At 42.1% G+C, this 72,089-nt stretch overlaps 1 protein-coding gene and 1 pseudogene across 2 annotated transcripts; both read left to right on the top strand.

The window, feature by feature from the left end:
• The first annotated feature begins 28,469 nt into the window (after positions 1-28,469).
• LOC145799907 (alpha-farnesene synthase-like) lies at positions 28,470-47,429 on the top strand (annotated as a pseudogene). Its single transcript, XR_014341344.1, has 6 exons — positions 28,470-28,713; positions 29,256-29,522; positions 30,049-30,427; positions 44,956-45,174; positions 45,902-45,991; positions 47,339-47,429. The product of XR_014341344.1 is annotated as an alpha-farnesene synthase-like (transcript).
• On the top strand, positions 31,391-35,645 carry LOC145798851 (uncharacterized). Its single transcript, XM_082888058.1, has 2 exons — positions 31,391-34,239; positions 34,325-35,645. Exon 2 carries the CDS (start codon positions 34,391-34,393, stop codon positions 34,991-34,993), a length of 603 nt encoding a protein of 200 aa, XP_082744184.1. The 5' UTR covers positions 31,391-34,239; positions 34,325-34,390; the 3' UTR covers positions 34,994-35,645.
• Positions 47,430-72,089: the final 24,660 nt, after the last annotated feature.

Below are 72,089 nucleotides of genomic sequence, written 5' to 3'. Positions count from 1 at the left end.
CTTTCATAACATGTGCATTTGTATCTAGACTGAGTAGACCTCTAGAATTATTACCATATCTGCTATGTGTATCTACTCCATTCGGGGAATCTGTATTGTGTGAATCTGTATATCGTTTTTGTGACATGCGAATCAGGAATGCTATTCTGTATGTGGATTTTTTTTCCCTTGAACTTTAGGCACTTTGATATAATTCTAGGCATAGATTGGTTAACTAAATATTGTGCCACCATTGATTATATAATGAAACGGGTTGTGTTTAAACCACCAGGAAGAAATTGTGTTTGTGTGTAACGGGGTAGTGCCTCCACCTTATTTGATATCTGCAATGAAAGCACGTAAATTAATCAGGAAAGGGTGCCAAGGTTATATGTGTTGTGTGCTATCTAAACAATCTGTGAATGTTGAATTGAACAGTATTCCTATTGTTAGAGAATTTTCAGATGTGTTTCCAAATGAATTACCAGGGAAATTGGCGGACAGGTAGATAGAGTTTACGATTAAAATTATGCTAGGCAACCCAGCCTATTTCTAAAACTCCCTACAGAATGGCTACTACTGAAATGAAAGAACTAAAAAAACTGTTACAAGACTTGCTTGACAAAGAGTTTATCTGGCCTAGCACTTCACCATGGGGTGCACTAGTGTTGTTTGTGAAAAAAAAAAGATGGAACCTTGCGTTTGTGTATCGACTATCGAGAATTGAACAAGGTAACAATAAAGAACAAATATCCCCTACCTCGTATTGATGACCTGTTTGACCAGTCACAAGTGTTTTTCAAAATTGATATGAGATCCGGGTATCATCAGTTGAAAGTGAAAGTAGAAGATGTTGAGAAAACCGCATTTCGAACAAGGTATGGCCATTATGAATTTCTTGTTATGCCATTTGGGGTAACTAATGCTCCGGCAGCGTTTATGGACTTAATGAACCAAATTTTTAAAACCCACCTTGATGAATTTGTTGTAGTTTTTATTGATGACACTTTGATATACTCCAACAATAGACTTGAACATGAATATCATTTGAGGACTATCCTGCAAACACTTAGAGAAAAGAAATTATTTGCTAAACTAAAGAAATGTGAGTTTTGGTTGGATGAAGTTATTTTTTTAGGGCATGTTATCAACAAAGAGGGGATTTTAGTGGACCCATAGAAAATAAAGGCAATTGTGAATTGGCCTACACCGACAAATGTAACGGAGGTCCACAGCTTCATGGGCTTAGTCAAGTATTATAGGAGGTTTGTGAAAGACTTTTGTAGAATAGTTGTACCTCTTACCCAACTAACACGTAAAGGGCAACCATTTGAATGGAATGACGAAAGAGAATTTGCCTTTCATGAACTGAAAACGAGACTGACCACTGCACCAGTATGGACATTGCCCACAGGTACAGAAAACTTTGTAATTTTCAGTGATGCATCTTATAAAGGTTTGGGTTGTATACTAATGCAGATCGAAAGGGTAATTGCCTACGCCTCTCGGCAGTTGAGGCCACGTGAGAAGAACTACCCAACACATGATTTAGAATTGGCCGCAGTTGTTTTTTCTTTGAAAATCTGGCGACACTATTTGTATGGGGCAAAATGTGAAGTCTACACAGATCACAAGAGCCTGAAATACTTCTTTACACAGAATGAGCTGAATATGCGACAGAGAAAATGGCTTGAATTGATAAAGGACTATGACCTCGAGATTCCGTATCACCCTGGGAAAGCCAATACAATTGCTAATGCCTTGAGCAGGAAATCGATGGGGAGTTTGGCTTGTTTACTTACTGAACAGAAGGAGATCTTGCAAGATTTTGAGAAGTTCGAGATAGAAGTGGTATCGTGTGAATAGGGCAGATTGATAGCCACCATTTCAGTTGAACCGACAATAATCTCTGAAATTAAACAGAGGCAAAAAGAGGATGAATTCCTCAAGAAAGTTATCGATGAATTTGAGACAAGTTCGAAGGCAGAGTTCAGCCTTGAAAATGAAGTGCTGAAATTTCGAAACCGAATGCGTGTCCCAAATGTTCCAGAACTAAAGAAGAGAATTCTAAATGAAGCCCATAAATCAGTGTTTGCTATGCATCCGGGTAATAACAAAATGTATCGGGATTTGAAACAAAGCTATTGGTGGCCTAAAATCAAGAAAGAAATTGTAGAGTATGTGTCCAAATGTCTTCAATGTCAGCAAGTAAAAACTGAACATCATAAACCGGGCGGCCTACTTCAACCTCTCTCTATTCTTGAATGGAAGTAGGAGCATGTGATTATGGACTTTGTTATTAGTCTACCCCGAACACCTTGAGGTATGGATTCTATCTGGGTTGTAGTTGATAGACTGACTAAATCTGCACATTTTCTACCTGTCAGAACTACATTTGATGCTTATAGATTGGCTATTATATATGTTGATGAGATTGTCCATTTACACGGAGTCCCGGTATCCATTGTCTCGGATAGAGATCCGAAATTTGGGTCTAGATTGTGGAAAGGTTTGCAAAAAACTATGAGAACAGAATTGAGGTTTAGTACCGCATTCCACCCGCAGACTGACGGGCAATCAGAACGGACAATTCAGACCTTGGAAGATATGCTTTGGATGTGTGCTTTAGATTTTCAAGGGAGTTGGGAAAATTACTTGCTACTAGCAGAGTTTGTATATAATAATAGCTTCCACTCCAGCATTGGTATGGCACCATACGAGGCTTTGTATGGTAGAATGTGTAGATCACCGATTTGTTGGACAAAAGTTGGGGATAGGGCCTTGCTTGGGCCTGAAATTGTGCAAGACACTTCTGAAAAGATCAAGATTATTCAGCAAAGGCTCGAGACGGCCCAGAGTTGGCAAAAGAATTATGCAGATGTTCGAAGAAGACCTCTTGAGTATGAGGTTGGTGACCATGTGTTTATTTGTGTGACTCCGATGAAGGGCCAAGTAAGATTCGGTAAGAAAGGTAAGTTGTCGCCCCGTTACATTGGATCGTTTCAAATTCTGGAAAGGCTTGGTCCGGTTTCTTATCGAGTCGCTTTGCCACCGGGATTCGAACAAATCCATAATGTGTTTCATGTATCAATGTTGAGGGGTTATCTTTGAGATCCGTTTCATGTGATTGATTATCACCGGATAGCTCTTGATAAAAATATGAAGTACACAGAATGGCTGGAACAAATCATTGACCGGCAAGTTACACTGTTGAGAAGCAAGTCCATCCCGATGGTGAAAGCGGAATGGAAAGAACACTATGGAACGAACGCTACATGGGAAAAAGAGGATGAAATGCGACTACACTATCCACATTTGTTTCCCGACGAAGGTAAAATAAGTTTGGAGGACCAAACTTCCTAAAGGGGGGAAGACTGTGATAACCATGGTCCGTATTATGCTAATTAATCTTAATTGTGCTTGTGATTGTGTTTGATATGATTTTGAGTGCCATTTATATGAATGTATGTGGTTTTGAATTTCTATCTGTTCACCGTAGAAAAATCTATTTGATTTAACTGCTCTAGAATTTAAATTGAAGGCCTTATCGGCCATAGAAGCCGAAATTGACTACGCCATTGTGATTGGCATAATTTTTAGAGTCTGTGGTGAAATTTAATTGAAAATTGATTCGGATCAAAATAATCAGATTCAGAATGACCAATTAAAGCACCATTACTTAATTTAAGTAATTTGATTAAGAGAGCCTATAAATAGGCTTATTCACACTCAATTCCTCTTTTTTTAATCATTTGGCTGAAATTAGCTCTCTAGAAAGTGAGAGAACCGAATTTAGAGAGAGAGTGTGTAGGCAATTGAAGGTTTGATCAAGAAACTTGGGAATCTTGAAGATAAACTCAAGAATTAACCATAATTTGGAAGATTTGAGCTCCTAGGTGAGTAATCAACCCTTAATTCATGAGTTTGAGTTGTGATTTTGTGAATTGAATTGATTAAGTTGAGATTGAAGTCCATGTGTTCATGCATGAAGAGAATTGCTATGAAATTACATAATCTAGCAGGTAATATGTGATTTATGAAAGATCGAGCTCCGAAGCATACATGCAAGCATGGTTTTGTTGAGTTTCATGGTTATAAGCATCATTGGTGCTATTTGAAATGGAATTGGGGTCAAAGACTAACATGCATGTTGAATTAATAGAGATATGAATTTGGTATGAAGTTTGAATGCATGAATTTTGATCATACAAAAGAAATGAGGGTTATTTGAGAATTAGATGATGATTTTGAACAATTTGGTGTCATACTCTTATATTCTCATGTAACACAATGTGTTTACACGTTTTTGAACCGAAATCATGAGTTTGGAACCTTTGAACATCAAAATTGAACTTCAAGAACAGTTCTGGAAAACCCAGAATTTGGCACGTCCGCTCGAGCAGGGAAAGCGCCACTCAAGCTTGAAATGCGAGCTCCTAGAACTTTTACAGACATTGATTTCCGCTCGAGCGAGGATATTCACGCTCGAGCGGGGAGCCATGTAGTGTGACCTTCAGCTCGAGCGTCCGAGTTCACGCTCGAGCATAAAAATGAGATAACCAGTACTTTTGCAGACCATAAGGGTCCGCTCGAGCGGCGAAACCCACGCTCTAGCGGGGACCCCTGTTTCAGAAATTTTGTAAAGGAGTTCTGTGTTTCATTTTCCGTTCTCTTTCATTTCTTAGCACTCTTAGGCATGCATTGAGCATCATAAATAAGTTAAAATGATAAGAAAGAAGCCTAAGAGGGATGTTTGAATTAAGAACTAATTGAATTGTTTGTGACCCATTGTGTTCATGAAATGTGTAGGGTCGAGTTCCAGGGCAAATCCGCCGGCAGAACACTGTGAGTAATATCTTAGTAAAGATATTTTGAAGTATGTTATTTGTCCAATTGTTTATTCCCATATAAGTCTTATAAGTTGTTAATTTGAATTGTGGACAAATGTTTGCTATACCATATGGTTGGGCCAAAGGCCGTTGGGTACAATTGATTGGGTCGGAGGCCGTTTGATATGCATGAATGCTGGGCCAAAGACCGTTTGACATAAATGATTGAGCCGAAGGCCATTTGATATGAAAGATTGGGCCGAAGGCCTTTTGACATGAATGAATAAATAGGCCGAAGGCCGTTTGGCATGAATGAATGGGCCAAAGGCCGTTTGACATGAATGAATGGGCCAAAGGCCGTTTGACATGAATGATTGGGCCAAAGGCCGTCGGACAGGAACGATTGGGCCAAAGGCCGTCGGATATGAATGAATTGGGCCCGAGGCCGTTTGATGTGTTTGGGACCGCAGTCACTTGACCTATATATATATACTAGATAGAAATATGAATTGGGCCCAAGGCGTCTGATGTATGTTATTGTAAATACTGTTCGTGTACCTTCTTTATTTGATATTATTCACTGGGCTTTCGCTCACCCTCATTCATGTATCTGTAGGTGAGCCAAGGGAGGTCCAAACCCAGCCTCAGTGAAGTTTGTGTGAAACAGTCAAGTTTTTGAAGAGTCAGCCCATACGTCTCACGCACGAGACTTGTTTTCGCCATTTTGTTATTTTGTTATATTTTGTCATGTTGGTGAAAACTTTGAATTACGGTTGTATATAGTTTTAATTGGCTGACCATGACTTGAATAATCCTGTTATGTAAAGCTTATAAGTTAACTTCCCTTTTGATGTGAGTTATTAACGAATACTTATGTGAAATGTAATGTTGTGCATATAAGCACAGCTCTATAGACAAAGTTTTAAATTTACTTCCGTTTGACCCCTTTACTTTGATGAGATATGTCGTGTTTGGTTTGAGGTCGTAGGTAATCCCTTGATTACTGGCCAGTTATGTCCTTAACCCATAGGGGCGGGTTCGGGTCATGACACCGTCACTCCTCTGGATTCACTCCAGGGTGATGTCATCAACGACAAACAGTGGAGTTTTGTCGTTGTGAGCCATGAAAAGTGGTGAGAAAAGCTTGTAGGACAAGGTTTTGTCTGTCAGAGATTTCCACAGATGGCGCCAATTGTATGAGGAGCAAATATTCGACGCTCTCCATACTCCTTGTATCCAAGCTTCAAGTAACGTCACTTAACCTGAGAACAGAAAGATGGTGAGCTACCCGATGGTGTGCTATTGGAAAAACCCTCCAACGGTCAAGTTAGCACACTTAGAGAGAGAATGAGAGAAAAAAAGACAAAAGGGTAAGTAGCTTTGATAACCAGATGTTCCAAACCTGCGCATGGATACATAGCACCGTTTATATAGTTTTTACGCGCTTCTCTCTGTTGTCCTCCTTATGACGTGTGGATATGTTCCCCTCTCACATGCCTCCACATGTTAGTGCTAACACTACCAAACACCAAATGTCAATACTGCTTAACGGCATTGACACGTACGAACGGCAAAATCTCCTTCAAGCAATCAAATTACACCACGAAGCATTCCTCACCGAGCTATACCGAGCGCGGTGCCACAATTTCCTTTTGAAGCCATGCAACTTGATCGGTCCCATCGAACAAAACTCATTTGTGGGCCCAACTGAGCTTCGTAATCCACGGCAAGCCCTTGTTCGATCGAATCTGGCCTTACAAGGACAAACTTCGTCCAGCTTAGCCGAGCGCACACCTCAACTGGGCTAGTAGCTTAAAGTTGTCCCCAACTTGACTGGACCTACTCCCCGATCAAGCGCGCACCTCACGTCTGACCGAGTATAGATCTCGATTCCAGCCCAAACTAGCTTGGCCCACAACTAAGCTATAAATCTCCCTCTCAGTTACAATTATTGAATTTGACCTAAATTTTCATAGATGACAAACTTTACAAAATAAATGATTTGGATCATCAAAGTGAAATCCGTAAACGGTTCAATGAGTCTAATCAAGTTTAGATTTGAAGTTTAAAGTTTCCTTTGATATGAGCTATTTTGGCTTAAATTAGCCAATAAAAATAAAACATGTTAATTTAGTCCATAAGATAAAATGTCACATTCAAATTATAATTATTTCATTTTTTCTTTCACAGCTATCAAATTAATTACAAAAAAAAATAAAAATAAAAATTATCTCAAACACAATTTTTTTAGTCAAGTTAAAATGGTTAAAAAAAAATTAAAAAATCAAACTAAATTAACTTATTCCAAAAAGACTAAAAAAATTAAACCTAACATAGAATGCGAAAGTAAAAACAAAAACTAGTATCAAATAGTCCTTGTTGGTTTCAAGCTTAAACCCAAAACGGAATACGAAACCAAAAGCAAAAACAAGTACCAAAACCAAGGAAGGAACTGATGAATCCAACCCAAAAACGGCGAAAATTGTTGAATAGCAAAATACATTTTTTCAAAATGGATCACCGAGAGCATGGATCACCGAGAGCAAAGTTATGAGTTGTTGAAATTTTAGTACAATTTATATATTAATCATAATTTGCATGATGAAATTGATCAAATCTTTCTTTTGTATGGCTGAGACAAAGGATCGATTACTTACACAAATTACAAAAAATAAAATAATAATAATTAATAAATATATAAATAAATAAATTTTATTAGAGAAACATCAATGTAGTACTGGTTAGCCATATATGATAATCAATGTTTAGATATTTAATAGGGAGGAAATCAGCAGCTATTCAAAAAAATTTAGAATCTTAAGCTAAGGCCTCATTTGAGAACAGGTTTTTTTAGTGATTTTTTGACTTTTTAGCTAAAATATGATGTAAAAAAAATTAGTATATTTGGGATGATTTTTTGGCTTTTTTAAAAAAGATGTGCAAAAAGTAGAGAGAAAATGGAATCTTTGACTTTTTTATATGGGTTGTTGGCTTTTTGATTTTTTTAATAACTTTTTAACTTTTTGACTAAAATGGGCACTTGCCAAACGAGGCCTAAATATAAGTATTAGGTGTTAATTTATGACATCTTTAAAAAAATTAATGCCTTTAAATTTTTAAAAATAAGAATTTTTCAAATGTTTTGGTGGGTAGTAGGCAACGTACTGAATGATTTAAGGGTAAATTACAAACACACTCCTGAGATTTATTTAAATTACAAATTACCTTTATAGTTCTAGAAATTACAATATACCCTCTAAGGTTTTTAATTTCATAACAAATAGATCATTTCATTAATAAATCATCAAGTTAATTAACAGTTTTTAATAATGTTAAAATTTTATTTCAATTAATAATTTAAATAATTTTATTATTGTATAGGTAAATAATTAGAAATTTTACTTTTTTAATTAACTTTGTTAAATAAAAAATTTTGATAGAAAAATATTTGTAATTTTCTAAACCATAAAAAACAATTCGTACTTTAAACAAAACTCAAAAGGCGTATTTGTAATTTATACGTAATTTAATGATTGAGCTACCTACGGCGGAGTGACAAGATAGAGATAAGCATAGTTTTGAAAAACTCTCTCTTGACTTTTGCATTGTATTGTGTGGTTTTGTCTGAATTTTTTTTTTTTTTGTTTTTATGTATATATATATATATATATATTTTGTGGCAATTTGAGAATTGTTCTAAAGATTGATAAGATTTTTGTTCCTTTTATTTACAAAATACTTTTTCTGTTCAAAAAAATATGAGTAAAGCTTTTTCAGGAAAAAGTAATTTTAAATAAAAATAATCAAAAGTAACTATACTTTTATAGAAGTGTGAGTATATGTATTTGGTGCAATTTAAAGCTGTGGCATGGGAGGCAAATTTTACTTGCTCCACCTTCCACTTGCATGAGAGTGTAATTAGTTTAACGCCAAGTTTGGGAAGTCTCAAATAATCTATTCTTTTATCTTTTTTTCATCACATCACCTTTCTATTTTTTTACACATCTTTTCGTAAAAAGACAAAAAGTACACTTATTTAGGTTATCCCAAACAAAATTTTTGCTACTTATTTCACTATTTGTATAATTTTTACGCTTGTTATATTATTAAGAATTTCATTTTAATAGTAATTACTATACAATATGAAGACACGTATTATAAAAATTAGTTTGAAGAATATAGAATTAATTTTTATTGAACTAGATAATCGAAATATACTGATGATTTTTTTAGTGTAGAACTGTGAAACTAAATCAATTTTTACGGTTTGATTTTGGTTTTGATTCTAAAAATGATATGATTTAAAAAAAAATTAAAAAACAAAAAAATTAAAAAAAATAAAAATAAATAACCTATACCTTCATTTGTGGTGCTAAAGCTTCATTCTACTTGATAACTTGGTGTGCACATAAAAAAGACCATGACATTGGGTTCCTACTAGTGTAGACATTACAAACTAAAGGGCTCATTGCCCTAGGCCTTTGGCCTAAGAAAGGAATAAGTAAATTGAAGCAGCTAAGCTAACCCCCATTAGTCTAATATTATCTTTTTGAGTGTACTCTTATGGTTTTGTTATTCTTTTTGGAAAATGTCTTGTGTTAATTTGAAGAAATTAGTTAACTTATGTAATGGAGTATAATTTTCTGATGGAGCGATATGGGATGGACACCCATTGGACTCCCTCATAGGTCCTCAATTGACTGACTTCTTGAGAAGAGAGTTCCCACAGACGGTGTTAAATGAAGAAGCTAACCTTTCATTAGCATAATATATTATCCGTTTTGGATGTACCCTCACAATTTTATTCTTCTTTTAAGAAAAAACCTTATACTAATGAGGAGTTGGCTATTTCATAAATGATACAAATTGACCTTTCATTTATTCTTTTTTTTCATGGCCCACATTGAGTGTAAGAGTCCTTTGCACCATGTGACTTCTTGTGTTCATAGTACTAATTTTATTATGTACCAGGTAGGATGTCATATTTTTTGCCAAAATTTTGTAGTTTTGTTTTCATTTCACAATTACTGAGACATGTGATGTATGAATACGTTTTAGGACCATCTTAAAAAGGACCATCCTCACGAACAACAAAATAGTCTAGGAGATCGATTAGAGAGTAGAGACTGACAATATACATGATTGTTACGGGTACTTACGTGGATACCTAAACAAGTGACGGGTACTTACGTGGATACCTAGACAAGTGACGTTGCTAACGTGATTTGACACCCATCTTGCCGTCACCCTATCATTCCAGGCGAGTTGTGCTACACGTGTTTGGGCGTGTTGCCTATCATCCAAGTTAAGTAACCCAACACATAAGTTACACATTGGACACTGCTTACCCATCAATCTATGCCTTTTACACAGTACTTTATATAAATTTTAAGGAAAATAATTAATTAATTAATTTTTATTGGCTGCTTAGGCCAAAAATTGTCATGTCATTTGGAGCATTATGTGACTATATGTCTTATTAATAGTATTTTGTTATTTTCTTACATAAATAGACCATAAAAACATAAAATTCTATATTATTGGAAGCATAATATTTTGAAAATACCAAGTACTAAATAATTATTCTGATAATGAGAGTAGATGATGGGTTGTAGGGTTTGACGTTATAACCATGCTATGGTGTATGGACTAGGTTGAGAGGTACAATTCACTGTGGAAGTCTATTGAATAATGCAGAGTGTGTTGGGTGGTACTAGGAAAACTCCTTACTCTACTAATAATCAGTCGCAGAGGGAAGTGAGGACCAGGAAGGTCACGGACTCTTTCTGAATTTTGGGTTTTTTTTTTTAAATATAAAGAAAATATTTTAAATAAAAAAATTATAAAAATATTATTAGAGTGAAATGTCAATGACATTTTAAAAATTATGAGAACAATAATGATTATTTTGATTGAAAATGAAGAGACTATTATAAACTATATTATCTATGTAAATTTTATGAAAAATTTTGAATGTAACGGTGATGTCATTATTATTGACATGTAATTATAAGTAATCTCACTATAAAAATATGAAATTTATTAGATTGTTAGTTACATTTGACATGTGAGGTTCACTCTCTATGTGTTTATTTACTATTAGTTGATGATATCGCATACTAATGATGACGTGGTATTACCATTATATTAAATTTTTAATCTAATTTTGTATAAAAAAATAATTTATCATTATATAATTTATTTAAAGACTTATAGCTATAATTTTTTATATTATCCATGATACACTAGTTATAAATAACATTATTTTTTTAATGTTTCTCGAAATCAATCGTAAAAAATTGCGTGAAATATTTTTGTAAAAATTTTCGATATTGTAATTAATAAATGGCCCCTCTAATTTGATTTTCTAGCTCTACCATTGCTAATAGTTATTTAATTTTTTGAAAATTTTACAGCGATCATGTACAGAATCAATAAGAAGGGTTATGTAATTAAATATTTAAAAAAATTAGGAAAAATTAAAAAAATATATTTATAATTTGTTCGCTGTAATAAAATAAATCTTGAATTTTTAATTTTATTAATTTAAATCTTAATGTTTTTTATTTGTTTTCAATCTAAACCATTTACTGCTCTTCTCTCCCTTTGGAGGTGTTTGGTGTTGCTTTTGTGAGCCAACTTATAATTTTATATTTGAAAAAGTTATTTTAAACTGTTTAGTTAAATTTATTTAAAACATTTTATAATTTTAATAACTTATTTTAATTAAAAAAAACTTGATTCTAAGAAGTTGTCCATAATTGTTTTTTATTATCAACTTCGGTCTGTAATAGCTTATATACGATTATACCCTTCGATTTTTTTTTCCTCCCCCTAGAAAATGTGGATTAGTAGTCAATAACAAAAAAATAAATAAATGTTAATGTAATTTACACTTAATAAAGGTTAATTCAATTTACAATTAATAGGAATAAAAAAGGTATTTATATATCAAAAAACTATATCACAACTTATTTACCAAATACTACTCAACAATCTAGTAGTTGCACCAAACAAATTAACAATTTCTGATTAAAGTTAAAATCTATAATCTATTAATTTATAATCTATTAAATTATAATTTATAATTTATTTTAACAGTTACACCAAACACTCCTTTTGTGATCTCCAATTCTGAGGGCCTCACTCATCATTAGATTAAAAAAAAATGAAAAATGAAAATGAAACAATAATTTAGAAAAGAATAAATTAACTCCTTAAATTTTACTTAAAATACGAATTGTCCCATATAGTTTTGAAAATTATATCTTACTTCTTGACATTTCAAATTTCATAACAATTGATCAATTTTATTAATAAATCATCAAGTCAATTAACAATTGGTAATGATATCAAAATTTTATTTCAGTTAATAATTCAGATAATTTTATTATTATATAGGAGAGTACTTAGAAATTTTATTTTTTCAGTTAATTCTGTTAAATAATTTTTTTTTTGACATGGGGGTATTTTTAATTTTTCAAACTATAGGGAACAATTTATATTTTAAGTAAAATCTTAGGGAGTGTATTTGTAATAAATCCTCTAAAAAATATGAAAGAATTTCTTTCTTTTTTTTATTAATATACATATATAAACACATAAATTATTATATTATATTTTTTTAAGTTATATTTTTGGTACTACTATGGTGAGCACAATATACCATATGCACCATATCGCAACATATGAACAAAATGTCAATATTTCATAACAAATACCATAACAGTTTGTAATTTTTTTCAGGGGTTTGCATTGTCTCCAATCCAGGTCTGATGGTGTTGTTTAGTCCTGTAAGGATTATTATAGGTTTCGTTTCAATTACTCGAATCATTTATTTTATAAATTTTTTTTATGTATATCATTTTAAAAAAAAATCCATAAAAAAAAAATCATAAATTATGTCATGTGATATTCTTGAAATATTTGCAAAAGACAATATCGTACTATTTGAACATACTCTTTAAATGAGACATTTTTCTATATTTTGTAAATTTTTTATTTAAAATTTAATTTTCTCACTTTGTGAGGTTAAAAATTATTAATTACATTTTATACTTACTAATAAATGACTTGTGCGATGCACGAAATAATTGTTTTAAAAAATAATATTTTATAAATTTTAATTAAATTATTTGTATGCATTTATGTATATAATTATTTTTAAAATATGTTGTAAGGTAGGTAATGTAGAAAAGTATTCTATGATTCACACCCTTAAAAGGTATATTGTAAAAAAATTATAATTTTTTTGTGATGAAAGTTAAAAATATTTGTAGTATGTAGCTTCACTTTGTGAGAAAATTTACGAATGATAAATTTATAATGCATTCACAAAGTCAAATTTATGAATTATTGTGATTATTTACAAATTATTTGTGGTGAGACATGTTATGAATTATTTTGGTAAAAAAAATATTGCGACTTGTTATAATATTTGATAATACAGTTTGCTCCAGTGAATGGATTAGACTGGTCCAAGCTCCTCAAGCCCACGTCCAAATGATCAAGCCCCCCGGATGACCTGCAAACAAGTTTAACGGGGAACTGGGTAGTCCCCCAGTGAACCCTCCAACGAGCAAGTTAGGGAGAGAAGTAGAGTGTAGAGAGAGAGATTAGAGATAGAAAAGCTTAACCTTCTTCTTGTCTTCAACGTTTGCTTATATCCTTTGGTAATCATTTCGCTGTCCCTTCCTACCTGCCCTCCTCGCCGAAAGTCTATGCTGTAGCTTACCTTGTTCAAGGTAAGGGGGTCCTATTCCGACGGAGAAGTATTGTCGTAATAAATGCTGTGATGGGCTGCATTAATGGTGATGTACAGTGGCAATAACTTTGCAGATCTTTGTCTGCTGATTTGGCCCGTCCTTCACCTGTCGTGTGTCTGAATGTCATTGGCTCTTTATGCCATGTTGGACTCCAGCCGTCCTGAACCTCACCAGCTGGATTATGTATTGTGCTACAAGTGATGGGCTTGGATTGTTCATAGTGATTCGTAGCCTTTATGGGCTTATACACGTCAGTAGTCCCCCATTCCCGAGTGCAGTCCAACGAAGAGAATATTAATGAAGTAGATGAGGGTGTTAGGGATTGGCAGAATGGAGGTCAATCGGCAAGGGTGACCGAGGGGGTGAACCGACCGGGAGGTGGTCCGACCATGCAGGGCGACCGAGTGGAAGGGTCGATCATGGGGAGGACCGACCGCAAAGGTTGGCCGAATGGGAGGGTCGACCGTGATGAGGGCCGACCGCGAAGGGGGGCCGACCGCGGAGGTTAGCCGAGTAGGAGGGTCGACCACGAGGAGGGCCGACCGCGAAGGGGGCCGACCGCGGAGGTTGGCCGAGTGGGAGGGTTGACCGCAAGGAGGGCCGACCGCGAAGGGTGAGGTGGAGGGGCGTGGGGCTCGAGGGGCGACGTGTCACGTAGTGATTTGAAGTGGAAAAGACAGGGTAAGGAGAGGAGACAGTGGATCGTGGTCGTACACGTGGCAACATCCCGCGGGGGGGGGGGGAGATTAGGCGCCAGATCGGAGATGAAACGATAGGTCATTATGGGTGTTGAAAAGACAGTTTTGGCGGATGATTTGAAAAGTTTTCAAACTGGCGAAAATTAATTGGGATCCTTGGAATACGGGCAAACCGTGGGCTTTTGGCATCATTCGATTCACCTACTTGTTTACAAAAAATCAAAACATTCCAAGTGTTAATTCCTTTGTTGCTCACGATACACCTCTGCAACACTTTTTCAATTTCCTTACACCTGTATCCGAAGCGATTCGCGGACATACCATAGAGATGGCCCAAGAAGACACTGCGAATGTTAAGGTGGATCCACTTGGTGATGATGATGCAGTGGAGTTGGCGCAGCAGTACCGGACGGAGAGGGTGGGGGAGTTGGTGGGACGATCCCAAGGTTCCACCATGATAGCAGCTCCAAGGCCAATCAGCCAGGTAGAACCAGATCACTGGCACATAAAGGCAGACGGATCCACTCTTAGACCGGCGGAGTTAGAGGGAATAAGGGAGAAGTACCAGATTCCTTTGGAAATAGGGTTGAGGCTGCCGACATCTACCGAGAGGGCGTCGGATGCACGGGCGGGGGAATTTAGCTTATACGATGAGGCATTGCGGGGAGGTGTGAGGCTACCGCTGCCTCAATTTGTGGTTGATGTGTTGAATAAACTAGATGCGGCGCCAGGTCAATTGATGCCTAACGCTTGGAAAATATTGATGGCGTGCGCGAGTTCCTGGCCGCAAGCAACGGGAGGGTTGGCCTTGACGGTAGATGAGTTCTTCTCGTGCTACAAGGCCTCCGGCCAACAGGACACTTGGGTTACACTGCAGGCGGTGGCTGGACGAGGTCTGATGGCGGGTCTGCCATTTTCGATAAAAGGCTGGAGGCCAAGGTGGTTCTTTGTGACGGCAAACGGTGGGGCGGGAGTTCGCACAACTTGGAAGGTGCCCACCAAATCGGTCGAGCCCAAGCTAGACAAGGCGACTAAGGACCGAGTGAAGAGGATGAGGGATTGGAGGGAGGAGAAGGGAGTAAGGTGAGACGAGCTTGTCCTACAGTCGGTTCTGTTTGCCTTAAACTTGGGACCACAGCCGTTGGGAGGGGGTCCAGAAAGGGAGGAGTTGGAGGTGCAGAGGAAAGCGGAGGAGGAGGAGGAGGAAAGGAGGTTGTTCGTGCGGGCGGACAAGTACAAGGAGTCCCAACTGGGGCCTACCCCGAAGCCAGTAACGAGAGAGCGGATCTGACCGCGCCCCAAGCCGTTAGGAGAGAAAGACCTAGGCAGTTTTGTGCCCCGACCGCCCCCAGTGGATCCTGTGAAGGAAAAGGCGAACAAGGAGAGGGATGCTCTGAAGAAGAAGAAGAAGAGGAGAGTGAGGAGGAGTCAAGAAGAGCCTACCTTGAAGAGGATGAGGGAAGTGGTGGGTGAAGAGACCAGCATGGCGAAGAGGGCAGAGGGGGGGGAAGTGAAGGAGACCCCAGGAAGAGTAATTGCCCCAGAAGTGGTGGACATTGCCTCAGAGGGCATGGAAGTAATTCCAGTAGTGGTGGCGATTGCCGCGGGTGTCGCGAGGGTAGTCCCTAAAGTGCAAGTAGAAGGTGGGGCGACTGGCCTTGAGCCACGGGGGGAAGAACAGCCTTAGGGGGCTCCTGCACCCCATGGAGGAGGGGTCAGTCTGACTACGGCGATCTACCATGCTCATGCGGTAGCTGGGCGGCTGGAGGGAGAAGAAGGCCCAGCCAGGGCAGGGGCAGACCGCCTTGTGGGGATTGTAGAAAAGGCAGCCTTGCGTTCAGCAGCCAGATTTAATGTGGCTGAACTGCTGAGGGGGTTATACTCCGCTCAAATGGAGGTAACCACCTTAGCAGGGGCTCTGCTAAGGAAGGCTGGGGCTGCAAAGCTCAAGGCAGATGAGGCCAAGACTCAGCTTGCCAAGTTGAAGGAGAAGAGTGCAAGTTGGGAGAGTGCCCACGCTGATCTGTAAGCGGTCAAGGTGGAGCTGGAGAACACACGCCGCCAGGTTGTGTTGCTCAAGTTCCAACTGGCTGGCGAGCAGAAGAGGTTGGATGAGACCCGAAAAGCCTGCGCGGTCGCGGTCGAACGACATGAAGAGGCAATGATCAATAATGAAGAGCTGGTCAGGCAAAAGGATGTGGCAGACGTGAAGATTAGCGGTCTGCAGAAGGAGCTAGAGGGCGAGCGTACAAAGGCATTGGGAGAGAGAGAGAGAGAGAGCCTTCAGAAGGAGTTGGAGGCAGAGAGAACGAAGGCGACTGCTGAGAGGGAGACCTTGAAGAAGGAGTTGGAGGCAGAGAAGGCCAAGGCGACTGCTGAAAGGGCGTCCCTGAAGAAGGAGTGGGATGAAGAGAGGGCTAAGGCAGCCTCTGAAAGGGCGACCCTACAGAAGGAGCTGGAGGAAGAGAGGGTGAAGGTAGCCTCTAAAAGGGCGGCTTACCCCGATCTGTATGTGGCAGCAGTGGATCAATTCAAGGGGTTTGCTGAGTTTCAAATGGCAGTGGATGCCGCGATCACCAGCAGCTTGGCGAGGGAGGAGTCTAGGGGGGCGGGCCCATCGAGGACGACCGCTGGGGGCAGAACTGAAGGGAAAGTGATTGAGAGCTTCTAGCAGTCAGCCTTCTATAAACACGAAATGGCTGAGTTCTGGGATAATGGCTGGAAAATGTTCAAACATAGGGCTGAAGAACTATTCCCAAACTTAGACCTCAGTAGTGTAGCAATTGGTGAAGATAATGTGGCCCAAACCCCCCTGGATGAGGGTATTGAAGAAGAAGACCTTGTCTCCAGTGAGGAGGAATGAGTGAAGTGAAGAAAGTTTGTACTTAAGAGAGTTTTTTTTTTTTTTTTTTTTGAATGGCTGTAATGAACTCATGTACAAATTTCTGAATAAATAAAATTGCAATTATGTTTTCATTTGATTGTCTGTTCTTGTACAGCTGAAATGAATGAGGCGTGGGCGAAGTGAGTGTAGAACTCATTGTGAAGTGCAAAGTGAAGTGAAACTTGTAATAAGAACTAAATGTAAGAACTCCTCAGTGTAAAGTGAAGTTAAAGTTGTAATAAAAACTCAATGCAGAGTGAAGTTAAGAACTCCTCAATGCAGAGTAAAATTGAACTTGTAATAAAGGCTCAATGCAGAGTAAAGTTAGGAACTCCTCAATGCACAGTGAAATTGAACTTATAATAAAGACTCAATGCAGAGTGAAGTTAAGAACTCCTCAATGCAGAGTGAAATTGAACTTGTGATAAAGACTCAATGCAGAGTAAAGTTAAGAACTCCTCATTGCAGAGTGAAATTTAAAATGTAATGAAATTATAAGTTTGTGTTTGCCACACTGCTGAAGTAGATTAGTGGTTTATTGGAGTGAGGCTTGTCTTGTAAGGAAACATGCTGACTTATAATAGTTTGATTGAGAAGAAGATAACCTGACTTGTAAAGAAAACGTGTAAGAACGTCTTTGGAATTTGACTAAGCAAAGAGTGGTGTAAAGACTTGGACCTGGAATTGTGACCAAGTGTGTCTACTACTTCCACAAACATGAAGTTTGCATAGATGGCTTTGACCGAGCCATGCACGCGTGCTCAGTTGGGGCTATCAAGAATGTGTAAATTTGCCGAAAAGAAAATTTGCCGAAAAGAAAATACAATGCGTATTAAAAGTTACATTGCGTAAGGAGATATCAAGAATGTGTAAATTTGCCAAAAAGAAAATACAATAACTGAGCGACACAAAAGTAGGAGCTTATTGAAAGTAACGTTTCAGGTGTTCGGCGTTCCATGGGTGGGGGAGGTCTCGACCTTCCATGTCCTGAAGTCGGTAGGTGCCCGGACGTGGTCTGGCTTTCACAACATAAGGTCCCTCCCATTTGGTTTCCAGTTTACCCTCAGTCGGATTTTTGGTGGCAAGAGTTGCTTCTCTCAAGATAAGGTCCCCTACAACGAACTCCCTTGGTCGGACTTTTCCGGTTTTAGTGTGTTCTCATTTTCTGTTGGTATGAGGCCAGTCTAACAGTGGTGGTCTCTCTAAGTTCTTCGATTAGGTTTAGGTCTACCCGACGGAGCTCTTCGGTTTGTGCTGGATCCAGATGTAAAACCCTGAGAGTGGGCAGACCGACTTCTACTGGAATAACCGCCTCAGCGTTATATGTTAAGCGGAAAGGGGTTTCCCCAGTGGGAGTCCGAGCTGTAGTTCGGTAAGCCCAGAGTACATTCGGTAGTTCCTCAGCCCAAAGTCCCTTAGCAGCTTCGAGCTTAGTTTTGATGATCTTCAAGAGAGAACGGTTGGTGACCTCGACTTGGCCATTAGCCTGGGGATGACCGGGGGAAGAGAAACATGGTTGAATCTGGAGGTCGGCACAGAACTTCCTGTACTTGGCGTTGTCAAATTATTTGCCGTTGTCAGAGACGATGGCCTGAGGGATGCCAAATCAACAAACAATCGACTGCCAGATGAACTTGGTTGTGTTCCGCTCAGTAATGGTGGCAAGGGGTTCTGTCTCTACTTACTTGGTGAAGTAATCAATGGCGACGATCGCGAACTTGGTCTGACCTCGGCCGGTGGGAAGTGGACCGTCCAAGTTGATCACCCATTTGGCGAACGGATAAGGGCTGCAAAGTGTGATCAACTCTGTAGGAGAAGCATGGGGGATGTTGGCAAAACGTTGACACTTATCACATTTGATCACGAAATCAATCGCATCTTGATTGAGAGTTGGCCAAAAATAACCAGTACGGAGTATTTTGTGGGCCAGAGACCTGTTGCCCGAATGATTACCACAAATTCCCTCATGGATTTCCCGTATTACATAGGTTGCTTGAGCCGAATTGAGGTATCGCAGGTATAGGCATGAAAAACCACGTTTGTACAAAACGCCGCTAACCAGGATGTAATTGGACGACCGGGCCCTGACTTTGGCGGCCTGTTGTTGGTCATCTGGGAGTTCCCCCTGTTGCCAAAAATAGGAAGATGTCGGACGCCCAAGGGATAGGTTCGTTTTGGAGGAACTGCACTTCTTGTAAGTCAGGTGAGATGGCCAGGTGGGCTAGGTATTCGAGGCGGACACCATGGCTGAGGTCGGACTGGTCTGCAGAGGCCAACTAAGCCATCTCATCTGCCTTGGAGCTTTCCGCCCGAGGTATGTGCTTGATGTGAAAAGTATTGAAGAGGCGAACAAGGGGGAGGGCCATCTCCCTGTAAGCCCGCATTGTGTCCTCATTGGCATCGAATTCCCCCGTAATTTGGCCGACGATGAGTTGGGAGTCGCTGAACACCCGGATGTGGCTGACTCCAATGTCCTTGACGAGGCGAAGTCCTGCTATCAATGCCTCATATTCGGCCTTATTGTTACTGGTATTGAACAAAAAACGAAGAGCACATTTGAAATAGCCACCCTCAGGGGCGGTGAGAATGAGGCCAGCCCCACTACCTTTCCTGCGGGATGATCCGTCCACGTTGAGAGTCCATGAATGCGGGTCTTCTGGCTTGGTAGGGGTTGGTGGGGGTGGGGGTGCAGCGGTTGGGGTAGGATTAGTGAATTCCAAGATGAAATCCGCGACAGCTTGTCCCTTAATTGCTCTTCGAGGCCGGTAGGAGATGTCAAACTGACTGAGTTCCACTGACCACTGCATGAGTTTGCCGGAAAGTTCTGGTTGCTGCATGACCTTCTTCAAGGGTTGGTCGGTGAGAACCACTATGGAATGGGCCTGGAAGTAAGGACGGAGCCGTCTAGAGGCGGTGACTAAGGCCAAGGACAATTTTTATAGCAGCGGGTAATTCTGTTCTGCTTCTCGGAGAGCCCGACTGATGTAGTAGACCGGCCGTTGGACAGAGCCATCCTCCCTAATAAGAGCTGCATTGACTGCGGTGCTTGAGACGGCTAAATAGAGGAAGAGGGGCTCGCCCGTAATTGCTTGTGAAATGAGGGAGGGATTTGCCATGAACTACTTCAACTGCTGAAAAGCTTCTGCAGATTCAGTTGTCCATTCAAAAGTTTGTCGAAGAACTTTGAAGAATGGTAGGCACTTATCTGTTGCGCGGGAAATGAAGCGGTTGAGGGCCGCAACTCGGCCAATGAGCCTTTGAACCTCCTTAACCATTCTGGGTAACTGCATCTCAATCAAGGCCTTGATTTTTTCAGGGTTAGCTTCAATGCCCCACTGACTGACCATAAAACCCAGAAACTTCCCAGATCCTACGCCAAAGGCGCACTTCTCTGGGTTGAGCTTCATTTGGTACTTGCGTAGGGTAGCGAAGGTCTCTCGCAGGTCGGACAGATGATCAATAGAGAGTTTGCTCTTGACTAGCGTGTCGTCGACATAGACTTCCATATTCTGACCTATCTGATGATGGAAAACGACATTGACCAACCGTTGGTAGGTGGCCCCAGCATTCTTCAGTCCGAATGGCATCACGCGGTAGTGGTAGGTACCTCGGTCGGTAATGAAGCATGTATGTTCCCGATCGGACGGGTGCATTAGGATTTGGTTGTACCCAGAGAAAGCATCCATGAAGCTGAGCATTTGATGACTGGTCGTGGCGTCGACCAGCAGATCTATGCGGGGAAGAGGATAGCTGTCTTTGGGACAAGCTTGGTTTAGGTCAGAGTAATCGACACAGAGTCGTCATTTGCCATTGTTCTTGCAGACTAGGACCACGTTTGACAACCATTTAGGGTAATCCACGTTTTTGATGAATTGGGCCTCAAGGAGCTTGTCAACCTCTGCGGCTATAAGTGTATTGCGCTCTGGATGGAAGATGCGCTGCTTCTGGCGGTAAGGTCAGAAATGGAGTTCGATGCTGAGGCGGTGAGTTATGAAAGAGGGGTCGATGCCTGGCATGTCTGAATGGGTCTAGGCAAACACATCATTATGCTCGATCAGAAGGGCAGTAAGGTCAGCCTTAGCTTGGGGGGATAATTGGCTGTCGATCTTGGCAGTCTTCATAGGGTTGGTGGGATCGATGGGAACCTCAACGAGCTCCTCAACCGGTTCTCCTCTAACCAGCTCGTCCCCATCTCGGACGTCAAGTCCTTCAATGATCATGGCCTCCTTCAGCTTGACTTCCTTGAGTGAGGCGACATAACATTCCCTGGCTACAGTCTGCTCTCCCCTTACTGTCCCGACGCCCAGGTCGGTAGAGAACTTTATGGCGAGGTGGTAGGTTAAAGTGATAGCTTGGAAAACGTTGAGGGCGGTGCGGCCAAGGATGATGTTGTAGGCAGAGGGACAGTCGACCACAAGAAAAGTGACCAACTTGGTAGTCTGTCGTGGGTATTCGTCGATGGTGAGGGGGAGGTCGATGGAGCCGATGGAGGTCACCTGGTCGCCAGTGAAATCAACCAAAGGGGTTTGAAGGGGAGACAGGCTTTCCTCCCCAATCTTGAGCTGGCGGAAGCAATTGAGGAATATGATGTCTGAAGAACTGCCGTTGTCGATGAGAACCCGTCTGACCTTATAGTTGGAGAGGAGGGCAGAAATGACGAGAGGGTCATCATGAGGATAACGGATGCCTGTACAGTCGGCGTCTGTGAAGGTGATGGGCTCTGTCCACTACTTGGGCTGTTTGGAGGGTCGGTCTACCGTGGCAACTGCTCTGTCCGAGCCTTGCCTTATCTTCCTGAGTTCTGCCCTCTGAGCAGAGCGGGATGGTCCGCCACAAGCAAGGCCACCTGAAATGACTTGGATTTCACCAACTGGCGGAGGGGGATTACCTGGCGGCCGAGGCTGTTGTGGGGGGCGATCATGGCCTTGGTTAGGTTGGGCTGGCTGCCAGGGTGGGGTACGCCGGCGGTTGTTTCTGAGGGGCTCAGTTCTTTACCTCTGCTGTGGGCGGGTGTCCGTGAATCGACTGAGACGCCCTTAGCGAATGAGGGTCTCGATCTGATCCTTGAGGTTGATGCAGTCATCAGTGTTATGGCCATGGTCCTGGTGGAAACGACAATATTTGGACTAGTCTTTCCGATTGGAAGGGGTCCGTGAGGGTAGGGGCCATTTGAGGGGGTAGTCCCGTTGGATCTGGTGGAGGACTTGTTCCATGGGAGAATTAAGGAGCGTGTACCGCTCGAACTGACCGGGCGGTCAGGCGAGTATCGATCGGTTAGTGCGAGGAGGTCGGTCGGTATAGTGGGGTGTTTGGTTGTTATACTGGGTGTTTCTGGGTTCTGAGTCTTTTCTCTTTTCTCTGAGAGTCAGGTTTTTAGATATTGGATCCTGCCGAGCGGCTAGTGAATCTTCAGCATTCATGTATTTCTGGGCTTTGGAGAGTAGGGCTGCCATGGAGGTCGGGGGGTTTTTGGAGAGGGAGAAAAGGAAGTCGGACGATCGTAGCCCGGCCATGAAAGCTATGAGGATGACCTTGTCATCGTTTTCCACTACTTGCAGGGCTTCGGTGTTGAAGTGGGTAACGAAACTGCGCAGCGACTCCCCCTCGGTCTGACGGATGCTGAGGAGTTGGGTTGCAGGGCGGCGTTGGCGCTGGGCTCCAATGAAATGGCTAAGAAAGGAGTCGCTGAGATGCTGGAAAGTGGAGACAGAGTCTACTGGTAGCTGGCTGAACCACAGTCGAGCTAACCCCTTCAGTGTCACAGGGAAAGCCCGACACATGATCTCGTCAGGGAAGGCATGAAGGATCATGAGGGTACGGTAGGTCTCCAAATGGTTGACTGGGTCCGTCGTACCGTCGAAAGAGTCAATGGTGGGCATCTTGAACTTGGCGGGCACAGGTTTGTCCCGGATGGAGGCAACAAATGGTGAGCTTGCCGTGGTAGAGGGTTTATGCTGAATGTTCTGCATGACCCCTTGGAGCTGGAGCTTCATTGCTAGGAGTTCAGCGTCCTAGGGGGAAATGTGGTCACCATGGTCAGTTAATGGAGGCTGGACGCTACTAGTTTCCCCTTCAGAGGCTGGTGCCACGATCGAAGGGTGTGGGGGTGGAGGTGGTAGATTTATATGCGGGGGAGGAGGTTGGAACCCTTCCAAGTTGGGTGGATAGGGTTGCGGAACAGTATGGCTCGGGGCTCTTTCTTGGTTGGATGGAATATCTGGAGGTGGTGGAGGAGGCATCAGAAGGTTTCTTTGGAGTAAAACATTTATCAAGGCCTGGTTTTGTTCGGCCATGCGGTTAATGCTGTTGGTAAGCTCAATGATATACTGTGGTGGGTTGTTTGGATTGGGAGGGTCGGTTTGATGGTCGGCAGCATTATGGTGAGAAGCCATGGATCTACTCGTGACCATACACTTGGATGGGTAGGATGAAAAGGTTGTTAGGACAGGGTCTCCGGCGACAATGAGCACAACTGGCGTCCGGATAAGAACCACTTCCCACAGACGGCGCCAACTGATAATACAGTTTGCTCCAGTGAATGGATCAGACTGGTCCAAGCTCCTCAAGCCCACGTCCAAATGATCAATCCCCCCGGATGACCTGCAAACAAGTTCAACGGGGAACTGGGTAGTCCCCCAGTGAACCCTCCGACGAGCAAGTTAGGGAGAAAAGTAGAATGTAGAGAGAGAGATTAGAGATAGAAAAGCTTAACCTTCTTCTTGTCTTCAACGTTTGCTTATATCCTTTGGTAATCATTTCGTTGTCCCCTCCGACCTGCCTTCCTCGCCGAAAGTCTATGCTGTAGCTTACCTTGTTCAGGGTAAGGGGTCCTGTTCCGACGGAGAGGTGTTGTCGTAATAAATGCTGTGATGGGCTGCATTAATGGTGATGTACACTGGCAATAACTTTGCAGATCTTTGTCTGCTGATGTGGCCCGTCCTTCACCTGCCGTGTGTTTGAATGTCATTGGCTCTTTATGCCATGTTGGACTCCAGTTGTCCTGGACCTCACCAGCTGGGTTATGCATTGGGCTCTAAGTGATGGGCTTGGATTGTTCATAGTGATGCGTGGCCTTTATGGGCTTATACACGTCAATATTTGTTATGAAAGGTTGTGATTATGTTACATATGTTGCAACACGGTGTATTTTTTTGATCAGCAAAAATAATACACTTTATTGATAAGAATTAAGGTCAATCTTACATCATACATCAACAAAATACTAGAACAAGAGAGAAAACATGAAGGTGCTACAACTAGTTGGGATGAGTGGGTTTTGCTTTCCTTGGGTGCATACGGTATGTGGTTACATATATGTATATATAAATATATAGAGTGTTGTTATTAATAGCATACTTATTATTTTAGATTCCAATTTCTTTAGATTTCTATTTATAAATTTTAAAATCTATAAAATTTCTTTCATCCTTCAAATAATATTAAAATTATCCTTACAACAAATTTATGTCCACTTAAATGCACACTCCCACATCTCTAAAAATCATTAACTATAAAAACCCTAAAAGTTAAGACAAAAATCTCCCCCAAACCCCCGTCAATCACACTCTCTCTCCCAAGATGGAAGAAAAACAAGTTTCTCTTTGTGATTCATCCTTCTGGTAAACTAAAATTATTTGCATGTAACTGATTATCGTTTCACAATTCTTCTTATGCTTCTATTTCTACTTCGGTGGCCAAGGGCCTCTCTTGTATACTCTCTTCTATAAGAGTAATGTTAGAAATTATGAACAAAATATCATGAAATATTTCATAAAGATTATTGTCACAATCCAAACCCATCAGACCGAATAATGTTCATCAATTCCACAATTAATGCAAAATAATAACTAATTAAAATCCAAATCGCCTTTTTTTTTTATCAGCAAAGAAAACTTTATTGATAAAGAAAGCAATAAACTTGCGAAAACTTACATCAACAAAGAAGAGAAGTGCAAATAGCATCATAACTAACCTAACCAATCCCAACTATGTTGGCACCGATTAAGAAGCACAATCATTTGCTAGCACTTAACCCATGATTGGTGAGGGGCCAATCAAAAGAACCAAAAAGAAGGAAAAAGGAAACAAGTAGTAGACTTGCTTTTTGAGGCCTTTTATGAGCAGACCAGCTTCCCACTCAGACACCTATTTGCAGCCACCAATCAAACTCATCCAGGAAACAGACCTCCAAAACCATACAGGAGACTAGAAACCAACCAGGAAACACCAGCCTCAATCCTGCTCTCCTAAACATCAGCTTCACTTAGCATATTGCAGATCAGCCACAGATCAACACCCAGATGGAAGCTTATTCCCAACAGAAGGTCGCTTATTGATATATATCAGATGGCAACTTATTCCCAACAGATCATCACCCAGACAGAACAGCCATTGGTGTAAATTATGGATTGGCCCCCCAACAGAAACTAGCACATACCCTGCTGCCTTAAACTTCAATCAAATAAGCCAACATTTCAAAAAGCAAGAAGCAAACCTCCAGACAGTGGCCATGCTCCCAGACACCAAGAGCCATATGTATAGCACACCCATGAACCAATACAGACATCAACAAGAAAGTGGCAGTCCTTCAGTCATTGTAGCATAGCAGCCTGACAAAAATAGATCTATAACCCAGCTGCCTTGAACATAAAAAGCTACTTGATAAGACCAAACAAAACACCAGACTTGAAGCATAACACCTTGATTAATTAAATGTAAAATATTGTATGTGACGGAGTCGTCACAATTATTTTCATCATTTGATTAGTGTGTGGTATTTTATTATATGTGTAATCTAAGGGTGGAGAATATTCATGAAGCATTTCATAATATATTTTTTTCATAATTCCTAACATTACTCCTTCTGTAATTAGGGATTTCGATTCCAGAGCTGAAGATGCCGTTCATAGCCCAGATTAACTCTCTTTTACCCTTCAAAGTGTATCAAATTTCCTTACTTGGACATGTGTTGCCGAGTAATTAACATATGTTTGGACATGTGTTCTCGAACAAATAAGTAGTATTTGGGCTTGTGTTACCATTTTTTTGTCATATGTCCAGGAGTTCAGCATCGAAAAAAAAAAAAAAAAAGAATAGCTTTCACTATTTTTTTTAGTGTTTTTGAAGAAACTTATTATTATAAGGCCAACCTCCTTCGAGCTATGAACACCATCCAAGCTATGAACTTCTTTTGAGCTTACATTGTTGTACTCCTCTTGTTTCATGAAATTGTGGTTGTGAAAAAACTTATGTTTATTGTCATTGCCGGAGAAATATTTAATCGAATGGTTACCACTGTTGCCACCGTTGCTTCCAGAATATCACTGTCGGAGGATTTTCAAGATTTTGAGGGTGGGTAGGTTTTGAGAGTTTTGAAGTGTATGAGTTGAAGTGTATGAGTCGTGATAGAGATAGATACTCTCATAAATCCTATCTTATGATTTAGTAGGTGTGTACACTTAATTGTGAGATAAGATGTCCTACAATAATTGATATTCAGTTTAGTAGTTTCATTTGAAGTTATTATTGTAATAAAAAAAATTCAAAAAATTGGGGGTCCAAAATAATAAGCGAAGTGCTAATAGCAACATTCATAGGTTTATTAGTAAAAAATGACAAATTACAAATACACCTCATGAAATTTATTTAAAATACAACCCTATGATTTGAAAAATTGCAAATATCCTCTTTTTAAAAAAAATTATTTAACAGAATTAATTGAAAAAAATAAGATTATTAATTCCTCTCTTATAAAATAATAAAATTACATGAATTAATAATTAAATTTTTTTTAATATCATTAAAAACTGTTAATTGACTTGAAGAGACGAGATGTAATTTTTAAAATTACACAAGTCAATTCGTATTTTAAACAAATTTTAAGAGGTGTATTCCTAATTTACCCTTAAAAAAACTAATGACCTCTTGTATTTTTTTTTTTAATTATTGTTTCGTTTTTATTTTTTGGTTCATTCATCACATGATGAGTCAAGTGGGCTTCATCTAAGCCATTTAATTCCTTCCTAACCATGTGTAACTGCCATTAATACATCTACCGATACTTACACCCAAAATATGGACAGAGGACCCAAATTTATTTTTTTTTATAGCAATAAGTCTAGGTATACAGATATTAAATACAGAATGTGACACATATATCTTATCAGCAATGATACATTCCTTAATTTTTGAGCTCTAATTGAACTCAAATGATGTGGAATTTCCCCCCCCAAAAAAAAAAAAAAAAAAAAAAACAACAACAACAACAACAACGATACATCGCCCTAAATTTTGAGCTCTAAACCAGCTCTAATGAGCTGGAAAATCCAAAAAAAAAAAAAGGGCCAAAACACATATTATGTGGGACCCACACACACATTAAAGCGGAAAAGGGATCCCTGTTGTGCTCAAAGCACAGCAGTGACTGTAGTGCCTCTATTTGAGGTGTATTATGATCTTATTTTTATGATCCAAACCGTTTATTTTGTAGGGTTTGTTGAGTACTTCATGCCTACCAAAAATCATATTAACGGATATCAACAACTATATGATCGAATTGCATATTATTTATATTATTTCTCAAAAGGAAAACTTATTATTTATTTTTTTGGTTATCGATCATATATTTGTTGATATCCGATTAATATGATTTTTGGTAGTCATGAAGTACTCAATAAACCCTACAAAATGAACGGTTTTGATCATAAAAATAAAGCCAGAATACACTTTAAATGGAGGCACCACAATTATTGTTGTGCTTTGAGCACAACAGTGACCCCTTATCCCATTAAAGCTCTTAGAGCTAATTTAGAGCTCTCAAACATTTCTCAAAAAAAAAAAAAAAAAACTAAAATATCATATCAACAGATAGGACCCATCTCTAGAGCTCATTTAAAACTTATATTTTAGAGCTCTTAAACATTTTTCTATATCTTACATGGGGTAAAATTCACATGTTGTGGGACCTATATGTAGGACCCACCTTTTATGAAATATATGTGTCTTATTTTATATTTAGGCTCATTTTGACATGTTCTAAATAAGTGTACTTTTTGACTTTTTATGAAATATGAGTTAGGTTTGAAGTGATGTGGTAGAGAGATGATGTGACTTAAATAAGATGATATGACTTAAATAGGATAGTAACTTTTTAACTTTTTGACTTTTTTTAAAGATGCCAAACTTAACCTTAGTTTCTGTGTTTTTTACATTTATCTGTTTGGTAGACCATGTTTGTTCATGACCTTTGCCTCTATAAATAGGCTCTACAATATCACATAGATCCCCACAACTTTCCCTATCTATTCTTGCCATTTTTTTTACCAATCTTAAAGAATTATTTATTTATTTATTTATTTATTTATTTGCTTTTGATCAGCCAAAACAAAGAGGCTATAATGGATTGTAGGAAAGGAATAGTAGCAGATCAAAAATATGTTCTACAATCCCAGATTCAGAGTGAAGTGATTAACAGTACGACACATCAAAGGAGGTCTGCCAATTACAAGCCAAACATTTGGAAATATGATCTTCTGCAGTCTCTTACAATTCAATACAATGTGAGAATTATATATATATATTAAATGCAGTTTTTAGTTTTAAGAATGTACAAGCATTTTTAAAATGAGTTGTTATGCTTTTCTTTTTATTTATTTATTTATTTTAAGGTACAACGAAAATAAAAAAATGAGTTGTTATTTTAAAAAAAACTGTGATGTTCAATCCCTCTAGTTTGCATTTTGTGGCAATTTGGTTCTTATAAATGAAATTGTATTGTATTGAAGTTTTTATATTATGTCAACTTAATCTAATTGATAATTGATAATGTCTATTTAAAATTTGAATGAAATCAATGGTGAACAAAATAGTCTATTTACTCATCCCAAAGTGATTGAGTAGCTGTTGTCTAATTTGAAACTGTCTATTTCATTTTGAATGAATTACTTTTGCTCTTGATTTCTATCTAAGTACTTAACCGATGTTATAAATTATATTATTCACACAGGATGATAATTACAATGACCACAAGTTTACCTTTCACATATTATTATTTACAAAAAAATAAATAAAATGAGAATGGTTATTATTTGTCAATGTGCAGGAAGAAGAATGCAAAAGACAAGTTGAGAAGCTGAAAGAGGATGTTATGTGCATGTTCATTGAGGCAGTGGACCTTGTGGCTAAGTTAGAGTTCATAGACAGCATAGAAAAACTAGGTCTTGCCAACCTATTTGAAGTGGAAATCAAAGAAGCTCTAGACACCATTGTAGCTTTTAAGAACAACCATCCCATTACGGAAGAGGGTATATCTATGCTAATGCTCTATTCTTTAGGATTCTTAGGCAGCATGGCTTCAATGTTTCTCAAGGTACACAACTAAGTTTCAAAAGAAAAATAATACAAAAATAGTAAGTTTTTTTTTTTTGAGAAAAGTGACCGAATTACTAAACTAGTACGCATTCATTTTGAGAGGTCTCACTTTCTACTAGGATGAATGTAGTACGGTTTTAGACATTTTTTTTATGAAAACTTCCACGTTCTTCATTATGTTAACGTTTCGTTTGTTTTGAAAAATATTTTTCAAATCTTTTGGAGTTTACTACAATGGAAAACAAAAATTAATTGAAAACAATTTATTATTTGGACGAAAATCATTTTTTTTACCACCACCACCAATGTCCACCACTCCCTACCATCATCGCTGTCATCACCACCACTGCCACTCTACTACCCCTACTACCTTCTCCAATAATGCAATTACTAACACATTAGTTTTAAGGTCACCGGCAAACCGAAGAAAATGTTTTGTACAATATTTCCACAAACAAAAGTAACTTTATGTGCTAACCAATTTTTTACTCTCCTAGACCTAAAGCGCATATCTTTTAATTCAGATATATTTAGAGGCTTCACCAGTAAGATGGGTACATTCATGAAAAGCACAAACTCTGATGATACTAAGGCAATGCTAGAGCTTCTTGAAGCCTCACATCTAGCATTAGAGGGTGAAAATATACTGATTGAAGCTAAAGAATTCTCTGCTGGAATTCTCAAGAATATCATCAATTCAAATGTAGAGGACAAAGTTGCCAAACAATTGGCCCAAGCTTTGGAGCTTCCATTGCAGTGGAGAGCACAGTGGTATGATGTGAAGAGGCACATCCATGAGCTTGAGAACAAAGACAACACAAACTCAGTTTTACTCAAGTTGGCAAAGCTTAACTTCAACATGGTTCAAGCCACACATCAAAATGATCTCAAGGAGATATCGAGGTAATGACAAAAATATATATGATGATGTCTCCTGACAAAAATGCTTAGAACCAAAATTTTATAAAGTTAGAGCAGAGAGAGAAGGAAAATAGAGATAGGAGAGGGAGGGAGTTGACAGATATTTTTACACAATTTGTTTTCTATGTTTAACATACACACATGTTACCGAATACATACTTATGGGAAGTCCTTCGACACGCATCTCTTAGAGGGTATACATTATATGCACCTTTGTTACATATTTTTTTGATATATTTTACATATTTTAATGACAAATGTTATGTAATTTTTTTATAGAATTACGATAATTTATGGTTCATAAATGAAGTTATATATTTTTTAGGTAGTATTACATATTTTTATGGTACACATTTTGTGGTTCAAAAATTATTCCGATGAAAAAATATGTAACATTAATACAAATATGCATAATGTTACCACAAAATCCGTAACTTCATTTTTGAACCATCAATTGTTATAATTCTATCATGAAATTATGTAACATTTGTCCCAAAAATTGCATAATATATCTCACAAAAATTTGTAACATAGTACCTGTACGGGAAAGAAATAAACCTTCTCGTATAATCTTGTTAATCAAGTCTGCGCTCCTCCAAACGTCGCTTTACTCCCTGAAAACACAAACGTGAGCTAGCCGGCGGGTGTGTGTCGGATACCTCTCCGATGCCTAAGTCAGCAAAATAGACAAATAGACAAAAGCTCTGTGTATTCTGGAATCAAAGTTGAGTTACTTGTCCATAGGTGATGTTACGAGCTTTTTATAGGTTCCATGTGACACAATCCTAGTAGGACTCTTACTCCTCCATGTAGAGTCCTCTTAGGAATCACATTCCTAAAAGATAATGCTTATCCTTCAACACCCCCCTCACTGCTTAAACCAAGTGAAATGGTTTTACCATGGTTGGATGTCAATACGACCGAGATAATATGGCCATGCTAAAGCCGCAGACTAGACCGAGCTCCAACTAGCTTGGTTCTTCCTTTCACTACGCGTGTACCTCGGTTGACATACTCCAACTTGGTTGTTTGAAACCGTGCTATCCACAACCAGCTTGGACCGAGCTATCTAACAGCAAAGTCCTAAGCGGAAGCCAACAATACCTCGGCACAAGATGGTTTAACCGAGCTAACTATCACCGTGCCGACCGTGGTGACCGAGCTAACTGCAAGGTTCTCCAGGACCGGGCTAACTGCAAGGCTCTCTGGGACCGGGCTAACTATCAGGCCCTTTTACTTAGTCCTTCTCACTGTAGCCCATGGAATGGCCCATCACCTAGATCGGCCCAATTTCCACATAAATTACCCTCTCAATTGCCCCTTAATTCCATCGGCGCAGTATGATAAGGATTACCTGTTACCAGCCAAGCTAAACGCTTTAGCTTGTCAACCGGGCTAAAAAACCTTTGCCTTCCAACCGAGCTAAACTCACATCGGGCTACTTTAATATGTTTCGTCAAAAAGCGTCTCTTCAATCTTTGTAACTGAACCGCTTCTTATTCCAAGGACACGTGGCACACCCTTATTGGCCTAATGCGGCTGTCACGCAGCCCTCGTACCTTGCGATATTTGAACAGTCCCGCCCAAAACTTAAGCTTTTTACCAAAAACCCTACTTTTTGAATCATTTACTCATACTATTCATCTCCCTCTCTCTCTGAGCCTCTATTTTTCCAAGTTTCCTCTTTTTTTTCTCACTGCAACTGTAGAGCTCGTGTTCTTGCTGAGATTGTTTTCCTTCGATTTCTTTATTCTGAACTGGTACGTAACTCAAACCTGTTTTGTTTCCATTGTTCACATACGGTTTTTGCAAACACACAGCATGCTTATTTGTATGTGTTCCAAAGCATATACCATCTTTCTGGAAAAAATCCTCATAGTAGAACTATCGTATTCGCAAACAACCATAAAAAAAAAAGATGCTTTTGATCAAAAATCACACTTCAACCGAACTAGGTAGTTGTTTATCTTAGGAGAGACCCCAGCCATACAAAATCACCGAACTGAAATTCCATGACATCCTTGTAGTTTTGATAGGACTTCAGTACCTTCTGTTTTTATTTAGCCGAGCTAAGGAACAGTACTAGATTCGCACAATATCGTGCTAGAAAGCCCCACCCACTGACCGAGTTACGATTTGGGGCTTAAACTAGCTTCTTTAGTAAAAATCGAGCTAAAATTGCTCCCCCAATAGCCTTAACCACCGACCGAGCTAAAATTTGGGGCTAAACTAGCTCCCTTAGTTCAAGCCGAACTAAGGGTGCTGCCCCAAAAGCTCAACCGGGCTAAAAAAGCCTCTTGATCAAACCGAGCTAAAAACTGATAGCATCTTGCGTAGCCGAGCTAGGACTTCATTTATCTTGCCCTTGTTTCTTGTAGCACGGTCCAATAATCAGTGCTTAACACCTTTCTTTTTTACTTTGTAGACTTAGGTTGGCCAAGCACTCCTCTGATTGCTCAACCGAGCTACCAGGCGCCTTTTATTGACCGAGCTAATCCTTCAGCTAATTTATTGATAATTTAATAATCAATGGGTAAATATAGATATTTGGTAAACACCCCAGGCGCTATGGCCGAGTTCCAAAGGGACTACCATATCCCTGATGATGTCCACCTCACCCTAGCCGAACTAGATACCATACCCTAGGGAAACCCTGGCTTTGTTCCCTTTACACTTCTTCCCATTGTAGAAACTGGACTAAGATTCCTTGTACAGCCCCTTCTATGTGAATTCCTTAGACAAACAAACCTTTGCCCTACCCAACTTTCCACCAATTCTTATCGTATAATAAACGGCACTGCCGAGCTAAACCGCCGGGCTGGCCATAATCTTGGTCTAGCCGAGCTCTTCCACCAATACTCCATAGGATCAGCTGAGGACGGCTGGGTTTACTATTTAAGAGTCAGACGCCGTCGTGAAAAGATAATAAAAAATACCCCGGACAAAGATGTGAATGATGATGATTTTCTCTGGGTATTTGAGAATTTTGAGGACCAACAAGCCCAGATCCCAGGCGACAGTTTAAACTGGAACAAGGGTGAAGCCGGTAAGAATACCTTGGATCAATTCCATGCTTTTTTACTTTGATTTTCTGATCTTGAACCGCACTAACTGTATTCTCCTTCCTTCATGCAGATTTGAACTTCCTTAAGTCTCAATACAGCTACCTAGACTTAAACGTACTTCGTGCCGCATTCCGATATCCAAACAGAGGTTGGGCCGAGCTACTGAATTTCGAACTGACCTATCGATATAGTGGCCGCAGGAAGACCAGAGTGACTAATTTCCTCTTTGAACCATCGCCAGAGCCAGATCCATCTTTGCCTCAAATCAATTTGATCCCTTTAACCGTAGAGCAAGAGATGGCCAAGAAACGAGCTGTAAGGGCCCTCCTGACCGAAACAAACCAGCCCGAAGTACTACCAGCCGGTCAGACTCAGGAGAGCGTGGTGGCCGTTCCATCCCATCAACCCTCATCATCTCGTCCAAACAAGCGTGCTCGGACTTTCACAACCGAGCCACGCCTTGTTGATGAAGAAGATACCATCCTTCCACCAAGCCCTCCACCGAGCCCACAACCGGAGCGCTTTGACCGAGCTAGCTCTTCCAAGTGGGCTCCCAATATCACTTTTCAGAACCGTGCTATACGGGATACTGATTCAGTGGTCGTTGAAAAAGACCACCTAATGGCATTCAATCTGGCCAAGAGCGTTTGCCTTCCACCCGACATGGAGCACCACGACCACCTAACCGAGCTGAAGGCCCTTCGCTCGTCCACAAAATCCATGGTGCTGGTAAGTAGCTCCCTTGCTTATCTTTCAAATTCTTACAACTTTCTGCTCGGTCGTACTTAAAAAGTTTTTTTCCATCCTTTTGCAGACCATACAGAAGAACCACATCGCTCACAAGCGAGTATTGGAACTTTAAAAAACCACTAGGCAGGCCATGGCAAAGGCCAATGCCAAAAACACCGTGCTAGAAGAGTCAAAGAAGAAAATAGCCGAGCTACAAACCGAGATGGCATGTCTGAACGGTCTTGTCAGCTTGGCTGAAGCGAATAAGCGAAAGGCTGCTGCCGTGGTAAAAGAAAAATACCTGCGCGAGATGGCCAAGCTTGAGGGGGAAAAGGATGCCGAGATAAAAGAGTTGGAGAAGAAGTTGGAGGACGCGGAAAACCGAGGTTATAAGGAAGGCGAAGCCATGTACATGCTGCAGTGTGAAGCTGCTAAGGATCTATTTTTCAAATGTGGGTGGAAAGCGACGGTGGAACAGCTCAGTCACGGTCCAGAGACCGAGGGTTTCCTAAACCCTCCATCGTATTTCATACCGAGCTGTATGGCGGAGTATGCAGCTGCCATTCAACAAAAATTCCTTGAAGTTGAGGACGATGAAGAAGAAACTGTGCCTAATAATGCCCCGGTCGTTGATGATTCTGCCATCCAGCCAGTTCGGGTGGAGCCACCGGTTGAAGACCAGACAACCAAGCTACCAGCTGAAACCGGGCTCCGAGTTAAACTGGATGCGGATCTTGATGACCTGTTTTCTTGACTTGTACTTTCTTCTTTGTTTTGCTGTTTTAGAAAGAAGTTGTAACCGGACTGAGGCCCCTCCTTTTGTACTTGATTTGAATCTTCAATGAAATCTTCTTTTGTTGGAACTGTTGTTTCAGTTTACTCTTATGCTTGCCTTTACTTTTCAAAAGTATTCAGAATGTAGTATAACATTTGCCAGCCGACATAAATATCTCGATTTTAGCTTTACAATCTGACTGGCCATACCTGCCAACCTCTTTAGCCTTGATCCTTATCTCTGCTAAAGAACAATAAGTGTTGGTTTTTCCAGCCAACAACTCTTCAGCCTAGATCTTTACTTCGGCTGAAGAGTACTAAGTGTTGGTTTGTTCAACCAACTTTTTCAGCCTAGACCCTTATCTCGGTTGAAGAATAATAAATGTTGGTTTTTTCAACCAACCTCTTCAGCCTAGATCCTTATCTTGGCTGAAGAAAAATAAGTGTTGGTTTTTCCAGCCAACCACTCTTCAGCCTAGATCCTCACTTCGGCTGAAGAGTACCTGAGTGTTGGTTTTTCCAGCCAACCTCTAAGTTGGTTATTTTTGCCAACCTAGAGTGAAGTGTTTGGTTATTCCTGCCAAACGTCCTGCAGCCTGGATCCTTATCCTGGGCTTAGGCGAGGTGTTGGTTTTTCCGGCCAACCTCTAAGTTGGTTTTTCCTGCCAACCTAGATTAAAGTGTTTGGTTATTCCGACCAAACGTCCTGCAGCCTGGATCTTTATCCTGGGCTTAGGAGGGGTGTTGGTTTTTCCAGCCAACCTTTAAGTCAGTTTTTCTTGCCAACTTAGAGTAAAGTGTTTGGTTATTCCGACCAAACGTCCTGCAGCCTGGATCCTTATCTTGGGCTTAGGAAGGGTGTTGGTTTGTCCAGCCAACCTCTAAGTTGGTTTTTCCTGCCAACCTAGAGCGAAGTGTTTGGTTATTTCGACCAAACATCTTGCAGCCTGGATCCTTATCCTAGGCTTAGGAAGGGTGTTGGTTTTTCCAGCCAACTTCTTCAGCACTGATCCTAATCTTAGCTGAAGAGAGTGCGAAGTTGGTTATTCTGGCCAACTATGCTTACAGTGGTCCTAACTTACTAAGACAATCTTTTACAGAAGGAAACAACTATACTGAAAAGAAATTACTTGTTTTATTGAGAAAGAAAAAATTACAAATACTGGAAAGAAAAGCTAAAAATAAAATAGTTTGAGATTGGCAGTGTTCCATGGCCTGGGAATGACTTTGCTGTCTTTATCTTCCAAGTGGTATGCCCCTTTTCCTGCTAATCCAACCACCTTGTAGGGTCCTTCCCAATTAGGCCCTAACTTGCCATCTCTTGGTACCAAGGTGTTTCCCATCACTTTGCGCAGTATCCAATCTCCGATTTTGAATTGTCTTGAATGTACTGTTTTATTATACTTTCTGGACAACTCTATTGGTACGAGGCAATGTGAACCAATGCTCTTTCTCTTCTTTCTTCCGCAAGATCAAGCTCCAATGCTATGGCTTCTCCATTTAAGTCTGGATCAAAATTTTCACTGCTAATTGTGGGGAGGCCAACTTTCAGTGGGATTACTGCTTCCATGCCATAGGCCAAGGAAAAGGGTGTTTCGCCAGTAGACTGCCGAGGTGTGGTACGGTAAGCTCATAAAACGTGGGGAAGCTCCTCAGCCCATTTGCCCTTTGCTTTCTCTAATCTTTTCTTCAATCCATCCAAGACCACTTTGTTTAATGCTTCTGCTTGGCCATTTGCTTGGGGGTATGCCGGTGTAGAGTTGTAGAATTCTATCTTGTATTCCTCACAAAAACCTCTAAAAATTTTGCCGTCGAACTGAGTGCCGTTGTTCGATATTAGAGCTTTTGGTATGCCGAACCGAGTGATGATATTCTGCCAGATGAACTTTTTCACATCCTTCTCCTTGATTGATGCCAATGCTTCTGTCTCCACCCACTTTGTGAAGTAGTCTGTTGCTGTAAGGAAGAACTTTCTGTTGCCGGGTGCCGTTGGAAGTGGTCCTACTATGTCTAAGCCCCACATTGCAAAGGGCCATGGGCTTGTCAATGGTAGGAGTTCTCTGGCTGGCTGATGTATTTGGTGTGCGAACTTCTGACATTTCTCGCACTTCTTGGTATACTTCTCTGAATCTTCTTGCATGTAAGGCCACCAATATCCTTGTGAAATTGCTCTGTAAGCCAATGATCTCCCCCCTTGGTGGCTTCCGCATACGCCTTCTTGAATTTCGAACAAGAATGCTTCCACTTTGCTAGGGTGGACGCACTTTAGGTAAGGTCCTGTGAAGGATTTCTTATACAATGCCATTGATGGGGAGAGCCAAAAGCGTTGTGACTTTGCTCTTATTTTGTTGGCCTCTTTTTTTTCTTCCGGTAAGACGCCGTCTTTTAGGAACAGTATGATGGGATCCATCCAAGAAAGGCCTAGTTTGGCACAACATACCTTTTCTACTTTGGGTTCTTCAATGCTTAGTATTGGGAGGTAGTCAATCAGTAATGTATGAGGGATGGAGGTATCTGCCATTGAAGCAAAGCTTGCTAGTTCGTCCGCTCTACTGTTTTCTTCCCTGTCGATCTGCTCTATCCGCACTACTTCAAATTTCTTGATCTCTTTTCTGACTAACTCTTGGTACTTAGTCATCCTGTCATCCTTTGCCTCGTAGTCACTTGAAATTTGGTTTACCACCAGCTGTGAGTCACTGTAAACCATTAGCTCGGTGGCCTTCATGTAGGGTGCTGATTTTAAGCCTGCCAGAAGCGCTTCATATTCCGCTTCGTTGTTTGATGCTGGGAAGCCAAGGTTGACTGCTTGCTCCACTACTAGGCCATCTGGTGAGATAAGGACTATGCCTAGTCCTGCACCATGCCTGTTGGACGCTCCATCCACGAAGAGGTTCCACATCTCTCCAACGAACAGTTTTCAGCAAGTAGAGGGATCAGATGATGTCTTGGGATCAAGAGTGTGCTGGTGTTTTCTTCAAGGTCCATGCTTGCTGTTTGCCCCTCGCTATCTGATTGTACCAAGTCTTTATTTGTTGGTGAGTCTCGGCTTGGTGTAACATGGTTTGCTTCTTCCTCCCTTACTTTATTCTGGTCTGCCTTAGGGTCTAACTGGGTATCCTGCAGCAGGGGTTGCGCTATTCCGATGCCACTTTCCATCCCTATTTCGGTTGTACCCGTTAAGTCAACTGGGCAAACGTGATGACTTCCTGGTGTGAATTCTGCGACAAAGTCTGCCAAAGCTTGGGCTTTTATCGCGGTTCTGGGTTGAAACTTGATGTCAAACTGTCCCAACTCTACTGTCCACTTCAAGATTCGCCCAGAAAAGTTCGCCCTCTCAAACAAAGCTTTTAATGGAAAAGTTGTGAGGACAATTATTGTGTGGGCGTAGAAGTAATGCGACAATTTCCTTGATGCCATCATCAAGGCTAAGGCCAAGGCCAATTTTTTCAATGGTAAATACTTGGTTTCCACGCCCAGCAATGTCTTGCTGACATAAAAGATGGGCAGGTGTTGGATTCCTTCCGCTCGAACCAACACTGCGCTAATTGCGTGCTGGGAAACTGCCAGGTACAAAAATAGTTCTTCTCTAGGAATTGGGGTCACTAGCAGTGGTGGAGAAGACATGTGTTCTTTTAAACTTTCTAGGGCACGGTCACATTCTTCATCCCACTTAAACTTGGCCTTTAATGCTTGAAAAAATGGTCGACATCTGTCTGACGACCGACTGATGAATCGGTTGAGCGCGGCTGCCATACCAGTGAGATGCTGTACTTCTTTTACTGAGTTGGGCCTCTCTAGATCCTGAATTGCTTTGATCTGGGAAGGGTCTACTTCTATACCTCGGTTAGTCACCAGGAAGACGAGAAATTTGCCTGATCCTACGTCGAACGTACACTTAGATACATTAAGGCGTAACTTATCACTGTTTACCGATTAACCACTGATTACTGCTAAACTGAGACCGATTATGATTGGTAACTAAATTGATTGAAGTACTGAATTGATTGACTGAAATCGGGAACTGAATTGATTAAGTATATCTGTTTAATTGTATGTCTATCTGTTGACTGTTTGATTATCTGTTCATGCCTTTGTGTTTAAATTGCAAATTGAAGGCCTTATCGGCGGCCGAACCCGAAATTGATTAGTGTTTCATGATCAGTAGAATTTATGTGATTTTATGGTATATTTATCTGAAAACTGATTTGGTATGATTAAACTAGACTAAATATTGATAATCGCATAGTTTGACTTAATCACCATAATGCCATTGTTAGTGGGTCATGTAGGCTAAACACATTAGAGCCTTTGTACACTTGATCAAAACACTCCCATCAGCTTTTTCTTTGTTGCCTACAACCGACCAAGATAGAGAGTGAGAGAGTTTTGAGTTGTTCTTGAGAGTTTGGCTAGAGAACTTGAAGAATTGAAGAGTAAATTGGCATATTGAACCTCTAGACTTGTCATTGAGGAACCTAGGTATGAATTTAATCCTCTAAATTGTATATTTAAGCTCTATCTAGCATGGATCATGATAGTTTAATGAGCTAAGTCAAGAATTGGTCTTGTAGTGTTGGATTAAAGCTTGTATCATGCATGCATGTGTTCATCCTTGCATTTTGATGTTGATTTCATGGAAATTGGTGCATGCATATTCATAATAGTGTGATAGTCCATGGTTTCATCATGTTTTTGTAAGAGTTAGCTCATTTGAGCTTGTATTTAAAGCTTTGAAATGATTTAAGTTCATGCATGTTTGCATGTTTTTCATATTCTTGAAAATTGGTTTGAAATTGAATTGTTTGATACACCCTTGGGCTTTGATTTTACAATTGAGCTTTGGAATCATGTTAAACTATGAGTTTTGGGATGTTTTCTGGAAAATTGGCCCAAGAGGATCGAAATTTATGTTTTAAAACTTGGTTTTGAGCTTGAGGTTCAAATCTAGAATTTCTAGAATTTGGACTCACGCTCGAGTGGGGTGACTGGCGCTCGAGCGTGAAATTCGTGCTCCCAGCACTTTGCACTGTTTTGAAGACCGCTCGAGCGGAATAATTGACGCTCGAGCGGGACATTGTGTCTCATGCTCGAGCGGGTGTCGAGCGCCCAATCGAGTGTAATTTTCACCTATCCAGCACTTTTGACTGTTTTGCAGAACGCTCGAGCGGGTAAGTCTACACTCGAGCAGAAACCTTTGTCTGCATGTCCGCTCGAGCGGAGTAATCTACACTCGAGCGTGACCCCTGTTTTCTGAAAATTCTGAAAATACTTTTAAAGTGCATCTTTGCATCCTCATCTCATCCTAGGCATTATTAGGCCTAGTTTAAGGCATCTTAATGAGGATATAGATGTAGAACCACACCGAGGCAAATTAGGGATTAAGTTATTATTTTCCCAACTGTGTAGCTTAGTGTGTGTTCAATCTGTAAACTATGTAGGGTTGGCGACTGGGGACGCACTCTAGCTTTACTGTAGCCCAGAACTCTGTGAGTAACAACTGTGTAAAGATATGTTCAAAATGATTATTTTCTGAACAATTGAACTGTACTGCTTTCTAAGCTGATACTGTTAATTGAATGAATGTATGTCCTATATTTTGAACTGTATTGTGGTATCCTTGGCAACTACTGTTTACTGTTACTGTTACAGAGATCTCTGTCGGTTCCCTTGTTGGAACCACTACTGTTTACTGATTGATGACCATCATTTACTATTCGGTCTTTTAAGACCTACTATTTATTGTACTGTTATGCTAATGGATGTACCACATATGACTGTACTGACTGAACGACTGAAATACTGATTTAATGAACTGTTTTGATTACTGTAAGTACATTCATTCTTAACCTCTTTACGCATTGTGTTATTCACTGGGCTTTAGCTCACTGCTCATATATATATATATAGGTGTACAGGCACCAGACCGCGGCTAGAAGTGTCGGGGTTAAGCTCCAGTTTTGTCAAGCCAACCACTGTGCCTCACTGCGAGGTTCTGAGCCTGTCAAGTTATGGCTTAGGGGTGTTTTTAATTTCCCCGTCTATCTCTGTATCTGTTTTGTATGACTGTATAGACTGTTACGGTACTGTTTGATCGGGATTAGGTTCCTGAACCGAATGATTGTATATATGTACATACTGTTTTGTTATTGACTGCATATATGCATGAAAAGTCTTTTTGGCATACAGACTATCACAACTTATTGGACATTGTTTATTTACTGTATTGGCTTCCGCCAGCCCCTGTACTCTGTATTACTGTATTACTATTAAGCAGGCCTTCGGTAATCTTGGATTACTGGCCAGTTACGGTGCTAAACCCATAGGGGCGGGTTTGGGGCGTGACATTTATCATTTTCCTGAGTTCACATGCTCGCTCAGGCTCGAATACCTCATGTATTACGTTTATCACGCATTGAGGTGGGGCGTCAATTAGTGTTCCGTCTGGATGATCGTGGTTTTAGGGGACTGGTTGCGTCCCTCCTTCTATGTACCGGTCTAGGTGACCAACTGCCACTAACTCCTCCAGATGCTGTCTCAACGGTGTGCAATTTTCAATGCGGTGCCCCTTTTCCTTGTGGAAGGTGCACCGAAATTTTTCGTCGTAGTCCTTTTATGCTTCTCCCAACTTAGCTGGCCATCTGAAGAAAGGTTCATCACGTATCTCACTGAGAATTTGGCAGATTGGTTTCTTGAATACCGTGGTAATGGCAGTGCGGACTCTCAACCATCTTTTATCTCGGTCCTCTTCGTTATCTCGCCTGCCTCGTCCATTCTTGTTTGGACGTTCTACCGTGTTGACTTTTGACGTAGTCTTCTTATCTGGTGTTGCTGTTGTACCAAATTTTGCCTTTGCACGGGCACCATCCTCCTCCACCCGAATATGTTGGTGCACTCTCTCCATCAAGGCTTCCATCGTGAGGAGTGGAGTTATAGTAATCGAATCCCTCAATCTGTTTCTGACTGAAAGTCCTTTTTTGTATTGTGCGATGGCGAGATTGGTGGGGCAGTCCCCTATCTGGTTGAACGTCTCCCAGTAGCGACTGTTGTAAGATCTCAATGTCTCTTTGTCGTCCATGTCAATGGAGAGTAGCTGATCGATCTCTACTAGCGTCTTAGTGTTCGTTCTAAACCTTGTCACGAACACCTCCGCTAATTGCGCCCAGGAGGCTATGTTGCCTTCTGGTAGCCTTTCGAACCAGGTTAAACCTAGGTCGCCAAGGCTGGATGGGAATAGGATGCACATCAAAGCTTCGTTCCGTCGGTATACTACCATGACCTGGCAAAAGTGGCTTAGGTGCATGTAAGGGTTTGTCTTCTCCTCGTACATAGTAAATTTAGGCTGGATGAAGCCTGAGGGTAATGGTGCGTTCTCAATCGCTGGAACGAAGGGCGAGCTATATAGTCTTGCCAATGCTTTATCTGTTGGTTCGTAGGCAAGGTGTGGTATTGGCATTCCAACCTCGACGCTTCCATGCGTCCGAGGAGCCAACCGCTGAAGGGCTGAAACTCTGTGCAGGTCGCGTGCCCTGGCATCCTCCTTCCATCGTGCCCTTTCTTCAAGCACAGTCCTTAAGTCAGACGATCTAGGCAACTCCGTTTGCTTGGACGATGTATGGTGCGTATGTGAGGGCTGATAGGTGCTTCCCTCAGTGTAGGACCTCAATATTCTCGTTCTCTCAGACCTGGAGTAACGAGTTCTGGAAGTCCTTGATTGAGTGTCGCCTGTCCTGAGGCTCCTATTCTCTACTTGCGATGGCGTGGTATGCCTACCACGATCTTCAGAGTGGCGAGAGGGCGTATTGCTTTTGCGCCCCTCTCCTGTCGCCACCCCTTTCCCTTTATCTGGCGCTTCATCAATTCCATGTCTGCCGCCATCTTCCTGATTAACTCATCTTGCTCCTTTACCCGATCCCCCAAAACTTGAGGGTCGATCATCCGTCTCTGTCTATCAGGACTTGATGAGCGACAGGGGCTGTTACCCCGTTTTTCCCTTGCATCCCTCCGGGGATTCTGTCGCTAGGGCTCCAGATCTGCCATGGGAGAGATGGAAGGCAAACCTTCGCGCCTCCCACCTCCCTCTGGGGATTGCTCGTCAATGGCGGACTGCGACAAATCTTCATTGTGTGTCATTGCGTCTAATCTAGCAAGGAACACTTTGATCAAGAGGTTTTGTTCTTTCTGTGATTCCCACAGACGGCGCCAATTGTACAGGAAAGAAATAAACCTTCTCGTATAATCCTGTTGATCAAGTCCGCGCTCCTCCAAATGTCGCTTTACTCCCTGAAAACACAAACGTGAGCTAGCCGGCGGGTGTGTGTCGGATACCTCTCCGATGCCTAAGTCAACAAAATAGACAAATAGACAAAAGCTCTGTGTATTCGGGAATCAAAGTTGAGTTACCTGTCCATAGGTGATGTTATGAGCTTTTTATAAGTTCTGTGTGGCACAATCCTAGTAGGACTCTTACTCCTCCATGTAGAGTCCTCCTAGGAATCACATTCCTGAAAAATAATGTTTATCCTTCAACACCCCCCTCACTGCTTGAACCAAGTGAGATGGTTTTACCATGGTTGGATGTCAATACGACCGAGATAACATGGCCATGTTAAAGCCGCAGACTACACCGAGCTCCAACTAGCTTAGTTCTTCCTTTCACTGCGCGTGTACCTCAGTTGACATACTCCAACTGGGTTGTTTGAAACCGTGCTATCCACAACTAGCTTGGACCGAGCTATCTAACAGCAAAGTCCTAAGCGGAAGCCAACAATACCTCGGCACAAGATGGTTTGAACGAGCTAACTGTCACGGTGCCGACCGTGGTGACCGAGCTAACTGCAAGGTTCTCCAGGACCGAGCTAACTGCAAGGCTCTCTGGGACCGAGCTAACTATCAGGCCCTTTTACTTAGTCCTTCTCACTGTAGGCCATGAAATGGCCCATCACCTAGATCGGCCCAATTTCCACATAAATTACCCTCTCAGTACCGAAGGGATTTCCCAGACGTTAACTTTTCTATTTTTTTTATTTTTTTTTTCTCTAGATTGAAAACACCAAAACAGAGAGCCATATATTCACTACATTAATATTTAAAACATAAAAATAGGCCTTACTTATCTCACTTTTTACTTGTTAACACATATTTTAACACAATTTTAACCGATTCATTGAAAATGCTCTAATATTTGTTCTATATCCACAACAATTAAACACGTGCAAAAAACTTTACATTTGAGAGAGTGGGTAGGCTTGAGGTAGCAAAGGTGGTTCAAAATAGTTTGAGACTTAGAGAGATAATATCAAATGTAATATTGACATTTTTTTAAATTGTTGTACAATTTTTATTTAAATTTTTTTTTAAAGCATTTGGAGATGCAAAATTAATAATTAAATCTTCACAATAAATTTTGCTACATATCTTTTTTTAATTCATCGCATGTTGATACACTCTTTTGTGACATAGTCGATCTTAGGTAAAAAAAATTCAATTTTAATTTTGAAAATTTTCTTTATGTAGAAACAACAATTACACGTATTGCTAATAAATAATATTCTGTATGTAATGCATGCATTTGAAATTTTTTCTAATACTTTCATATAATTTAGTACATCAATTATATAGTGTTTTTTTTTAATGTTTTACTACTAATTAAAAAAATAAATTAATTAAATCGCCTATCAAAAAAATTTGTGTCTTTTCTATAACTTTAAAATCTCTTTTGAAACATTTAAATTTCAAAAAAAAAAATCTAAATCATTAATATGAGAAAAATTGTCATGTTTTTAGATTATTTTCAATATTAAGATAATATTATTTAAACTATCATATTTTAAAAATGTATTGCCACCTTGTTTCTCCTTCGTAATTTCTTTTGTGTTTATTCCTGTATTAGTAGAATTTTTGAATTAATAATAACGAAACATCTTATTATTTTGTGAAATTTAGGTGGTGGAAGAATCTATCTCTTGTAGAAAACTTGAGCTTTGCAAGGAATCGACTGGTTGAAAGTTATTTGTGGGCAGTGGGAGTTGCTTTTGAGCCTCAACATAACAGTTTTAGAAAATGGCTAACAAAAGCCATAAATTTCATCATAATAATTGATGATATTTATGATGTTTATGGCTCATTGGAAGAACTAGAATGCTTCACCAATTCAGTTGAAAGGTTAGTCTTCACAAATATTCACCAAAGAGTAATTCTAAATACTCAAAAAAGATATGGAAACGTTTGTCTTAGACCACTCTTATCATTTTGTCTTAGAACGCTCACAGTAACTTATGTTTCGAGATTTCTATATTTTAATCGTGAATGTTTTGGAATAAACGGTTACAAACCAAGGATGAAACTAGGAAAGACTATGGGGGTCATGGCCTCTCTGTTTCTATGATATTTGAATTTTTTTATGTGTATATATAATTTGTATATCGTATTATACATACATGTGTGTTTGTCTATATGATAAAAAATATTATTCTTCTTTTGGCCCCTGAGGTGATAAAATCCTGGTTCCGTTCCTGTCTAGAACACATGATCTTTAGCCTTCAAAAAAGTATTTAGCTAGAAAATCTTAAATTTCTCTATCATTCTAGCTTAGAACATTCACAACAGTTAGATTATGCCTGAGATTCTTACATTTTGAAATTCTAACATAATTTAATAGCTGGGAATGTTTTGGAACAAGATGCCACAAAGATCCGAGAACAAATAATCTTAGCCATCTAAAAATTTAGCCAGAAAATCACCATGTACATGTCATATAGTGTTCTTTTTTCTTTTCTTTTCTTTTCTTTCTTTTTTTTTTTTTTTTTGAAATTTTAAAATTACTCATAAAAGAACCATAGGCTACTTTTAATTGATGTTTAAGAGATTCTAATAAAAATAATGACATCAGGTGGGATGACAAGGAAATTCAACAACTTCCAGAGTGCATGAAGATTTGCTTTCAAGCACTCTACAACACCACTGTTGGCCAATCTTCACTGTATTTAAAAGATTTAATTCTATTGTGTACACAACAACAATTAGAATTTAAAGAAATAAAGAAAAGGAGAGAATTTGTTTGATTACAAAAATCAAACTCGAAATAAAAAAAAAATAAATAAAAAGAAGATTTTATTTTGTTACCAAAACAAAATTAAAATCTGATTTAAATAAACAAATAAAACAGAATAATAAATTAAACAACTTACTTGATTAATTTCTTCGAATTATTTTTCTGATCAAGTCCAGTGTTTGACACTGTGTCCTTAAGACAGATTCGTCCTCTCCACGGTGCTTTCAGAATATGGACGTCTATCTCCCAGGATAAAATGATCTACTACAAACAATAGCAGCACTACAAATTGTTTGCCTTACGAACACACTAAGTGTTTATACTCTCTCTGACAAGAAAATAATGCAGCAAAATGAAGAGGAAGTTTGCAGAATTATGAAGGACGAAAATTAGAGTTACAAAATCCAAATGAGGGTGGTCCTATTTATAGATGTGAAGGTGGCTCTTGGTTTTGAATTGAACAGGTATCATACCTGTTGGGTTTTGAATTCAAACAGATTTGAATTAATTCAAACAGATAGTAAAACGGGAAGGGCCCTGTTTGGGTGTGCATTAATTCCAAAACAGTTTATTTCTGTTTGAAAACGGGAAGGGCTCTGTTTGGATGTACACTAATTCCAAAACAGTTTATTTCTGTTTGAAAACGGGAAGGGCCCTGTTTGGATGTACAAAAAATCCAAACCAATTTAATTTGAATTCTGGATTTTATTTTAATAAAAAATAAAATTAAATTCAAAAGTTTTTGGCCCAAAAAGATTAGAAGCCCAACCCAACCACACACCACGCACCCGCGCCCAAGCCCAGGCCCAGCCCGCCCGACCGGCCGGACGGACGGCGGCGCGCGCGCGTGTGGTGATTTTTGGGTCCAATGGGTCTAGCCCATTTTGCCCATAACCTCTCCCTCTAAAACACTTGGGTACCCCTTGGGGCACACCCCAAGTATCACACCCTAAGCCTTATAAACCCTTTCAAAACCTCCCACCAAATCAATGTGGGACAAGCCAATTTACAACCTTAAGGAATTTCCACCAAAACTCCATTTCCATGGAGCACACTTTGGCTTCAATTTCCCATTCACTCGGTAATGGTTTTGAGCAACCAAATATACCACGTGAATCACAACGCGGCATAGAACGCGTTACCACTTTGACCCGAGTAAATCGACACTCGGGGCCCACCTAAAAAATAGACCGAACTTAGGAAAAAATTCTGGTTTTATCCAGAATTTTATAACCATTTCCAACAACCACTAATGAAGTTGCTTATGAAATTCAGGAAGAAAAGGGTTGGAAGAACTCAGTATTACCTTATCTGCACAAAGTGGTACTTTTCATTTCTTCTTTTAATTTCCATTCACTCACCATGATTTATGTTAAGTTTGTTTCAACAAAAAATATTTTCTAAAAATGACAAAAATGTTTTAATTTCTTTTTAAAATATTTTCTGATATTTGATATGACAGAAAACAAAAGTCATTCAATAGAAAATATGCTTCTTTAGATAAAAAAAAAAAAACATTTTTCGTATCCAATAAAAAAATAAACTTATTAGTTAGGTGAAAAATATATTCTGGTGCAAATCTTGCTAAGGTATACTATAAGTATTGTCACCCTACAATTATTATAGCCACCTTCACCGTCTCTCTATCTCTCCTACCATTGCTACTGTTATTACCCCTATTCTTACCCCCATTACATTTATCACAACCACTGTCATATTACTTAGAAAAACGTTTCCACCACCCCACCACCCATGAGCTGCTAAAGCTAAAAGCAAACATTTGTAGCCATTAGATGAAAATGAGACACTCGAGATGCGTGCACGCATGCACGCAAATCGAGGACCGAACCCAAGGCATAGCATGCAACACTAACAAGTCATGGCAAGGCATGAAACATGGTATGCAAACATGCAAATTTCAGTGCTGAAATATGATGCAAAACAGCCCCGAAACATGGAAACATGGCACCCAATGCATGGAATGAACCCGAAACACAAAACTAGGCATATGCATTGGCCTATAGCTATACAAAACATGCATTATTTGATCATGAAGTATGAAGATAGAAGCAATACAGTCCCAAAAAATGCATATTTCCAGTTTATAACAAGTCTCAAATATGAACACAAATAGGTCTAATCTATGATGCAAAAATGGCCCCAAAATAGAGATTAAACACAAAGGGACAGAAGATGGTCCCAAATGGCAAAGAGCCCTTCAACGAAGTTGAAGAGGGGCTCAAAAAAAGGTATTTTACAGTTTACATCAAGCCATGAAAATAATCAAAAATAAGGCCAAACTATCATGCAAGAAAAGGGCTAAAAGAGGGGTAAAGAGACAAGTAGCAGCTTCTGTTCTCAAACAGAGGAGAGCCCTTCAACAAAGTTGAAGAGGGGCTCAAAAAAATACATTTCACAGTTTATGGAAGAGTCCAAAACAGCTTACAAATGAGCCTAAACTGCGATGCAAAAATTGGCCCAAAAGAGAGATAAAGAGGCAAGTGGCAGTAGGGGACCTCAAACAGAGAATAGCCCTTCAACAATGTTTAAGAGAGGCTCAAAATAAGACTATTTACAGTTTGGCTTGGAGCCCAGAAATGATCAAAAATAAGGCTAATATATCATGCAAGATTAGGCCCTAAGAGAGAGATAAAGAAGCAAGTGATAGTAGGAGACCTCAAACAGTAGGAGGTTCTTAATAAAACATGAAAAGAGACTCAAAATATGACTATTTTTAGTTAGGGTCGGAGCCCGAAAGTGTAAGAAAGTATGGCTTAGATATGGAACAAAACAAGGCAAGAAAGAGGGAAAATGGGACTCACCTTTGTATAACCAAGCTTTAACGAATTTTGGACCAAGTTTAGAAGCTCTTCACCTCTGGAAATCAGCTTCAAAGGTCTGGAATGGAGTATGGAGGCTTTGTGCTATGAGGTAGTGTAGAAATGGTGTAGGAAAGTTGGGGTTTTGGAGCTTGGAATAGAGAGAGAGAGAGAGAGAGAGAGAGAGAGAGAGAGAGAGAGAGATAATGCAAGAGCCTTAAAGCAAATTATGTAACCCTCAAAACACAGCTGGGGGTGCTGGTTATATAGGCAAAGGAGTGGAGGAAAAGGGGGGAAAATGAAATTCAAATTTCCCCCCAAAATAGGCCTAAAAGAGAGATAAAGAGGCAAGTGGTAGCTGCCGGCCTCAAACTGAAGAGAGCCCTTCAACAAAGTTGAAGAGGGGCTCAAACAAAGACATTTTACAGTTTATGACTAAGTCCAAAATAGCTCACAAATAAGCCTAAAATACCATGCAAAAATAGCCTAAAAGAGGGTTTAAACACAAAGAGCAAAAAGGGAGCCTCAAACAGCAAAGGACCTTTGATCAAACATGAAGAGGGGGTCAAAATATGACTCTTTACAGTTTGGGTCGGAACCCAAAAATGCTTTCAAGCAAGGCTTAGATATAGAGCAAGATAGGAACAAAAAAGAGGGAAAAGAAGCTTACCCTTGAAGACCAATGGACCAGCAGCTCTTGGTCTTAGAAATGGTGCTCCTAAGCTCTGAAAAATAGCTCCAAGTTGTTGGAATGGATGGTGGTGGGGTGTATACCAAAACCGGAGCAAACGGAGGTGGTTAAGTGGTCCCGAACCGAGGCACACGGCCGTCGGCTCCGAAAAATCAGAAACTGGGCTCCAAACGAGAAAAATGGCCTACGACCACGAAACGTAGCCTACGGCCACTGAGAGATGATCTACAAGACCTCTCCCTCCCTTCGGGAAGAGAAAACAGAAAAAAAGGGAGCCTGGTTCGCAAACCGAGGCAAGACACGAAAGAGCTGGGAAGTCTGAAGGCAAGGCTCGCAGCCGAGACTCTGAAACTTCTCAACGAGCACAATATGCACCATCACCAAGCACTCAATCAGTGACGTCTGAGTCTTAAGGTCGGTCAAAAATGGGGTGTCTACAGAGAGCAAGAAAGGGGCATGACAAAGTATTTTCACATATATATGCATGACTACTCTTCAGGGAGCGTAGTCCTCGATCCTCGTGCCACCAATCACGCATATCGATGCATGATGGCCGAGGAGTCGAATTGCACGACTCAATATGAAATGAGTGCACATGAAAACACAACAAGACCTAAACTCCATCATGGGTAATCCAGAGTGTTGGCGACCGGGAATTGAGACACGTTCCGTCACTCGGAGTACGAAACGTCCCTCGTTTCCCGTGCTTGGGCTAACTCCTATCCCAAACACAATACAAATGAGATAGCATACACAATGTGACTAACATACAACCTGGCATATACAATGCTCTAACATGCAACCTAACATACGCAATGCTATGAAACGAAACGGCATACACAATGTATGATGGACTTACACCAACATGAGTGGACCTGAGCCACACTCACATCAGTGGCCATAAGATGAAAATGAGATGACCGAAATGCGTGCATACATGCACGCAAACCGAGGACCGAACCTAAGGCATAAAGTACCACTCTACCAAAGCATGGCAAGGATGAAGCATGGCATTCAAGCATGTAATTTTTAGCACTGAAACATAATGCTAAATGGTCCCGAAACATGGAAATATGGCACCCGATGCATGGGATAAGCCCCGAAACTCAAAACTAGTCCAATGCATTGAACCACAAGTATACAAAGAAAGCATTATTTGATCATGAAGTCTAAAGACAGAGCCAAGGCAGTCCCAAAACATGCACATTTCCAGTTTAAAGCATGGCCAAAAGATGCTAACATGATGGACTAAAATAGCATGCAATATTGGCTAGTAAGTATGGGTTGTATTACAACTATATGATGCGCATGAGATCTCATCAAACCAGCCAAAAACAGTGAACAAAACATGCCAAAATATGCCCAAATAATCACTGAAATGCAGCCAATGCATGTAAAAAATGAGGGGTTTCTTTGGAAGGCCATTCAAGGGGTTGTTAAGAACATATAAGATAGACACTTAGCATGACCAAACCAACTCTGGAAATGAGTTATGACAGCCCTAAAACTCATAAAATTGGCCCTGAAATCAGTCAAGGAAGCATACGATGAAAGGCCTCCTCAAAAGGCCTTCAATGGAATTGTTCTACACATACATTGTAGGTATAAACAATGGCTAAAAGGGCCCCGGACAGACCTAAAGAAGACCCCAAAACTCACAAAATGAGGCCTGAAACAAGACTTCAATGCATGAAAAATAGGGTCCCTTTGGAAGGCCCAAAAGACCCCCAAACAAGACAAGGAGAGAGGGGGTCACCCCCCTCTAATTTTGGCCCTCAAAAATGCATCAAAACCACTAAAAATCCACTGGATTTCAGTGGCTAAGAGGCCAAACCATGGCCAATGCAAGTGCTCTAATGCATAGCCTTAATCATGAAGGGATGAAGCATGCATAGGGGGAAGATGACCCCAAACAGAAAAATGACCCTAAGAAAACTTGAAGAGGATCTTAAAACAAGACTTTTTCCAGTTTATAACAAATCTCGAAAATGTTCACAAGTAAGGCTAAAGTATGATGCAAAAATAGCCCTAAAAGAGAGATTGAACAAACAAGGAAGTAAATGACCTCAAAAAGTAATGTGCCCTGAAACAAAGTTGAAGAAGGGCTCAAAATAAGTCACTTTTCAGTTTATAGAAAATCTCGAAAGTGTTCACAAGTAAGGCTAAAGTATGATACAAAAAAGGCCTACAAAGAGGGGTAAAGCATGCAAGGGTGTAGGAGGCCTCAAACAGAAAAGTGCTCTTAAACAAACATGAAGAGGAGCTCAAAATAAGACTATTTCCAATTTATACCAAGGCTCGAAAATGCTTGCAAATGGAGCTAAGGTATAGGGCAAAATAATGCAAAAATGGGGGAAATGAGGATTTACCCTTGAAGAACCGACCTCCAGCAGCTTTTGGACCAAGTTGGTGAGCTTTCAACCTCTGCAAATGACTTCCAAGGTGCTGGAATGGATGATGGAGGTGTGGTGCTAAGGGTTGTAGTGCAAATGGACTAAGAAAGTGAGGGTTTTGGAGCTTTGAGTAGTAACAGTGGAGGAGGGAGGTGATGAGCCTTAAGCAAAAATGTCTAACCAGCTGATATCAAGCTAAGCCTCTCCTTTATAGAGAAGAGGCTCCAAAATATCCAAAAAGGGCCCAAGTATCCTCCATACATGGAGGATGCACCAAATGACTTCCAGCTGGCACAGCTGGATTACACTCAAAAAAAGCAAAAAGCAAGAAGCAGGCTGGCCAGTTCAAGTGTCCGGCCGGCCACCCCCCCTGGTCGGCCGACTAGGGGTCAAAAGGGTCAACAAAAATTGCTGGTCGGCCTACCCAGAAAGGTGGCCTTCCAGATGAGTAGAATACAGCTGTGTGGAGAAAAACCAGGAAAAGTGACCCAAGAGAGAGAAAAGCTAGCTTTTAAGCAAGGTTCAAAAGGGTCAAAGTGAATTTCTAGCCGGCCTACCCATATTGGTGGCCTCCCAGATGAGTAGATCACAATGGTGGTATGAAAAGCCAGAAATGTGGCTCAAAAGTGGAAAAAACCAGATTTCTATAAGAAAAACTGACTTTTGGATAGAGAAAATGAGAAAACTAGTTTTTCAGGAGAAGAGGTGGCCGGCCACCATCCTACCACCTCCCTAACAGGGAAAATAGGGTCTCTACCAAAAACGGACTAAAACGGATGCAAAACGAAGGTTCGGGGGCCAAAACGCGCTGTTCGGGGCCCCGAAAACAGGCTGTTAGGCACCGGAAGTGGTGTATGACCACGAAGGGTGGTCTCCAGGGCCACAGTGTTTCTTTAAAGGGAGGAAATAAGATGTGTACCAAAAATCGGAGTAAACGGAGTTAGTTAAGCAGACCCGAACCGAGGCACACGACCGACGGCTCCGAAAATCGAAAATCAGGCTCCAAATGGGAAAAATGGCCTACGACCACGAAACGTAGCCTACGGCCACTGAGAGATGGTCTACGAGACCTCTCCCTCCCTTCGGGAAGAGAAAACAGAGAAAACAGGACCTAGTTCGCAAACCAAGGCAAAGAACAAAAGAGCTCCGAAGTCTGGAGGCAAGGCTTGCAGCCGAGACTCTGAAACCTCAGAACAAGCACAACATGCAGCATCACCGAGCGCTCAACTAGTGACGTCTAAGTCTTAAGGTCGGTCAAAAATGGGGTGTCTATAGTTGCCCCTCTTTGACAGAACTCGGAAGTCACACGTGGCGGGAGTGAATGTCAAAGCCCAGAGACGACCCATTTTTGACGAGGCCAACGACTTAGACAAACAGGCAAGATAACAAAGATGCGCCCGCAGGCATGCCCGCAGGCAGGGGCAAAATGCAAAATGGTATGCACAAAGCCGTATATAACTCATGATCATGCAAAGCAGCAAGCTGTAATGAAGCACACACGCAACAGTTTTAAGCAAGAATGCAAAACAACAACTACATTTCATGCAGTTTAAGAATGCGGAGAATTATTCAATTCTCGCCACGTCTCACACGGAGAAGCTACAATACCTGTGCGATTCGTCTAGTCGCACCAGCCTCGAATGAACCGTACATACAATATCGTGCCTGCAAAAGAGAGAAACTCAACAAGCACAACATAGTTAGCAACACATGTTCAACGCTATATCGAACGTAGACAAACAGGGTGCCGATGGGAGAGTGCATTGCAATGCGAGAGACATGCGCGCGACAACGCGAGTTAAGCATGGAGGTATGACAATACCAATGAAACATGCACAACAATGCAAGTGGTATGCATGAGAATGCAAGCAACGTGCATAACAATGCAGGATAAGTGCAAATTCGAATGCATGTTTGACACGAAACAACGAGCAAAGAAATGCGAGTTTTGACGAGTGCGGCTCAATCGCGACCTCCGGTTTACCTCTCGGAAGGGTCACAGCATACTCAAAAAGGATACATCTTGCTCTTGATGAGTGACGATGAGACACGCATCGAAAGTTGGAGTTGGAGTTCCCGCAGAGGGATTTCGCGACAAAAAGTGCACTTTTCTTGTACTTTCTCGGGTCCCGGGGACTCCAATCATCACCAAAATTTGCAGAGACCTTGTAGACCACCTTGGGAACACCACCGACCAGGTTTGGAGTCCAGGGGAAGCCACCGACCAGGTTGGAGTGCAAGGGGTGGTCGGCCTACCAGAAAAGGTGGCCGGCCGACCACCTAGCCCAAATTCGGGGCAATTTGGTCTTTTTGCTCCCATTTCTTTAAATATACATGTCCAAAGCTCTTTTCCTCATAACTTCAGATCCGAAACTGCCTTCTCCTCCTTCCTAGACCATTTTCTTTCTTAGATCTGCGCTTTCTATGCATTTTCCAACGCCCCACGCCAAGTTGTTTCGCGAAAACTTTCAGTTCTCTTCACTTTGAACCGATTAAAATTTGATTTCGAAGTTTCTTCTCATTTTCACCACTTGAGGTAAGTTTGTCTCAATATTTGGAAGATTTTCTCGGGAGTTGACTTTTGTTGACTTTTTCCAATTTTGGCTCATTTCGCTCATTTTTGCTCCTTTTTGCAGATTTCTTGAAATGGCGGGTCAATTTCCCCACGGCGAAGGTTCTCCAGGCGCCGGAGGTGAGCCTGACATCATGTCTTTGCATCCGAGGGTTCGCCCTTTCATTCCCGAGAGGTACGATCCTTCGACTCATGTCCTCCCTCGGGCGATTTTTTATCATTTTACCCACTTCGACCCTCGAGCTCCTGTAGACCTGCTACTGCGGGAGCCGGAGTCCTATCTCTCTCATGAGGCGCGAGGGGTATGTACTTCACTTTTTTACATTTCCTGTCTTAATTCTGCATTTTCCTTGCATTTCATGCTATGTATGCTTATTGCTCGTTCTGAACACATTCGCATGCCATGCTTCTGCTCATTTTAGCACACAACTTGTTCTGCACGCTTAGTTTATAAAACAATACTCCGTCTTGAACACATAGCTCAACCACTTGAATCTCTGAAATCGAAACACACAGCCCAAATTGATGGTGAACACGCAGCTCACATTTGATTGAAAGTTGAACACGCAGCCCAAACTTTAAATTTCTGAAATCTGAACACACAGCCCAAATTTGATTGTGAACACGCAGCCCAAACTTTAAATTTCTGAAATCTGAACACACAGCCCAAATTTGATTGTGAACACGCAGCCCATATTTAATTGAAAGTTGAACACGCAGCCCAAACTTTAAATTTCTAAAATCTGAACACACAGCCCAAATTTGAAGGTGAACACGCAACCCACATTTGATTGAAAGTTAAACACGCAGTCCAAACTTTAAATTTCTGAAATCTGAACACACAGCCCAAATTTGATGGTGAACACGCAGCCCACATTTAATTGAAAGTTGAACACGCAGCCCAAACTTTAAATTTCTGAAATCTGAACACACAGCCCAAATTTGATAGTGAACACGCAGCCCACATTTAATTGAAAGTTGAACACGCAACCCAAACTTTAAATTTTTGAAATCTGAACACGCAGCCCAAATTTGATGGTGAACACGCAGCCCACATTTAATTGAAAGTTGAACACGCAGCCCAAAATTTAGATTTCTGAAATCTGAACACGCAGCCCAAATTTGATGGTGAACACGCAGCCCATATTTGATTGAAAGTTGAACACGCAGCCCAATCTTTAAATTTCTGAAATCTGAACACACAGCCCAAATTCGATGGTGAACACGCAGCCCACATTTAATTGAAAGTTGAACACGCAGCCCAAACTTTAAATTTCTGAAATCTGAACACACAGCCAAATTTGATAGTGAACACGTAGCCCATATTTGATTGAAAGTGATTTGATTTGCACACAGCACATTTCCTTCATTTGCACACAGTTTATTCATTCCATTCTGAAACTGAATACATGTGTTCGCCATGAATGCAGACATCCTCCCGCGTTACGCGGGGATACGATTCTATTGCTGCGAGAGATTGGTACGCGGAGCTCCCGGAGGCTGTCCGCGATTGGGTTGATCTGGCAGGATTCGGGACCTTTTGTACCGGGATATCTCGTTATCCAGCTAGTCGGACATTGATAGGCGCCCTGGTGGAGAGATGGTGGGACACCACCAACTCCTTCCATTTCTTAGCCGCCGGGGACACGACCATGACCCCATATGACTTCGTCGTGTTGACAGGCCTTGACGTGGGAGGCTGGGCGATCCCTTACGATGAGGACATGGGCGAGTGGGAGGCAACCTGGATTCATCTGTTGGGAGCTCGCCCACCGGTAGACCGATCTTCGGGCCGAGTCCAATATACCTGGTTTTCTGCACAGTTCAGGGGGACTGAGCCTGAGACTCCTAAGGAGATTGCACAGTACGCCCGCGGGTTTTTGATGTTCCTCTTCGGGACCACTCTGTTCGCCGACAGGGGGAACAGCATTGGGTTATATTTGCTGAGTGCCCTGGTAAACCTCACACAGATTAGTCAGTATGACTGGGGTGGCGCCAGCTTGGCTACCCTCTATTGCTATATGAGTGCGACCTCCTGCGGACGGGGGAACATAGTCGGCGGCTATTGGAGAGCCTGGGAGGTACCTTCTGCCCTCTTGATTCACATTTCTACTTTTCATTATCTGTATATTGCACACACGGCACACTTTACATTCTGTACTTACATTCTGCCCTCAGCATTCTGTATTTAGATTCTGTACTCAGCATTCTGTATTCTGATGGCTTTTGCCCTGTTTTCCACAATTATGGGTCTTCGCGTACTTTCTGACGCTAGCCCCGGAGCTCGAGGTGGAGGCCCCTCTCATGACCCCTTATTCGCTCGTCTTCGAGGGCCAGTACCAGTCGCGACCCTGGGAGACTCTCCCTTACCTACGACAGTGTTTTGACACTGTGTGGGCAACCGAGGTATGTCAAAACTCTCAGTTCTTCCCGTGTAGATCTTTGATTCATTTTGGACATTTGCGATTTCTAATCGGCTTATGCATTGGCTATCTGCAGATCTTATGGCAGCCCTGGGCGCTTCTGGGTGAGGATCTCCGATTCCAGTTTGCCGGAGGATGGGCCTCCTCCCGGTATAGGATCTTGTTCGAGGGGCCAGTTGGTAGGGCCTGGTTCCTGGGGAAACACTTTCTTCGTCAGACTATGGGCTTCCCTGAGCCGAGTGTCCCTTCAGCACCCCCAGACGATATGCGGCTCGCTGATAGGCTTACTCCCCATGGTGTCATTGATGCCAGGCTGGGCATTGATGCACTACTGCATTTGGAGGATGGGGAGTACGCGACTTACCGTCACACCTACTTGATGCCTCCATTGACAGGTGTTCGTACTCCCTCGAGGAGGTCTACAGGCATGCTGTCTTCGAGTCGCACCCGAGCTAGAGACATTCCTTCGGCCAGTAGGGCTGGCACATCCAGAGGTGGGGCTAGACTGGTCCCTCCGATTCCCCCGACTTATCATGATGCCGGATGGCCAGGTATCCCAACTGAGTTAACGGGATGGAGATACGGGGCTTCCTACCCAATTTCGCTAGAGCCTCCTATGCTAGATCATCCATACACCAGAGACCCTGACTCACCACCGGTATGTTTTATAGCTTTACTTTATCACTCAGATACTTGGACATTCGTTCATTCACTGATGGTTTGCACTTGCATCTGCAGCCTACCACGGGGTATGTTGAGGGGTTACTCAGGTTAGTGGCCTCGCTCGAAGGCATGGTCTTATGGAGAGAGGCGTAGTTATCCATCATGGGCGTCTCGGTACTATTTAGTTTTCTTGCATTTATCATATTTCTGATGACATGCTGAATTTGAACATTTCAATGCATTGATTGATCAATTGTATGCAGAGAGCACATCTGACACACACCATATCCATGTACTATATTTGCATACATCCACTCCATGTAGCTTTTTATCTGTACATCTGATATACAAATTTTGGCTAATGTATTCAAATTGCACTCTTTCTTTTCAGATGCCTCCGATATATACCGGACCACAGGCCGGACCATCTAGGCCTTCCGGAGGAGCTGGGCCATCTAGGCCTTCTCGAGGAGCCGGGAGAGGGGAGTCATCTTGCAGACGAGGCGGGCGCCGAGCACATATCATTGAGGAGGAGTCCAGTGAGGAGGAGGAGTCCACGCATCGTCAGTCAGAGACATCTACTGGCAGAGAGGATGACTCTAAGTCTGGTTCTGAGGGCAGAGATGATGTCGAGGAGGATCTCGAGGATGACAGCTCTGACTCAGATGGCGATGATGGTGTTGAGGCTATTCCGCAGAAAAGGACGAAGAGGGCCTCTTACTCCTGTGCTTGAGAGCATTGATGCAGCTGTTCCCTGCTTTATTTACCTTTTTTACTATTAGTTGTAACACATTGTACATTATTAGGCAGTTTTATTTTATGTAAAACTTGTACCCTTGTTGTAAAATGTTGTAACAAATGAGGCATGATGGAATGAAACAGCTTTTGTTCAAAGAGGTGTTGTATTTTATGTTCTTGCATCGCATCGCATTATTTTGCACAAAAAAGGAGATCGAATGGAAATCATGCATTGAAAATTGCCAAGTCAAGTAGTGAACCAACGCGACAAACAAAAAAACTTATCTTACTAAGGAAGGACAGAACCGTAGCAAGTTTACAACTCGATAAGCAAGACACAACAATGTTGATTAAACTTACAACTCGATAAGCAAGACACAACAATGTTGATAAACAAAGAGTAACAACTCAAAACACAAAACCCGTCAACTCGACAAAACTTGACAACTTGGTAAGCTTAACAACTCGGTAAGCCAAGCAATAACTCGATAAGCAAAAACAACAACTCGATAAGCCAGATTTAACAACAACTCGATAAACAAATACATTTCGGATGATCTGGGTGACAGAACGCCTCTGAAACAGAGGAAAACTCGCACCTTTAAGGCCCCCAATGCATGGAAAAGCTTGGAACTTTCTTCTAGAGGCTAGAACAAGACCAAAGCCACCCTCCTCTTGATGGCCGACCACCTAAGGGAGCTGGCCGACCAGCTTTTTGCATTGGAGGGGAGAGGGGGTGGTCGGCCTGCCAGAAAAGGTGGCCGGCCGGCCACCTAGCTTGGCAACCACCAAATTTTTAACATGTGTCCTCCGCACAGTGCCTTATCCTCTTTAAAAACTCCAGCCTCGTGGTTCTCTCATTTCATCTTAGTTTTGCACCAAAATGGAAGCATTTCTCACCCAAAATCTCACAGCTTGGATTGCTTCTCTAGATGGCTCGGAAAAGTTAAACTTCCGGGGCTTCGGCTTGAATGCACTATTCACGCTGAGCCGTACTTCGCTGCACATTCCGTTCCTCCATGCCGCGGCAAGGTTTTGGAATCCGGTAACACACGTCTTTAGCTTTGGCGGGCAAGAGATGTGTCCGACCTTCGAAGATTTTCAAGTTTTGATGGAATCCGAGCGCCATGAAGAGATTTTGTCCCAGGTTCGTTTTGGTCACACCCAAGCTTTAGGACAGATGTGTGGGCTCACCATGCACGATGCTCGGTCTCTGATCTGCAACGAGGAACTGGATATCCTTGGCTTGATTCATCGTTTCTCTGATGTCGGTAACCGCGACGACCATCATTGGCAAGGTTTTCGGCAATACGTCCTTTGCTTATGCATGCTATCTCACTTTTTGCTTGCCTCAGGCTTTAGCAGATCTAGCATTTGTCTGATTGAAGTTGCTCAAGGCTTGAAAGAAGGAAAGAGCTGCATTGCCATGACATTGGCCGAGATGCTGATGGGCTTGGATGCTTTCTATCACCAAGAGACGACCAGATTCGCAGGGAGTCCACTACTGCTGCAGGTAATGTTTCCCACCCTTCCTCACATATATATTGCTCACATCACTCGGCCCTCAAGCTCGGTTTTTCTCACAAAACCCTTTTCTTACTTTTCTCTCATCATACATCTCTCTATTCTTTATTCTCTCATTTTCCAATCCCTCCCCAGGTATGGTTGATGGATAAATTACAGGTTGTGGACTCTTGCCTAGCCTACTCAGCTCGCAGCTACTTCTTCCGACAACGACTAGTCGATGCCCTTGATGAGGGATGGTAGTTCGACTGGATGTGCAATTTGTCTGCAGATCGCATTGCTTGGTGCTGTCCTTGGTTCAATCTCCTGGCAATGAGCTATAGCATGTCCTGGCAGACCGGGATCCAGTTGATTGGTCTAACTTACTGTGTGTTCTACTTTCCGTTCTAGTTCCGGCGCCAGTTTGGTCATGATCAGACTTGCCCGCCGGAGGGGATAGAGTATCTTGCTGCATTCCCGGTTCGAGGCGCACAGCTTGCTCGGTATGCCACAGCATGGAGGACTAGAGAGCTCCTGGCCCCCTGCTCCCACTTTCAGTTGCACCTTGTCTGATGAGTGCTTGGATTGGCTCAATGAAGAGGCACAGGAAGGGCCCACTTTGGCATCAGAGGCTTCGACCAGCTCTAGGAGGGGGCGCAGGAACACCTGACTTAGCTATGCCCGGATTTATTACTTTATTAGAACTTTCAAGTTTTCTTTATGACTGTAATAAAAAGCAACTTCAATTTGTATGCAAGAGCAGGAGAACTCTGTATTGAAATCAATGAAACTGAAGGTTGTGGGTACTGAAAATTTTCCGCTTTGGTCCAAAAATGGTCTAAGTTGTAAAAAGATTAATTTTGAACCAAATCAGCTTTTATAAAAACTTTTCAAAACCATTTTCGATATGGAATCAGAAGTGGACATGCCTGAGATCTGTCACTGAGATGCACAACCCCGGATCCCAGTAACTGGAAAGTTGCCCCTAGTCTGAAGAGTACCGCGACACTGCACAGCAACGAAAAGTTACCCCTAGTCTGAAGAGCACTGCACCGGAGATCATAACCTAACTCTTGAATGCTGAATAGACAAAGATAGCCGAGATGATCAAATGGACAAAGTTGATCGGGAAAAAGTTTATGGCTGAACTTCAGGATGAAGTTGCCTACGTACCCCAAAGATGGGAATCAAGCCTTACGTAGTTAAGGCTTAGGTTCACTCGAGTATTTTCACTCTCCTTTTACGCTCTAACTTTTGCCAAGGCCGCCCTTTGCGGGTTTTCAACCTTGCGAGCTCAGTTTTTATATTTTCCAATTTTTTAATGCTCTAACTTTTGCCTAGGTCGCCTTTTCGAGTTTTCGGCCTAGCGAGCCTGTCAGGGATAATATTTCTTCAACTTGTCCATGTTGATCGGTTGCGAGAACTCCAAGCCATCTAGGTCCATTAGAACCATAGCTCCACCTGACCAGATTGACTTGATGATGTAGGGGCCAGTCCAATTGGGTCTGAACTTGCCCCTTGGGTCGTGGATGGGAGCTCGGTTGTCCTTGAGCACCAAATCTCCTTCTTTTAGATTCCTGGACTTAACTTTTTTGTTGAAAGCCTGGGCAATTCTGCGCTGATAGCCTTGAACATGGTACAGTGCTTTCAGTGTGCGCTCGTCAAAAAGCATGAGTTCTTCAAATCTGTTCTGTTGCCAATCTGCTTCGGCTATCTGACACTCAGCCAGCACTCGCAAAGACGGAACCTCAATTTCAATAGGTAGAACGGCCTCCATCCCATAAACTAATGAATACGGAGTCGCCCCAGTAGAAGTTCTAATTGAAGTCCGGTACCCCCACAGAGCAAACGACAGCTTGTCTGGCCAATCCCGGTAGTTTTCCACCATCTTCTGCAATATGTGTTTGATATTCTTGTTGGCGGCCTCGACCGCTCCATTGGTTTGCGGCCGGTATGTGGATGAATTATGAAAAGCCACGTTGTATTTATCCAACAAATCAATCACTTCCTTCTTGAAGTGGGAACCATTATCTGAAATGACCTCGTTTGGGACCCCATAACGACAGATGATGTTATTCCTGATGAACTTTGCAACATGCGAAGCCTTCAACACCGCATAGGATTAGGCCTCAACCCATTTCGTAAAATAATCTATTGCGAACAGGATGAACTCATGCCCGTTAGACCCCTTCGGAGTGACAGCCCCGATCACATCGATTCCCCAAACTGAAAAGGGCCACAATGAACTCATATTGTACAACTTCGACGGCGGGATGTTCATGCGGTTTGCATGGATCTGACATTTGTGGCATCGCCGAACAAAGCCGATACAATCCTCCTCCATGGTGGACCAGTAATAACCCTATCTGAGGATCTTCCGTGCCAGCATTACCCCGTTTATATGTGCTCCACATTCTCCTCCATGGATGGCCTCCATCAGGCGTTTTGATTCTTCAGCTTCAACGCATAGCTTATGCATTCCCAGATGACCTCTCTTGTACAATTTACCTCCGCAGATGATGAATTGAACGGCCATTCTTCTGATTGCCCTTTTATCCTTGGCATTTGCCCCTAGTGGATACGCCTCTTTCTCCAAGAAGTTCCAAATGTCGTAATACCAGGGGTTCTCATCTTGAACCTCGTCTATAGTAGCAATTGACTCGTAAGCTGTCGCAAACTTCTGATCAATGATGACTGGACACATCTGGACTCCAAATGGGATGTCTATCATAGAAGATAGAGTTGCTAGTGAATCTGCGAACCTGTTGTTCTCTCTTGCTAGATGAGCGAAGTTTAGCTTCTCAAACCGAGGAATCAACAAGTCCAAGGTCTAGTGATACATCATCATCTTTTCTTCTTTGACTTTCCAGTCTCCTTTTGTTTGAGACACAACAAGGTTCGAGTCCCCGATGACGTCCAACCGTCTTGCCCCTAGTTCCAGGGCTGCTTCTAGATCGGCAATGCATGCCTCATACTCTGCTTCGTTGTTCGAGACTTTGAACCGGAGCTTGAAGGCTAGAGGGATACGGGAATTGTCGAGTGCTATCAGCAACACTCCTATTCCATACCCATATTGGTTGGACGCTCCGTCGAAATACATCGTCCAAAACTCATCATTGATATGCAAAATTGCCTCATCTGGGAATAAGTACTCAACTGCTTCACCCCCTTCCACTGGATGATCGGCTAAGAATTCTGCTACTGCTCTTCCCTTGACCGACTTACGTGTCACATATTTTAGATCGAATTCAGAAAGCAACAACAACCAACGAACTAGTCTACCCGTAAGTGCCGGTTTCTCGAAGAGATATTTGATGGGATCTAATCTCGAAACCAACATTACAGAGTGAGCTAACAGGTAGTGTCGCAGCTTCCTGGTACCCATACCAAGGCTAAGCAAGCCTTCTCCAATGGTGTGTAGCGAGTCTCATACTCTAGCATCTTCTTGCTCAGATAATAGATGGCCCTTTCCACTTTGTCCTCTGATTCTTGCGCGAGCATGCAGCCCATTGTGGTCTCAGTTACCGAAAGGTACAATATCAATGGTCTTCCCGATTTTGGTGGTGACAACACAGGCGGGTTCTGTAAATATTCCTTGATCTTTTCAAAAGCGGCTTGGCATCGGCTGTCCCACTGGAATTTCATTCCTTTCTTCAGGAGACCAAAAAGCGGTTCACAAGTCAAGGTTAATTTTGAGATAAACCGTCTTATGAATTGCACTTTACCCAGAAAGCCTCGCACATTCTTTTCAATCCTTGGTGGTGGCATTTCTAGGATGGCCTTGATTTTGGAAGGGTCGACTTCGATACTTCTCTGTGTAATGAGAAACCCCAGCATTTTCCTTGCTGTAACACCAAACGTACACTTCTGAGGATTCAGCCGCAACCGGAATTCTCTAATCCTTTGAAAGAACTTTTGTAAGGCGGTGTAGTGGCCCTCCCTTTCTTTGGACTTGACAATCATGCCGTCCACGTACACCTCAACCTCTTTGTGGATCATGTCATGTAATATTGTGGTCGCAGCCTGTTGATATGTAGCTCCAGCGTTCTTCAGCCCAAACGGCAATACTCTGTAGCAGTCGGTCCCCCACGGGGTGGTGAAGGCAGTCTTTTCTCGGTCTTCAGGTGCCATCACTATCTGGTTGTAGCCTGAGAAGCCATCCATAAACGAAAGCAAAGCATGCCTCGCTGTGAAGTCCACTAACTCATCAATGTGCGACAAGGGAAAGTCGTCCTTCGGACTAGCTCTGTTCAAATCCCTGAAATCCACACATACCCGGATCCTACCATCCTTCTTCGGCACTGGAACAATGTTGGCCAACCAAGTCGGGTATTCGGATACCTGCAGGAAACCTGCGTCAATTTGCTTGGTGACTTCTTCCTTAATCTTGAGAGCCCAATCCAGGTAGATCCTTCTGAGTTTTTGCTTAACAGGTCGGGCCCCGGGGTCAAGAGGGATCCGGTGCTGTACAATCTCAGAATCGATTCTAGGCATGTCTTCGTAGGACCACGCAAAAACATCTTTGAAATCTTTTAATAAAGCGACTAAGCGCTCGCGTTCCTCTGAAGACAACGTGGACCCGATCTGGACCAGCCGCGGGTCCTCCTCAGTACCGACATTCACGGTAGTGATTTTATCCATTAAGGGTTTAACAAATCTTTCCTGCTCTTGTTTAATTAAGTGTTGCAAAACCGGAGGAATTTCTTCCTCGTCGTTTTCATCAAAATTTTGAAAGTCTGAGTTAATGCAATAAATCAAGGGCACAGAAAAGTACTCAGAAACCACAGCTACTTGATTCTTATTAAGCACATCTAAATCGTCCAATTCTTCGGTTACAACAGACTCAAAAGAGAAAGAAAAAGACAACCTAGACAAGACTGTGGCATCCGGGTTATCATCCCCAGGATTACCAGACTTAGACTCAGTCAAGCTGGAACCTGATTCCGACTCACAAGATTCGGTGGAATCAGATTCCGGCTCACTACCTGACCCGGTGCTGCTGGACAAAAATCCCTCTTCATACTGCCAAAGGAGAGAGGGTGCGATAGATGCATCCAAAATGTTTGCTGGTAGGCTCGTAGCCGTTCCGTTCCCGATCATGCATACTGAGAAGTTATCCCCCAAGCACTTCTGTTCGATCGGAGGATCTGAAAGTAGACATGCCAGTGATAACCCCATTTCACTTTCGGCGTCCTCAGACTCCACTTTCTTGCTCTGCTCAACCTCAGCTAATGGGTCTGTCTGCTCTCTGGCAACGTCATCCCCAGGTCACTGCAGGTCAAAGAAGATCCCAAACCTCGGCACACGCTTCCTCTCCGCGTTCAGCCACGGCTCTGGGAAGCCACAGAACGGAAAGTCCTCCCCCTCCCGGACGAAGCGTCCGTTTAGGGTACCCTGAATGGGCCGGTGCATTAAGTCAAAAGGCTTCCCCGCCTTCTTCACTCTGGCTCTCCCAGCTATCTCCTTACCTTTCCTTATCCAATCCTCTTTGGTGGGCAGATAACCCAAACCAAAGGTATGTGGGTTATGTGGCACCTCGGCCGATGCTGCGACGCCCTTCCGGCCGCTCTTTCCTAATCCCATCCCGGGGATATGTTGAAGCTTGTTCATGAGGTATACCGATTGAGCACTGACATACACCCCCTCATTAACAGCTAAGATGTTCTGCACGACCCGGGCCTCAGCTAGGGTAAAACCGGATAAGAATACATCCTCCATACCGTGCTCAATTTCCAAAACTAGCGTAGATACTTCCGGCGGTGGATGGATCGATGAATTCCCAAAAACAATGGCTACTCCCTTTCCATGGGGGTATTTCACCATTTGATGCAAGGTAGAAGAAACTACCTTGACTTGATGTAGCCACGGCCGCCCCAAAAGCAGATTGAAAGTGGCGGGAACCTCTAGGATGTGAAAGTCAATTTCATGCTGCCCCGGCCTAACCTTGGTCTGAATTTTCGCTGTCCCCATGACTTCTCTGCTTGTGTTGTCATATGCTCGAATCACCTGGGTTGTTGGCACAAAGTCCGTGGTCTTCAAGCCAATTGCATAGGCAGTCCTCGCTGGACATACATTGATGGCGGACCCTGTGTCGACAAGCACCACGGGTATCCATTTATTTCTGTACTCCACGGAGATGTAGAGTGGCTTGTTATGGTTCGCACCCTCAGGTGGCAGTTCTTTGTCAGAAAAGGTCAACATCGGGGTAGCTCCTCCCGGAAAAACTAAGCCCACCAGTTGTTCGGGCGTGGTGTCTATAGAGACTTTGGCCTTGTCCATGGCTGATAAGACGGCTTGTCGATGCATTCGCGATGCCATAAGCAGTCCGCAGATGGAGATGTCTGCTTGTATCTTCTTTAACTGCTTCAGTACAGCCTCTTCTTCGACTTGCTTCTCTTTCTGTCTCTCAGCTTCCTTATCTTTCCCAGATGCCTCTGGCTGGTCTAGGTGCCGAGGCTTGAAATACCGTCCGCTTCTCATCATATGATCGACCTCACCGATATACCAGGTATCATCTGGCTGATTACTCCCCCAATCCCCATCCGTGTGGGCAAGACATAAATCATCGTCTTCCCACTACATTCCGTCGGCAGCCAACAGACACCTGTCTGGCTCCAGTTCAATTGCACTCACAGTACTCTCTGTCCACATGCTCGCAGCATTCTCTATCTTCGTGCACACAACACTCTCAGTCCCCCCAGGGCCTTTAGCTTTCCTAATTCTCTCGGCATCCTCAAACCTTTCTTGTTCTAACTGCGTTAGTACAGCTGGCTGTTCAACAATTCCCGCATTCATAATGCCCAAGTCTCGAGCGGAATTCTTAGCACCGGCGCTCTCCGGCGATTCATTCTGACTTCCGGCCCTTCCGGCCACCATTGATATGCTCGCCCCTGCCGGGCCCTACTCCAATTGAGCTTTGTCAACAACATCTAGCAAGTCATCAAGCCACCCAGTAGCCTCTGCTGATTCCTCATAATCAAACCAGTTGACTGCCGTGTCTCCTGGATGTTGATCGTTGAAAAATTGGAGGTTGGCCAAGTCCTCTTCCACAATTGTCAAACTATCTGTCCGCTGCTCAAATCTGTCTTCTCGGATCACACACAGCTCTGCCCTCTCTGGCAATTCAATATTAGGCTCAAACCGGCCTGCTGGCAGAATGTAATCACTCGGATCGTAGGTTTCTCTAGCAAAACTCCCAGATTGCTCAAACCCTGATTGAACAATTCCATCCTCCTCTAAAATCTCCTCTGTCCTATCTTTGCCAGTCACCACCATTGGCTGGGGTTGGATTCTGGAGATGTCCAACATGCACAAAGAGTCAGTGCAATCAGGAAAGAGCACCTCCGGCTTAGGCAGGTGGGAAGGAGTGATATATATGCTGGGATCATAAGAAACGACCCCAATCTGGATGAAGTTGATTCTTTTGGGAGGTGGAGCTTGGTTGTGTGGTGGGAGAGGGTTTGTTGTGACATTGGGTTTTTTTGGAGGTACAATCACCTGTTTGTCAATGAGGTCTTGAATCTCATGACGCAATCTATAACATTGGTCAGTGTCGTGACCATGTTGTTGGTGATATGCGCAGTATTTTGTCGGGTTATGAGAATGAGGGAGTGGATTTGGCAATGGCCTCGGCTCCAGGAGCTTTAAGTGCCCTTTCTTGATTAATACCCCTAGAGCCTTGGACAGGGCATATACAGTGGGGTGAAGGTTCTTTGGCCTCTGGGTTGGAATCGAGTGGTTTGTGTGTTGCTTCTGGACGCGCCGGAGAAAGGTGTAGCTACCATGGGTCTTGGAAGGGGAGGGGGAATGGTGGTCACCACGCTTACTTCTAAAGCTCTGGCATTTGTGGCATTGCTGGTGCCTATATTGTTGTTGCGGTTGAAAGTTCTTCGGGGTTGCTCTCTATCTTGGTCAATCAGACCCTGTTTCATTGCATCTTCAATTTGTACCCCCATTTCATGTAGATCTGAAAAAGTGGGAAAGGGGAGCATAATCATTTTTTGCATCAGTTTTGGCTGGAGATTGCGCACAATAATCCTGATTTGGTCTTTGTCGGTAGGCCTCAGGGTCAACATCGAAGCCTTCGCCCTCCACCGAGTTACGAAATCCGAGAAACTCTCCTTAGGCTCCTGCCTTGTTGTTTCGAGATCTCGGGTCGTAATCTCGATTTGGGTATTGTAAGAGTATTGCGCGACAAAGGCCTCGGCCATTTCATCCCAACTCCGCTTGACATCATCCTCTAACTTCGCATACCAGATAGCGGCCACACCCGAGAGGGTACGGCTGAATAGTGAAAGCTTTTGTGGTCTGGTGAGGCCCATTGGCCGTAGTATATCTGAAAATAGCCGAAGATGCACCATGGGGTCCCACAATCCATCGAAACAATCAATTTGCGGCATTTTAAACCTATCCGGCAGCGTCACAGCCACGTCGGTATATCCGTCCTCGATATCCGGGATAGCCTTTACCCCTTGGGATTTCTTGAACAACTTCTCAAGCTTGCTCAATTTCAGTGCTGTATAGTCTACCTCGAACTCGAAGGGAGAGTCCGGTTGATTGACAGGCGTAGGTGCCTTAGATAGTTGGGGCAGAATTGGGGGCGAAGCTAGCCCCGTTGGTATGTCCGTATCTGTCTGGACATTTGGCGCCTCTTCGGGTGCTGGGATTCCTGGTGGGGGAGGAACTGGGTGTGAAGCAGATTCTCCGGTTTGTTGTTGCAATCTGGCAATTAACTCTGCCTGCTGGGCCATGATCTCGGCCTGTTGTTTAGCAAATTCATCCCGGCGAACAGCATCCTGTTGCATGGCTCTCATGGTGTCCTGCATCTGACGCATCATTTCCTCGACTCCTGTCGGTGCCGCCATACTGCCCTGATCTGTCTGAACTACTGGCAGGTCTATCTCTATAGCAACAATTGGGATCTTAATCCGACTGTCCACTGATGGGGTAATCCACTGCTCTGGCAACCTCTGCTCAGATACACTGCATCTTCTCGGCCTCCATCTGATAACCGGGGGTAGAGAGTGAAACACTGGTTGTCCGTCGACCAGATCCTCAGATCGATTGAGTCGGCGACCTCTTGTCCAGAGTGCTTGGGGAATATCTGCTTGGTCTGGTGCAATTGTGCTAAACTACCTAGCAAAAAGATAAATAAAGCAATAATAAGGAAATAAACGAGCAGACAAACAGACAGCATAACGGCGTAAATAAACACAACACACAGTCGGGTATAATTAACACGCAATCGATACACTGTTCTCAAAGACCGATCATTATTCCCAAATCACTATTCCCAAATCACTGTCCCCGAAGCTGAATCTGATACCCGCAGATAGCTGATTCCAAAAATACTGAACTGGCGCCCGTAGGCCCTTGATACCCAGAAATACTGAACCGATGCCCGCAGGCCTGATACCCAGAAACACTGAACTGGTGCCCGCAGGCCGGATGCCCAAACTTGAAAACTGATACATGCATTCGTATAGAGACGCACTCTAACAGCACATAACAAACAAGTAAGAGCCAAAACACCCCTATGTTGGGGTAAGGTTTCCCTGTCCTATTTTGTCAGGAACTAGGGTTCCACTACGCACGCAGCGGTTTCAAACAACCTATAAACGGGTAAGCAACCTGTCCTAGTTTGGAATGGTCACTATGGATTCCGAATATACACTAGGTCGAATGGTCAAAAAGGGTGCCCCGGTAAAACCGGGGTTTGTGCTCCCATACTGGCAGAGCCCGTAACCGGTCAGCCTTATGGCATGCTTCTTGAAGCAAGCCTCCGGCAAACCGTTCAGGAATAGCAGATGGCAAACACGGTGTCCTAGGCACACCAACGCAAATGCAATGCAAAGAAACACACAAGTGTAATCAAAACAAGATATCATGAGTTCGAGTCAAGTTCACTAAACTCCCCAGCAGAGTCGCCAGAAACTGTAGACGTCCCCGAACGTCCCGGGAGGGAAATCCCGTTCTATTCATTGGGCTCACTACAGTTCAGGACTCAATGTCACGGTCCTGTATCTAATCTCGCAGAGTGCAATGCAAGACCGATGAAATCATCAAAGAGTCCAAATCCGGCAAATCATTTTTGAAAACAGATTTTTTTGAAAGAAGTGCCAAACATGGACTGCTTTGCCAGATACAGAGTCGCCACCTAAATATTTTATTTTGGGAAATTTAGGAAACCCTGACTCATTGCCTAAGGCCACGTGTCCGTCATCACCAAAGTTGTCTCGGCTCGGGAACTTGGATACGATTGGGGAAGGTCACTTCGTGAGCACCCCCACTCGCCCGATTAAAGATCGGCCTCTACTAACCATGATATCTAGTTTTGAAAACATTATGCGTTCTTATTCCGGTTATTAGCCTAGATTTATTATGTGATGTGCACAGCATACAAGTATAGACTGGGTCGTCTGAATTGGAACAAAACATTTCATGTTTGTTTTGAAAACGGTTTGCTACTCGCAAGTAGGCTAAAATGTGGATTTGCCACGCTCAGGTGGGCTTAGAAAACATGATTTTGCCACTATCTAGTGGGTTTAAAACTCGCAGTCGATGAATTGTTCCAATCCAAATAACCCAACCTTCACCCACAAGCATTCAGGCAGGTATATCACATAAGCACATAGCCTCATGGTAAGCATGCTATCATGGCAGTCACTCACACACAAGCAAGGATGCTAAAGCATAAAACTTACCGAGTACTCCAAGCCAAAACAAAAGTTATGTTAGAAATCCATGCATGAATCCTAACTATGCTGAAATGCCTAATGCAACACATGCAAAATGCAACTATAGTAGGCTCGGCTATTCTAAGGATGGCATGCGAAATGCTACAACTAACAAGTATCCAACTCGGAATTGAAATACAATGCAGTTAGTATGATGCGCCGAGCCCGGTGCATGCAATATAGATGAATGATGCAAACATGCAAGCATAAGTATGCTAATTGAAACATGCCCTAATCTAACCATCATAAGCGTGTAAATAAAAGGGAGAAAGACGTGGGGTTGGAAGACATACATCACACGCACGCACACTTATTACAATTGTGCCCTCACTCGGAGGGTCCGAATAAATAATATATAGTCCGAAATGAATAATTAAATATTACAAAACCCTAATTAATTAACAAATTAACTAGGAAAGCGATAAATCAGCATGCAAGCCTATGGACTGCCTCAGCTCTGTTCCGAATGATGGGAGATGCATGCTTGAGTTGCCCGGCGCGGAAATCCATTGCAATGCCCTGATTCGCCTCTGTTTGCAATTAATGCCGGAATGCTATGCAAGGCTTTAGAAAGCTGTTGATTTCTGATTTGCTGCAACAGAAAGCAAGAAAGGGGCATGGCAAAGTATTTTCACATATGTATGCATGACTACTCTTCAGGGAGCGTAGTCCTCGATCCTCGTGTCACCAACCACGCATATCGATGCATGATGGCCAAGGAGTCGAATTGCACGACTCAATATGAAATGAATGCACATGAAAACACAACAAGACCTAAACTCCATCATGGGTAATCCAGAGTGTCGACGACCGGGAATTCAGACACGTTCCGTCACTCGGAGTACGAAACGTCCCTCGTTTCCCGTGCTTGGGCTAACTCCTATCCCAAACACAATGCAAATGAGATGGCATACACAATGCGACTAACATACAACCTAGCATACACAATGCTCTAACATGCAACCTAGCATACGCAATGCTATGAAACGAAACAGCATACACAATGTATGATGGACTTACACCAACATGAGTGGACCTCAACCACACTCACATCAGTGGCCATAAGATGAAAATGAGATGACCGAAATGCGTGCACATATGCACGTAAATCAAGGACCGAACCTAAGGCATAAAGTACCACTCTACCAAAGCATGGCAAGGATGAAGCATGGCATTCAAGCATGTAATTTTCAGCACTGAAACATAATGCTAAATGGTCCCGAAACATGAAAATATGGCACCCGATGCATGGGATAAGCCCCGAAACTCAAAACTAGTCCAATACATTGAACCACAAGTATACAAAGAAAGCATTATTTGATCATGAAGTCTAAAGACAGAGCTAAGGCAGTCCCAAAACATGCACATTTCCAGTTTAAAGCATGGCCAAAAGATGCTAACATGATGGACTAAAATAGCATGCAATATTGGCTAGTAAGTATGGATTGTATTACAACTATATGATGCGCATGAGATCTCATCAAACCA

Source organism: Camellia sinensis, chromosome 9 (assembly GCF_055761805.1).
Source record: "Camellia sinensis isolate YWXY chromosome 9, ASM5576180v1, whole genome shotgun sequence".
Lineage (NCBI taxonomy): Eukaryota > Viridiplantae > Streptophyta > Magnoliopsida > Ericales > Theaceae > Camellia > Camellia sinensis.
Note: the sequence above shows the minus strand (reverse complement) of the source record. Positions and strands in the feature narration are given on the sequence as shown.

What these genes read in the sequence shown, in the direction of transcription:
- LOC145798851 (XM_082888058.1), top strand. Translation starts at nt 34,391, where the DNA reads ATGGCAAAGGCCAATGCCAAAAACACCGTGCTAGAAGAGTCAAAGAAG.